Genomic DNA, 72,089 nt, shown 5'->3' on the forward strand with positions numbered 1-72,089 from the left:
CATGTGACTGCGGCTTACCAGCAAGATTCTAACAAGTGTCCATCTCAGGCATGAGAACCATGGTGTCCGCCACTCTGCCATTCTTTCCAGTGTTCAGTTCTGTCTACTCCACCTAGCTAAATTCTGCCCTATCAAAAGGCTAAGGCAGTTTCTTTATTCAACCAATGAAAGCAACTCATAAACAGAAGGATATCCTATACCATTTTCCCTTTTTTGTTTAATCAAATAAGAAAGGCTTTCACTTTAACATAGTAAAATTGCATATAATAGGTATCAAGCAAGAATATATTTGCATTATAATATTACAATTATATTTGTATCTATTTTATTTTTTATCATAACAAAGAAAAACTATAACTATAACTATCTATCTATTCTTCAACTCCATCAAAGACTCCAGAAGAATATATTACCTAAGTAAACAAGAAGTAAGCAACTTTCAAAACTCTAGAAATAACAGAGACATCTTGCTACCTGTACAGTAGTTTCAGACTCTTTGAGTGAACTTAAAAGTTAACATTAAGAAAAGCAAGTATCAAAGTCCAAGCTTTCCAAGGTAATTTGGTCAAGGATATTTATACCCACAATCTTTAGGTTCCATCAGGTAAACAATTCTAAAACATATCTACTCCATTTGGTATCTAAAATATTCTAAACTAAGTTGGTACAACCCACTTTAATCAAAGTTTCCTTCTGTAAATAGTGGCATTTGGAAAGGAAAGTGAGTGGTGTGCTTAAGTCTCTTAACTGTGTATTCTGCTTACACCCAGTCCAATTGTATCTTGTGCAAACTTGAGAGATATCAGAAAGCCAAATGTATTGTTTTCAAGTCCAATGGAAAATGGAAACGTTAAATTGTCTGTAACTTAAGACACGGTGGTACTTTGAATAATAACAGCCCCCACAGGATTTTAGATTTCAATGTTTTGTCACCAGGTAGTGACACTAGTTGAAAGGTTAGGGGGTGTGTCCTTGTTGGGGGGAGGTGTGGCCTTGCTGGAGGAAGTATGTAGTTAGGAGTGGGCTTTGAGGTTTCAGAAGCTAAAGCCAGACCCAGAGTCTCTCTTTTCCTGTTGCTTGTGGATCCAGCTATAGAACTCTCAGTTACTTTTCCAGCACCATGTCTACCTGCATGCTGCCATGCTTCCCAACATGATTATAAACCTCAAACTTTGCAACTGTAAGTAATCTTCAATCAAATGCTTTCCTTTTTAAGAGTAGCCATGGTCATGGTATCTGTTCACAGCAACAGAACACTAAGATGGACAAGACACACTATTGCTAGTATTGAACAAAATTATCTCTTGTCATTTCCCAAACTACACAGCTGTACAGAATTCTTTCCTTCCATACCACCTGGAATCTCACTGAGAAGAAGGCCAATAGGTGATGAAACCGTATATCGTCCTCTGGTCAAATGACATCTTTTGTGATTTTACAGTCAGTTGTGAGTTTAGAGCGGGGGTAAGTGTCACAGTGCGAATGTGGAGGTTGGAGAACAACTTTTAGGAGTTGGTTCTCTTCTTCTATTATGTGGTGTTCTGATGGCTGAACTCGGGTCATCGTGCTTGGTGGCAAGTGTCTTTACTGACTGAGCTATCATCTGTCCAGAAACATCATTTAAAAACACTTCCTAAAGTCATGTAAAATGCATCAAAATTATCATTTTAACCACCAGAAAGCAGCACGACACAATATTGGACAGTGTACTAATTCCCTTTCACTGTTTCATGCATTCCTAAGAACACGTAATGCTACTCCCCCTTACAAGGAAAAAAAAACAAGCTCAGAATTTAAGTAGGATGCTCAAGGCTTCAAAACCAGATAAAGAGAAGATAAGGATCTAAAATCAAATTTACATAAATAGAAAAACTGAATTTCTTCTAAATTATGTTCTCATCCAATTTCACAAGAGAGTAATAGGAAGAGCTATGAATGAATTTGTTTCACAGTTTAATCGTTTCAAGAAGGAAGAGTATGAGGGACTCATTTTCTAAACTGCAATCTTTTCTTGGAAGTACACAGTGTACTGTCCAAATCCCAATCATCTTCTAGAACAAATCAACAAATTAATCAACAAATAAAGAGTTCTGAAATTTAGGGAAAGTGATATAAACCTATGTAGCCCTAAAGAAACTGAGGCAAGGAAGTCCTGAGTTCAAAGCTGGCCTACACTACAAGACAAACACTGAAACAAAGAGAAAGAGAGGAGCTTGGCCTTTAATTCCAGCACTCAGAAGACAGGTAGATCTCTATGAGTTCAAGATCAGCCTGGGTTACATAGTGAGATCCTATCTCAAAACAGAGAGAAGCCTTAGCAAATTTTCCTAATCTAAATTTCACCACAGATGTGCAAGCTAATTATCATTTTGTTCAAGGCCTAAAAATTACTAAGTCTCTCCTGTGTACACTATCAATAGCTGGTAAAAATCACTTCACCCAAATCAAACGAATGCTCGATACCAACAGTATATAGAGACTTTTCTAGTAAAGACAGCACATAGCAAAATACAGCCCATCAGAGTCCTTAAGACTAGGAAAGACCATTTATACTACATACTGTCTGCATTTAGTGAAGCAGGTTAAATTCTAAGAAACCCTAACACAAAACTATGTGTTGTCACGTGTCATCACAGTCCAGGGAAGGAAAGCAACTGGAGTCCTGGTCACCTGACTATGAAGGCAATTGTGTTTGTATTATGTGACTCCTTAACAACTTCCCACTTCTGCCAACCTCCTTTCCTGCACCACACCCGCCCAGGGAAGGAAAACTAAGCACAAAGACCGTGAGTCCCGGATTCCTGCGACTTTCATTGGGTGAACAAAGCTGAATTTAAAGTCAATAAAAGCCAAACAAACCAGAAAACCCAAGTCACTCTTCTCTACGTTATTCACATAGAAAATAAAACAAAATATCATTTGCAGTATTTTTTCACAGAAAACTTTAACTTTATAAGATGCCAAGGAGATGCAACTGAAATTAACATGAAATGACGTGGCCAAAATGCTTCAATATGAATGACAGGATACTTAAACTAGTTCCACTTGGGAATTAAAACAGAATCATAACCATAGCATAAGTCCCGCCAAGAAAATGCAGTGGAATGAATCCACCCCAAACTTAAGAAGGCAAGTGCTCAATGCAGTTACAAAATCCCCAAAAAATAAAGGTGAACAAATGACACCAAGTTATTTCACAGTTATCTGAACTCATGGGAATGTCTTTACAGACAATGACCTTTAAAAAACTGGAGCACTTCTCCAGACCCGGGCAATCCAAAGGTTTAAAAAAATGAATAAATGACTTTGGGAAATAAGAGGGGATGATAAGGGTGTAACAGTTGTAACCAAAAAAGACACATCACTGTGGCAATGAAATCCCAAAGTAGCTTCATTGTGGAGTGGAAAAGCAAAGACCGAATAATAAAATGTTGCTCAATCCAATGTTCCTTGAATTCCTGAATTCACAGAAGAGTCTAGAAACTTAATGTGATCCAGTTTTTCAGAGGCAAGATGGGGTGGGAATGAGGGTAGACAGTTTCTCAACTAGAAGAAAACAAGGTTTTCTACATCAATTATTTCATGCATCCTGAGAGTCCTTTTTACCAAGAGCAGCAACGTTCTGGGTCTGAAAGTGTTAGCCTCTGCACTAGGGCCATGAGAGGAGGATCTGAATGCAGTTTTCTGAGCATTGGTCACACCCACTTCCCCAGAGAAAGCGTGGGAAAATGCCCTAAGACTGCCAGGGCATGCAGTGCTTACCTGACTGATCCACTGTACCAGGGAGCTCTTTCCTGCGATGTCCCCGCCAAGAACCTGTCCTTCAGAGGAAAGTCCCAGCAGGAGCCACTGAAGTTGGTAGCAGGAAAATGCTGATCCATGGAGTCTGGGATTGGTGGATGCGCCACCCACCCCTGGCCACGGATGCTTTCGCCTGACCCCGGTTCTGCATCTCGCGCATGGCTGAGGGCAACCGAAGCAGAGAGTCCATTGCGCACGACCACTCCTCAGATGCCCTGACTTCCCTCAACTAATTTGAACCCTCACTGGTTGGCTCCCTGGGCTCACCCGCGGTCAAGTCCAAGCAGCTCCAGGTCTTGGCGGTGATGGATGATAGGCAGCAGCTCCTCAGTGGTAGCTGAGGAGAGGTCGAGGCTCCCCGGTGTGCAGGAGCCCAGAAGCTTAACAGGAGCCTCCTTGACTCCCCCTGCATACAGCCCCGCCCACCCTCGCATGCGCTGTCTGTGGACCTTCAGTAGACAGCTGAGCCCCCCAGTGAATGCTTCTTCTGGGGGCGGGGCTTCTGAGGAGCTGTTAACAGTTGATCTCTCCTGGAGAAAGAGAGTCAGTTTAACAATTGGAACCCTTTTGGTAAACCTTGTCTCAGTGGGGGCCCAACTCCCAACTCCTGTCCATATACTGGCAGCAGAAATTGAACACAGTAAAATGTGTGTGTGTGTGTGTGTGTGTGTGTGTGTGTGTGTGTGTGTGTGTATCCATATTCCGTACCTCGCCTCGAGCTTGGGGCAAGGGTCTAGGGGTTAAACAGACACACACACACACACACACACACACACACACACACACACACAGAGAGAGAGAGATAGAGAGAGAGAGAGAGAGAGAGAGAGAGAGAGAGAGAGAGAGAGAGAGATCTGGGTCATATGCCAAAAAGTAAACGCCAATTTTATTTAGTTTCCACCAGGTTAAATATTCTTTTCCCCAGAAGAGCAAAACTCCCTCCCAGCCACAGCAAGAACAGCTTGGCACCTGTGAGGAATTCCTCCGCAGGCAGGGGGTGCTAGCAGGAGCACAGTGACAGACAGTTAGGATAGGTTTAGGTGCTGTGGGAAATTACCACATCAAAGATAAAACGATGCTCACCGGGCAGACCGAAGGTAGCACAGAAGCTAGCAGGAAGCTTGGCTGGTTAGCTTAAACAGTCCTGGCATTTTGCGTTCTGTGCCTCAGGGAGCAGGGGAAAAACCTGGGATCCAACACCCATATATATGTGTGGATGTGTATATTTATATACACATCCACACATATATGTAGATATATGTCTTAAATGTATATATTTTAAAAAGCAGGAGAAAAAGTTGAGAGGGATGGCATGGGTGAATATGTCCAAAATATGTTATATGAATATACAAAATTTTCAAAGAATTATATGAACACTTTCCCCTCTCAGTGCTAGGACTACAGGATTGAACCTGCGCAAATCTTGTGTTTGCTGCCACAGTCTACATGAGTTCATATGTACATCAGTCCTTTTGTGCCTGGAAGTCACTGTTTCTTTGGAGTCATTCATCACCTCTGGCTCTTACAGGTTTTCTGCCTCCTCTCCTCATACCTCCCTGAGCCTTGTGGGGAGGGGTTCAATCAAAGCATCCCGTTTAGGACTCAATGCTCCAATGTCTGTCACTTTCTACACATTGTGCACTTGGGGGTTTCCCATCTACTAGAAGAAGAAGCTTCTCTGATGTGGATTGGGCAAGGCACTGATCTATGGGTATAGCCATCAGACATTAACAGACATTTTATGGATATGTTCCTTTATTAGAATAACAGTAGGCATCCCCTAAGACCATGACATAAAAGTTTGAGGTTCTTAACCACTTTGCAGTGTAGGTATGAGTTCCATCAGGGAACCACAAAGTTATTGGTTGCTTCCATAAAATTTGTGCCACTATTAAGTTTGTGTGTCATACATGCAGGTCACTGCTGTAAGTCACAGGTTCGTAGCTCAGTAATATTGGTGATTACCTTTCTCTTATGGTATCAAACAGAGTACCTTCTAATACCATAATAGCTGATCAATAAAGGTGAAGCTTCTAATTAGTCACTAGCTCAGGTCTTCCATATTTGATGAGAGAAGTAAATGTTACCTTCAGCAATAGAGTCTTACTACTCAGTTTATGGAAAGTGATCAGTAGCATTGGAAATAACATGTGATGTTTGAGGGCTTCCATGGGGCCTCTTTGGCCAACAGCTCAACAAGGTGTCACCTGTTCTGGGCACTGGAGATTTTACTTGGTGGCATAAGATGTCTAGTTGTCTCTGCTGTTATTTGGTAAGTCCATTTAGATCCCTTTCAAACATGTGTGTTTTAGAAAGCTTCTACAGTAGTAGGTTTCCACGTTGGCTTAGTTGTCCTCCCCATAGTCCCGCCTTTACCCTTTTCTCCCATCTTCTCCCAGTTTAATTCTCTTAGTATCCCTGTCTCTCCATAGCAACATGTTCTATCTTTTCTTCCTTAGGGGAGTCTCTCTTCCCCAACTCCCTTACTTGGTAACCAACCTCTGTGGTAATTTGAAAAATAACACATATATAGAAAGCTTAAAAGCTAACATCTACATATGAAAGAAAACATACAATGTCTTTTAGAATCTATTTTACCTCAGCTGAGATGATGTTTTCTAGCTCTATCCATTTACCTGAGAATTTCATGATTTTTAATAGCTGAATAATGTTCCATTGTCTAAATGTATCACAATTTCATCATCCAGTCATCAGTTGGTGGACATCTAGGTTGCATCCAGTTTCCAGTTATTATGAATAGAACAGAAATGAACATGAATCAACAAGTATTTCTGTATTTGGGGTATATATATTTAAGAATGGTTTACCTAAGTCTTGAGGTAGATTAATTTCTAGGTTCCTGGGAAACAAAGACACTGATTTTCATAGTGGCTTGAGAAGACTGTACTCCCATCAGCAATGAATAAGTGTTACCTTTTCCCTACATCATTGAAAGCACGTGCCATTAGGATTGGTATAAGATGAAATCTCAAAGTACTTTGAATTTACATTTCCCTGGTGACTAAGGATGTTGAACAGGTCTTTAAAGATTTCTTGGCCATTTTTTGTTTCATTTCTTTTCAGAGAACTAAGTTCTGTGCTTACTTCTCTATCCCACTTTTGAATTGGATTAATTGGTTTTTTGATTTCCACCTTTATATTTGCATGTTTTAGATATTAACAATCTACCAGATGTCTAATTGGTGAAGAGATTTTCTCATTCTGCCAGGTGCTGCTTTGCCCATGCGATTGATTGTGTCCTTCATCATATAGAAGTTTCTCAGTTTTGTGGGGTCTCATTTATAAATAATTGTTCTTAATGCCTCTGCTATCAGTGTCCTGTTCAGAAAGTCTTCCTCTGTGTCAATGAGTTCAAGGCTATTTCCCTAATTTCTCTTCTATTAGATTCAGGATATCAGATCTTGTATTGAGGTCCTTGATCCTTTTGTAGTTTTCTGCCAAGGGTAGATAGGCATTAATTTTCATTCTTCTGCAAGTACCCATCCATTTGTTAAAGTTGCTATCTTTTCTTGAGTGTATGCTACATATTAAACACAATCTCCATCAAAATTCTAATACAATTCTTCAAAAAAGTTGAAATAAAAATCTCCAACTTTGTACGAAAATACAAAACATTCAGAATATATACAACAATATATTTATTGTTTTTATTAAGAACTGCTATTGGTAGAATAACCATTTTAGCATTAATCCCACTGATCCATGAGCATGAGAGATTGTGCCATCTTCTGATTTCCATTTTAATTTCTCCCCTAAATACCAGATTTTATTATACAAGTGTTTCAGTTTCTTGGTTACAGTTCTTCCAAATTCATCTCTCTTTATTTTAGTAAATTTGGATAAGGAAACTGAAGGAAACAGAAGCAGAGACCCACATCGGAACACTGGACTGAACTGCCAAAGTCCAGATGAAGAGTGGGAGGATTGAGAATTTGAGCAAAGAGGTCAAGATAATGATGAGTATACCCACTGTATAGTAGGGAGGGCCTTGCACCTTCCCCAAAGCAATGTGCCTCACCCTCTCTGAGGGTTGTATGAGAGTGGGGTGGGAGGGTTTGTGGAGGGCATGAGAGGACAGGAGGGAGAGAGAACTTGGATTGGTATGTATAATGAAAAAAGATTGTTTTCTTTTTTAAAAAAATAATTATGTAATAAAGAAAATATCCATTCATATATATATATATATATATATATATATATATATATATATGCACATGTGTGTGTGTGTGTGTGTGTGTGTGTATTTTCAACATTAGAAGTCTCTATAGTCTTTTATAGTTCCATCTATTTCTGGGTAAGTATTGAGCTTCTTTCTTCTGAAATTCAGGAAATCTATTTACCTGTAAGTCCCTGTCTCACTATTATTATTAGTGTGAGTAAGCTAATACTAATCTATTATCCCATCCAATTTCCCCTTTTTTCTCAATGAGATCCCTGAGCCTATAAAATTTCCTCAACCCCAACCCTATAGCAATTATAATCAACCACTAAATGATATCCCTAACCCTGAGAGCAAACTTCCTTGGGAGAGGGGACAGCATTCTAAAATTACTCCCAGTTGTCATGGGGCTGATGATCTTTCTATGGGATCCTGTGAAAGTAAAATGATGCTGAAGTTCAAAGATTACTGTCTTGTTTAATTGCAAATATTCTCTGAGTATTTGTATGGTTTTTCTGAGCTTCCTATTTGAAGGTCTATCCAGAACATTGTAAAAGAGTTCAACATTTCAGCTAACCAGGGTGGAACAATCGAGTAACTGGTACTCAAAAAACAGGTCATATAGTAACGCTAGCAGCGTCATGATGTCATATCTACCAGGTGGAGTTATTGATGTGGGGCCCCTGGAAACTTCAAAGATTTCTGCAGGAAAATTCATTGCTCATTGTGGAAAACTTAAACATTATTTATATAGACATACACAGACATATATTTTCAATAAAAAGTATGAGACAAATATAGATATGAAGAAAAGTAATTTTGTTCTAAATTCTTTTGTTTTTCTGTCCCATACCATTGCTCCTGACATGAGACAGAAATAATGAATATATATTTTTACAACATGCTTGGATGTAGAGAGATACAGAGTCAGTGTCCAACTCCAAAGCAAACTCTCTATATTCATATGTATACACAGACATACATATGTATGTATATATATATATATAAGTATATGTTTTATCATCTGTACTTATGAGTCATATTTATTTTTCTTGATGATCCTTATTGGATAGTTATTTTTCATTCTGTCAGCACCCAAACATCCAGGGTTTCTTGAAGTTTTGAAGATGATTATTTTCCTGAAAAGACAAGAATAGAATCCTTCCCCAATCCTTATGAGATTTTCTGACCATCTGTATGATTGTCACCATTGTGGATGAGCTGTCATTTCTTTTTTTCAAGAAGTTTCTCCTTTCAAACCAAACCTTTAGTAATTTTGATGGTATCCATAGTTTTTCTTCTCCTGTGGAAACAAAAAAATACCTGGTTGATTTCATTCAGAATACTTCTATTTTACAATATGTCTCTGCTGCTGTTGTCCCTTTCTCATTAGCATTAAGAAAATTCAATGTTAATAAAGCATTATGTAATCTATTTCTGGGGGCATTTTCCACACCTTTCTGTTTGTTTAATATATCCCTTGTAGTACAATTTGATCTCTCTATAACCTATAGAATTGTGTGTTATACCTGCAATATGCTTAATGTTATAATAAACAAAAAGTGGTTTCATTTTCCTAGAGACATATGCTGGACCATTATCTGTCTTTATTTGTGCATGTATACTCATGCTGGTCATAAATTCTAATAAATGTGTGAATACTTAATCAGCCTTTTCTGAGCTTAAAGCAGTCACCCACTGAAAACCTGAGTGTCAATGCTGTGGTGTACATATCTTAATGTTCAAAATTCTGCAAAGTGGAACACATCCATTTGCCAGATTTCATTCCTTTGAGAACCCTTTGGGTTAGTCCCTGCATGTTTGGTTATAGAAAGAGCAAAGAGGGCATCTCTTTATAATCTCATTAGCTTGTTTCCATGTAATAGAAAACTCTTTCCTTAAAACTTTGTTAATGTGATGATGTTTTTTATGAAATTCTGAGGCCTGCAACTTGCCTCCAATAAATAATTGATCTGCTTCTGCATTGCCTTGTGGTAGAGGACCTGGTAGACCCATATGATATCGGATGTGTGTTATGTATATAGGACAAAGCTTATTCCTGATTATGTCTTGCACCTGGATAAATAATGAATTCAATTCTATATCATCTGGTATAAATTCAGCAGTTTCAATATGCAAGATAAATTTTTCTGCATATTGTGAATCAGTAACTATATTAAGAGCTTCATTAAAATCCCTTAGCACTATGAGAATAGCATGTAATTCTGCCTTCTGGACAGAATTGTAAGTGGTTTGTTCCACCTTACTTAATTCTTCTGCCTTTCCTGATTTATTTACATCAGTATAAAATGTACAGGCTCCAGTTATTGGAGCATCACATACGATTCAAGGAAGAATCCAAGAAGTTCTCTTTATAAGGCTAATTCTATCACTTTTGGAAATATTGCTATTAATTTCTCCCAAAAAATTAGAACATGCTCTTTGCCATGGTTCATTGTCTTTTTGTAATCTTTTTTATATCTTATTTTTTATTTTTTTATAGTGAAAAGCACTATAATCTCTGCTGGGTCTTTACCTGTTAATTGACAAAGTCTTAATTTATATTTTATTATTAATTCAGTGACTTTTTCCACATAAGTTTTTAATTTCTTATATTTTAGTTTATGTTTTAATTTTTTATGTTTTAAGTGTTTATGTTAATGTGGTAAAAAAGATCCATTCTAATATAATATTGTCGCTCCTTCTGCATTAAAATTCCTGTAGGAGAAAGTCTGGAAGGCAGTATGACTAGAATACATTCAAGATTTCGATTCACCCTTTTACATGTGTCTCCTATAATTTGTCCTCAACAATTGTCAATTCCTTTTCTGCTTCAGGTGTTAATACTCTGGGATTTTTCAAGTCTTTATCACCGTCTAAGGTTTTGTTTATGTGAATGATTGGATCAGCTGTTATCCCGACAGCCGGTCGTAGACTGGAAATGTCTCCTAACAATATTTGAAAGTCCTTAAGAGTCTGAAACCAGTCTCTTCTAATTTGTGCCTTTTAGTCATAATTTTCCTCAACCTATTTTATAACCTAAGTAATTGACAGAATCTCCTCTCTGTATTTTTTTCAGGTGCAATTTGTAATTCCCATTTTGGCCAAACTTTCTTTACTTCTTCAAACATTCTTCCTTAAGTATCCATGTATGAATCAGATAGCAAAATGTCATCCATGTAATGGTAAAATATAGACTTAGGAAATTGGTTACATATTTCCAATGTCTGACTTACAAAGTATTGGCACAGAGTGAGACTATTGAGCATTCTTTGTGCAAGGACTGTCCATTGACATCTCCTAGTAGGCTGAGAATTATTATAAGTAGGCACTGTGAAGGCAAAATTTTTTCCATTCTTTTCTTGTAAAGGTATAGTGAAGAAAAAAATCTTCCAAATCAATAGCTTTAAGAGGCCATCCTTTTGATAATAGAGAAGGAAGAGAAATTCCAGATTGTAGAGGGCCCATAGGTTGAATTGACTTATTGACAGCTCTTAAATCTGTTACCACTCTCCATTTACCAGATTTCTTTTTACAAAAAATACAGGAGAATTCCAAGGGCTTGTTCATTCTTCAATATGGTGAGTATCTAGTTGCTCTTGTACCAGCTGTTATAAGGCCTGCAACTTATCTTCAGCTAGAGGCAACTGCTTAACCCATATAGGTTTCTCAGTTAACCATTTTAAAGGTAGGGCTGTGGTACCTCTAAAGGTTTGCTAGTTGCTTTATATTCTTGTACAGCCTGATTGGCTGGTGACCTTTGTGTATAGTACCTTATAATACTTTTCCCAGAATTATGAGTTCCTCGGACTGCAGGAATGTTAATCTGGGTATTCCGTTGCTACTGCGGTTCACGACCCCAGAAATTTACTGCAATATTAGCTACATATGGCCTCAGCTTCCCTCTTTGGCCTTCTGGTCCAATACAGTCAACCAATTTCATGGTTTGCTTAACTTGAGATATGGTTCCAATTCCTAGTAATTGAACATCTGCATCTTGAAAAGGTAAATATGGATGCCAATATTCTGGAGTAATGAAAGTCACATCCCCACCTGTGTCTATCAAACCAACCATTACAATGCCATTTACAGGCACTCTTTGTTTTGGTCTTTGATCATTTATAGAAGTCTGCCTGAATATATGTTTCCTATTTTATATTGGAAATTTGACTTTTTCTCCATGTTTATGCCATCATCTAAAACAATATGGTCTTTTATAGAAGGATCTGGATATTTTAATTTTCCTAGTAAGACATGTCCTCCACAGTGGCTGGCTAGGGGGCATTTGAGAGTCTCTTCTAAGAGTTTCCTGATAATATTGGTTTTCTTTGTCTGTCTTTTGCTGATCTGCATTCATTGGTCCAATGCCAGTCTTTGTCATGTCTTCTACATATACCTGAAGGCTGACTCTTCCTATTCTTGCCATTCCCAGAGGAGATATTAGTCAGAATTCCTTGTCTAAAGGATCCTTCTCAGATATCCTATTCTAACACAATTAAAAATATGGCATTTTGATGTTTCCTCATTACTTTGGAAATTGCTTCTCCTACCCAGGATACAGTATTATAGTCAAGAGTCTCAGTGTTCATTGTATGCAGGATCCACTCATCTATAGGTGCTGATCTAACCTTTAACAGCCCATGTATCCTCTTATATTCTAAGGTGGCATTTTCAAAAGCCAAGAATTCAATTAGGACACATCTAGCTTCAGGGTCTCTCACTATGACTTGTAAAGTCTTAATCAATAAAAAGTCAGGAACAGTTTCTCTCTGACCCTGTATAACCCTGGTATATGATTCAAACTTTATCCCTAGTTCTTGAATTCTGTCCCGAGCATTGAAGGCTGCTTTGTGGCATAAGGACAAGATTAATTCATCATAAAGAGCTTGAAATTGTGGGTCAGCAAAAGGGCCTACACCAAGAATTTGATGTTGGGAAGTCTCAAGGCCTTTTAGTTTTCTCTGTTGTTCCAAAATTTTTGCCCCTTCCCTGAAATAAATTTTAAACATTAATTGAGGCCCATCATCCAGGACTGCTGAAACTAACTGAATCCAATTATGTAGCCTTTGCTTTAATTTAATGCTAGAAGACAATGTCTTTATGATCTCCCTAAAAAATGCAGAATGCAAACCTATCTACGTATGTATTACTATTCACTCTCTAGTCTTCTGCTTTGCATAATATAATACCTTATGTGAATATAATAACATAAATCTCCCATTGTAACTTATATGCTTCTAATTTTCTAGTGGACTCTGATTTTGTATTAATGACATTGGGAACCTAGTGGGCACTTTCTGGAAGAGAGACTGTCCAACAGTTCTAATAAGCCTGGGCAAAGTTAACGTATTCATAGTGACAAAAGAGATGGCTAGGAGATCAAAGTCTGAATCACTTTATTTGATATTGATACATTTTTGTATTTAATGGAGTTGAATACATATGTAGTTGGGTAATTTTCTAGTGTACCTGTACTATGACTGCTATAGGCCTGAGCCCATCGCAGTACATGCACCATGAGAGGTGAGATACACATTTCAGCCTCCCAGAGTATCTACAACATGAGTGCTGGAAAACACTCATCAGCTTCTCACAGTGTGCACTCTGAGTGCTGAGCTACTTCTTGGTGATCACCCAGAACAATTCAAAGGAGTTCTGGGATATATGTGTCAGCCTTCCATAGTACAATCACAATGATTCCTGGGTTACATCAGCATGTCTTTCCACGCAAGTGCTCCTGAGATACAGTCATCAGCCTTCCACATTATATGCACAATCAAATATGTGTGACAGCCATGAGTCCACCGCAGTATATGCACCATGACAGGTGAGATACATTCATGATATGTACTCCCACATTATGTACCATAAGAGCTGGGTTACAACCATGTGCCCACAGCTGCATATCTTGACTGCTGGATAATAAGGAATCCTATCCCCCCCCCAAAAAAAAACCATACACTATCAGTTCTGGTTATAGCTGTAAAACTACAATAGTTTATGCAGGTTATTGGCATGAGCAAGCCACAGTGCATGCAGCTTGAATTTGAAGTTATTTATGGCACAGCACATTTACAATGAGAACATGGCTGCAGCCACAATTCCACTACAGTATGTTCAATAAGAATGCTGTATTAATGGTTTGAGCCTCATATAGTAGATTACCATGAGTGCTGCAATACAGTTGTTAAGCCCCCATTGTAAATGCACGATTAATGCTGAGTGTTAGCCATAAGAGCACCACAGTACACATTGGGATGTATGTATGTTACTGTCAAAGTACATGCACCATGAGTGGTTGGAAATGTGTCAGCCTCCAACAGTACATTCACATTGAATGTCAGGATACAAGCATGACGATGCTGGTGCGGGAGAATTATCTCTATTCTGTCAATCATGTTTTAAATGAATGCTGATTAGCCAGACAGGAAGTATAGGTGGGTCAACCATACAGGAAGTAGAGGCGGGGCGATGAGAACAGGAGTATTCTGGGAAGCAGGAAGCTCCACTTGCAGTCCTGCCCAGACCACAGAAGAAGCAGGGTGTAATCTGCCTGGCAGAGAAAGGTACTGAGCAATGTGGCTAACGTAGATAAGAACAATGGGTTAATATAAGCTACAAGAGTTAACAAGAAGCTTAAACTAATAGACCAATCAGTTTTATAGCTTGTGGACATCTCTGTGTGATTTTCTCTGGGACTTGCCGTCTGTGGGGTATTGCGTGGGATAGAAACCCCAACAGCCTGGCCCTCATGTTATACATGAGTCCACAATAGTGCTTGCACTGTGAAGGCTTGGATATAGGCATGAGAATCTTGCTGTGCACACATGATTAGTGCTCAGTTACTTGTTTGAGTCTCACACATTTTATTCACAAGGAGTACTGGTTTATAAGCCTGGGCCTCCCTGTAGTGTGCTAGGATCATGGTTGTATCTAGCACTCATGGCTCATGTACTGCTGGAAGCTCTTACTTAAAACCCAGAATTCATTGTTCATGAATTATTGTGGGCTTAGGGATGGAAACCAGCACTAATTATGAATGTACTGTGGCAGACTTAGATGTGTCTCACGGTAATCATAACGCATGTACTGTGGGAGGATTATGTCTAAACTCCAGCAATAATGTGAATGCATTGAGTGAGACTGAAGAACTAATGGTTTCTGTGTGGATGGAGACTCACATAGCTCACCTATCACTCATGGGGCAGGTACTGTCAGAGATTCATGTCTATATCCTACCACTCATTGTGAACACACTGCCGCAAATGAAAACCAGTAACCCAGCACTTCTGCTGCATGCACTGCAGGAGGCTGACACAACTGCAGCAGCACTCATGGTGTGTATCTTGTGTGAGACTGACACTTGTATACCAGCAAGCACGGCATGTGCACTGCAAGATGCCTGTAACCATTTGAAAGAACCAGCTTCCAGGCTGCTGACAGCACTGAAGGGGAAGTCCACTATGTAGCACAAACTGAAACTTCTTTATCTGAGGGGCTTAGGAAATGTACACTCAGACTTATTCTGATAGATTCCTTCTGTATTCTCTCATGGTGCTTTCAGGGTGCTCCTTTGCTACCCTCCTCTATCTTTACTCTTGGTGTTTCACTCCTAATTCTCTCATGCATGACGTTATTCTTCTAGCCCATTGTAACACCTTCTCTAATTTTGTTTTCCTCTAATGCTCCAAAGTTTATTCATTCTTCACAGCTTAGATATCCACAATATTTTTCAAGCAAAAAAGCATCTGATTTGGCAAAAAAGTATCATCTGATGTCAGGATAAGGTCTGGAGCAGCCTATACACTCTTTGTATTAAGGCATGGCCATGTTGTTTGGTCATTAAAATGGGTCCTTTTCTTGCTTCATGCCATACTGTGGTCCTGGATCCTTTGTGGTTAGGATTGTTCTAGGTCAAATGAGATGAGGGTGTGGCCCATATGCCCTTGAATTTAAGCTTGCCCCAGTCGCCTTGGTAATTAAGGAGCTGTCATGCAGCCAATGATGTTCCTGGTTCTTTGTATGGACTGAATGTTTCTGTGCCCCTTCTGTCTTACATGTGGTTCCAAGCCTTGAATCCTCAGATTAGTGTTTTTAGTTTAGAGTGCCTGTAAAAGCCAGAAAGCATGAAATAGATCATTAGAGGAGAACAGGCCTGGAGGGAAGTAGGATGGCAGAGGAAATGCACTGTGGACGGGGTAAGGAAATCTTGCAAGTGGAGAGGTTTAACCAGGGATGGGAGATGTGTGGTGGTGATGAAAGGGTTAATCAAGAGTAAGCATAGAGGAAAAAATCCTTTTGGAAAAATGTTACATTTTAAGTCATTTAAAAACATTTGAGGGACAGGTTAAATAGTTTAGCATGTTAAGGTGCTTGATGCCAACCATATAATGTTAAGCTTGATGTTGGGAAATCACATAGTGAAAGGTATGAAAATGATCCAGGAAATGATCCTCTGACCTCCACACATGGATCATGGTTTGTCACCAAGCCTAATGAATGGAGCTACATCCTTGGAAGCCTAAGTAAAACAACTGAATGATGGAGCCCTGCATACATGGATAAAGTTCCTCGCAGAAGATTAAGTTAACTAAGCAAAGGTTCCAATACTGTGAGAGAGTTCCCTCTGAGCTGTGAAGTAATGGGGGCTCCTTTCAAACATTACAGGCTTCTGCCCAAGTCCTCATTTACACATGAGAGTTAGACTGTATGACTCTTTTGAACACACTACACCCCTTGGGATATAGGACATTTAGAAGTCATGTTGTATCCATGCTGGCTAGCTTTTGCAGTCCTAGAGCTTCTATGAAAGCTACTGGATGAGAAAAGTTGACAATGATTCTACCCATCTGTAGACCCTGCATGTTATAACTTCCTGGAAAGACATTCTCCATGTGATAGTGTGTTGACTCTTATAGGAACAATGAATTTTGGGATTTAATTTTAGGTCTACCACACAGTAGGGAACTCTTGGCTGGTTCCGTAAACTTGGTTAAGAGCCCAATAACTGAGGCCATGGTGATGTAATATGGAAATATCTCTTATTCTAGAGACTGGAACCTTTGCTGGACATCACAGCCAGAGTTCATAACATACCTTTAGGTCACTTAAGACGTAAAGCTGCTCTCCTACTGTGTATTCAAATTGATTGCTTAGCCCACTTTTAAGAGAAAAATGTAACAATTACCACCACTTTCCTTGATCTTCCTACATAGCCACCTTTTGCAAACTAAACTAATTACTTGTCATGTTAAATTATGTCTTTTTCTGTGCCCCTGATCCAGAACAATTCATGTGTATCACTTGGATAAAAGAGCAAACATAGAGGTTGAAAACACTCTTAAGTGACTATCCACTAAAACAGTTGAACACATCAGTATTACTGGGTAATTGTGGTATTTGTAATTTTTTTTTTCCTGTCTGGGTGAGTTGAGTTCAGTTGTGCTCATTACCTTAATCCCTTGTAAGACTCCATGAATGATTTCTGTAAAGTATCCCACTCCTTCCCCATGTGATTCTTATGGGGAAATTCAATAAAAGAGAGAGCAACAAAAGAGGCAGATACAAAAATTCACACACAAGAACAGATGTAGTGACAGACAGACATAGGGACAGACACAGACTCAGACACAAAAAATGGACATAGGGACAGACAGACTTCAGAAAGACATGGCTTTGGATTCATGCAACAAACAGAGGAGAGAAGACAGAAAACATGGAGAAAATTAAACCTGGAAATGACATCAGGTGGAAGTGCTTTTATTTCTTCTCTTATTGCCACACTGATATGGTATTGGTGAGCCTGAGTTAATCACTGAAGTGTTGAAGCCACACAATAGGCCCTCTGTTGTTTTGTTAAAATTATAATGGCATCAAGCTGCCTTCTAAGTACTCTCGCTGACACCTATACATTCGAGCAACTGTGATGCCTAATGAGAGAGGTTTCTTTAGAAAGTGGGCTCTGCTGAATGCACAGACTCACACCCGGTCAAAGTTTAGAGAATGCACAACTGTGCAGTTCTCAAACCTCAGCAGGACATCTGAACCATAACATGCTGCAAGGCTCAGGGACTGCTTTGGAAGAGAGAGGAAGAGGTTGTAGATGGTTTCTGTGAAACAGTGTCCAGGACACAATGATAATCATACACAGGAAGGGGGTCATAAGGCCCCACCCTTAGTGAGGGATTCTGCTCACTTAATGTGTGCCGGGGCATGGGATGTCATAAAAATTAAAGAAAAAGGTAATGTAGGTAAGAAGTCACACTTTAACTCTCTGGGTTTTAAGGCCAATAGAACAGTTTGGGTGGTGTTTTTACTCATGTGAGAGCAGTTTGAGTATGGAAACCTCAACAAGGCTGGTTTGTGCCTTGGCAAAATCCACTAAAATTGTCCAGTTTCCAAAACTGACATTGCTAGCTCAGATACCCAGAAATGGCCTCAACCTGGACTTTTGGAGGATTTCTGGAGGGTAGATAAATCCAACATTCCTTAAAAACTTGTGAAGCTACCTCCTCTTCTCAAAGGGGTCATTTCTCTTCTCACTGGCAGTAGGAAAAATTGACTACCTGTGGTGTCTATTACTATAATAACGCACAGACTAGCCTCCCGGCTCCTCCAGGAGCACAAGTACCCACTGTACATTTCAGAGTCCATGCTCGTGTTCTAGGTCTTCTACCCTGCTCCCCTACCCTAAACTCCCTCTAGTTCAGAAGCACCCCTATCCCAGCTTCTCATTCTCTTTCTAAACCTATCTTTCTTTCTCCTCCTGTCTCTATGTTCCTCTGCCTCTGTGTCTCCTCCTGTGTCTCTCTCCCTCTGGCTCTCTGCTCTGCTTCTGCTTCTGTCATAGGCAGGTGCAGTTGACTATGTTCAGCCAACATCTATTTCTTCTCTGGGTGATTTGATATGCCTCTTTCTGTTCTAACTCTGATAGCTAAAATTGAAGCTTTCTCTTTAAACATGTCACCAAGAGGTCATGCCATCAGCTTGCAGAACACAAACAGTTTAAAATATTTTCATAATAGATTTTAATAAAATGCTATTACAAAGTGAGATATATATATATATAATTCAATTTTCAAAAAAACTAAACATTAAAATTTATAAATTTTATAAAATATTTCTGACAGACTATCAGTAGATACCAGTAGCTCCTCATAGGTGCTTCAGTGGAAACTAAAAAGAAAAACAAGAATGATCAGTAGGATCAAGAACATCATGGGTGGCATCGTCAGGATAAGCAGTAACAGAGGCATCACCAGTAGAATCCTATGTAGTGTCATGTCACAATGAATATCATTGTATTGAGAATGGTGAGAAGGTGGAGTCTTGTTTCATTGATTTTATTCTCAGAGGTTGTTTCTTTTGGGGTGTTTCTTTACAAAACGATGCTGTCCACATAAGTCATAGTGTATGGACACAGAAAAATAGAAACTAATATCTAACAGTTACATTTCCCAGCTTAGATATTCAGAAAATACAAGTTCCACATTAAGAGTAAAAAACATTTCCTCATTTCAGCATGGGAGACAACTGTGAGCTTACCAACTTTACTTGATCAGTTTGGTTGGACTAAACTGATTTTGTTAATTTTATGTGATGCATTTTCAATATGACTGGAAAAGATAATCATTTTTTGTACTTTTAGGTAATATCTAAAGAGTCCGATACAAAGTATGAAATGTATTTATCATACATATTAGAGCCAAAGAGAATTGGATTTTGAGCACAGAAATATTTATCTATTTTAAGCCATTGTTATGGTCTAACTTACCTTGTTAATCTCCTTGTAACTTTAACTGTGCAGGATTGCTAAATAAGGTTCAATACCCACGTTATCACCGAAGCCACAAATTTCAGCAACAATATTGATGACATGAGGAACAGCAATGATGTGGTCGCTGCCCCACTTGAAAATACCACGGGGTGAGTAATTATTACATAACAGGGGGAGTCAGTGGGATTTGCATTAAAAATCCACATATTTGAGTTCTGAGGAGGGTCCAACGCGTCGCCTGGGATACAAAGAAGAGCAGATTCCTGATCAGTTCTCAGCTAAGACACTGTTCTCTTCTAAGCAGGTATCAAGAACAGGGTCAGAATGTTGCACAGGGTCCATGGTGTCACCACTGTGGCTACCAGGAGCAAGTGCAGGGTCAGCATGTGTTCTCCCCCTTGCATGCCCAGTGTAAGTAACTAAGGAACGTGTGTGATCCACAGTGGTGCTGTGAACAGTAATTTCCTCAGATGCCTGAAGATTGTCACCTCTGTCAGTAGCATGAGATGTTGATGTTGAGTGAGCATTGGCAGGAGGCTGGGGCATGATGTCATGCTCATAAACTGGAGGAAGGAAACCTTCTTCTTTCTTTTTGTCAACCTTTAAGGAAATTTGGAGATGTTAGATTTCATTGAAAATTTTACTTATTTTTATTCATTTTAGATCTTATCTGTTAATGTCAGGGTCTTGATTTATAGTACCCAAATGTTTGTTTGCTCAGGCTAATTTTATCACTATAACTGCTGATATCCTGAAACTTTAGCTTCCATTCTGTTTTAGTCAAAGGCCCAGAGTTTGAGAATCTTGAAAGGGGATCTGCTCAGCTTTATGCCTTCTTTTCTACTGTTCTTTGCTACCTCTCTATACTGGGAAGATGAATAAAAAGACACAATGTGTCCTCTCCTGTCTTTAGGACAAGGATTTTACATTCCATCCAGATTAAGATAATGTGACAATCCAGGACTTTGGAAACAAAAAGAATCTCTCTCTTCTGCACCACACTAATGCTCTCCCCATGGCCTTTCACAATTGCCCATTAGGTTCCCAGGATAATAGAATAGAGAGGGCGACTTCTGAAATGCAGGAATAAAGTGTGCCACTACCCACAGCAGATGGGAACAATGGAGCTGAAGTAAGGGTTCTGGGAGATGCCATCCAAATTCTTACTCCTTAGCTAGGACTGTTTTTTATATATGGCTGATGAACGTAATGGCCTGTTCCAGCATCTCTATGGTAGCTTGAAGAAGAACAGACTCATAGGCTCATATATTTGAATGTTGGTTTCCAGGTAGTGGAACTATTTGGGAGGAAGGTTAGGAGGTGTGGCCTTGTTGGAGTAGTTGTGTGGTCTTGGGTTTCAGAAGACTGGTGCTATTTCTAGTGAGCTCTCGGTTTCTTGTATAGAGCTAAATGTAACTCTCAGCTGCTGCTACAGCACCATGCCTGCCGGCCTGAATCATGGTGGTGAAGAAACTGTATGTATCCCATTGGAACCATGTGCCACACTCTGAATAAACCCTTCCTTCTAGATGTTGCTTTGGGCATGGTGTTTTATTACAGCAATAGAAAATAATATAACCATCATCCAATGACATGGACAGAGCCTGAAGGATCCATACCCTGAAGGCTGAAGGGGTATTTAGCAGTGGATTATGCCAAAAGAGTTGAGACAATCCATAATGTTTGCTTAGATAGGATACATGGAACACCACCTGATTTAATCAGATACATTTAGGAAGTGCCAGTTTTGAAAATGCATTTGATGCTGTTTGTCAGAAGGGGAGCCTCACCAACTTTTATTTCAATTACAAATAATGATGCTACCTTGTAATCGTTCATGACATCTCAGGGAGATTCCTAACTTAGCAGTCTATGTTTACATTTCTGTACCAGGTTTGAGGAGACTTTGTTCTACTTGTGTGAAAAACTCAAACGTTCCAAGGCTTACCCAACATCATCAAACAGTGTAACATGGAGATGATTAAACAAAATAGCTTAAGAAGCATCATTTGTCAAAGGAAAACAGATGAGGAAGTACACATCCTACATGTATGTCCAAACTGCTCAGTGCACCATGTAAAAATGTTCAGTTCATTGGTTTCCTTGAGAATGATGAACTTGAACACATCAAAGCTTGAGATATCTGTGAGCCTTAGACACATTTTCACATGCCGTATGTTTCTCTCATTGCTCCATCATTAACTAAGTATGCTTAAGCCAGTTATAAAAAGGGAATGAAAGGGCCACATGGTACAAGTATAGTTTTCCAGGATACATGCCACATGGAAAACAGAAACTCTGAAGATGACTGAGAAGACCCTGAAAATATTTTCCTTATATGCTAGTCACACAACAGGAGCACCAATGGATAGATCGACACTGTTTATTATCTGAGTGTATGTGTGTGCTTATGTGCTTGATTTAATATGCCAGTTTGTGCTATGCTAGTGTGTGTGTGTGTGTGTGTGTGTGTGTGTGTGTGTGTGTGTGTGTGAAGGGCAGAAGATAACCTTCAGGAGGTGGTTCTCTGCTTTCACTGGGTGAGACAGGGTCTCTCAATGTTTCTGAGCCTCTGTGCATTCCAGTCTGGCTGGTTTGTAGGTTTCAAAGCTGTTCTAATCTCTCAGCCTCCAATCTGGATTTAGGGATGTTGGGATTACATATGTGAGACACTTGTTGTTTGTTGTTTTCTCTGGGATGGAACTCAGATCAATAGGATTTCAATGTAAGGGCTCTGAACTGCTGGCATGTGTGTGTGTATGATTCTCTCTGTGTCTGTGTGTGTGTTCTAGCTTTGTAATGCAAAGTAGTGTGTGTGTGTGTGTGTGTGTGTGTGTGTGAGAGAGAGAGAGAGAGAGAGAGAGAGAGAGAGAAAGGGGAGAAAGAAATGGAGATAGAGGTAGAGATTGATTTTTATCAGTTCAGAAAGAAAATAGAGAAAAACTCATTGTGATGTGAGCTTTTTCTTTCTCCTAAGCTAAGTATCATCTTTGTGCCTTTGGGGCCTGTGTCATTTATCAGAGTGTCTGACTGTAGCTCTTCATGAAGATTTCTACTTAGCATTCTGTTAGCATGAGGAACTGACATTATCTAGATCAGGTGGTGATTTTATACTCATTACACTGCAATCACCAGGTAATGGGTTCTGGAAAACTCATGTGTTAATATGGTTTTATGCAAATCTAACATCATAAAAGTGATGTCTGCTTTTATTTCAGTCACATCTTTGAAGGATAGAAACAACTGCCCTTTTGCTTTATTTGCCTCAAGAATATGCTAAGATCTCACTTCTGTTAGTGATATTGTGGTTTGTATTCTAGTCCCTGGCATATCCAAGATGTTGCTCCCTTAATACCAAGGGCAACACTCCGTGGTCACCACACTCGTCACATTACCATTTACTTTCTATATCAGCCTAAAATTTCTACATTAGTCTAAAATTTCCATTTGTATTAATCATGTCAATTTATATGCTAATGATTTTTTTCACTGAAATCTTGGAAGATGTCTGGCAACTGAATGTCTGTTTATTAAAATCACTTGAGATCTGTCTCCCCACTAAGACCTCCCTTGACCAATTACTCACTTTGATCATACATAATAGCTAATATTAATTTAGAAACCAAATTGGATTAGGCTTAAAAGAAAGAACATTTGAGTTTGGTTCTGACAAAATTAAAATTAGGTACTAATGGTTTCATTAAGCGTAATAATTATGTCAAGTCTGCCCCTGTCTCTCCTAATGTTGAACTTAGATGGTTCAAGGTAATTAGCTAGTTGTCAGCCATTTGTAATGGAAACTGGCAATTGGTGTAAGCAGGGTCTACAGAGCTAGCTCTTCTGCTTGCTTTATACCTTCTGAGGGGTTTAAAACACAAAAGAAAATTGTCATTTCCTTTACATTTTCCATTTTTCTTGAATACATATTTTTGAAGTAAGACTTGATAATTCTCTGGATTTCCTCAGTGTCTGATGTTAGGTCTCCCTTTTCATTTCTGATTTTGTTAATTTGGATTTTGTCTCTCTTTCTTTTGATTGGTTTGAACAAGGGTTTGTCTATCTTGCTGATTTTCTCAAAAAAAGCATTTCTTTGTTCCAGTGACACTTTGTTTCATTTACTTTGTTTCTATTTTATTGATTTTAGTCCTCAAATTGATTATTTCCTGGGGTCCACTCCTCCTGGGTGAGTTTCCTGTTTTTGTTCTAGAGCTTTCAGGTATGCCGTTAAGATGCTAATGTGAGATTTCTCCAGGTTCTTTATGTAGGCATTTAGTGCTATGAATTTTTCTCTTAGTACTGCTTTCAAAGTATCCGAAAGAATTGGGTATGTCATGCATTCATTTTCATTAAATTCAATAACTGGACTCTTTAAAATGTATTCAGATGTATTACCATAGTTGTTTTCAAAATCAGTGTAATGTGTATTTATTTCTGCAAACCGTCCTTGGTCAAGCACAAGGCACCTTCTATTACATGAGAACTGCATGCAATCTTCCACTTTCTGTGTTTCCAGTTCATTCTCTTATTGGGTCATTGCTATCTGCAAGGACTTACTGCTCACTGGAATTTATAGGAAGGATGGCTCACTGATACCAAACACTTTTCTCTGACCAAATTTCCATATAAAACTGTGATAGGTAGACTACTGCTGCATTTTAACAAAATTCATAAGAAAACAAATTTCACAATGGAGAATTTTACCTTAATACCAGAGGTACTGGTCTTGTCCTCTGTTGAAGATGATGGAACATGAGCCTTTCCAGAGAGCCTTTAGAATAAAAACATGCAGTGAGGGGTGAGTTTGGTCCTTAGAGCATCTCTGTTGAAAGATTTATTATCTGTGTACTTAGTAACATTTTTGCATTTATGTAATTCAATGTTGACCCCGTTTTAAAAAGTTTTTGCTTTTGCAGTTTCAACTTGTCTCAATCTATGTAACATTCGGTGAAGACTCACTCATAGTTCTATTTAAAAATAAAAATGTAAAAAGCCAGTGGTTTGGGAGATGGCTCAGTCAATAAGAATGTTTGCTGCCAACACAGATCAACCTGAGTTTGAATCCTCAGCATCCACATAAAAAACTGGGCATGGACACATGCATGTAACCCCAGTACTGTGGATGGAAGAGACAGGGTACCATTTGGGCTTGTTGGCTGCCAGACCAGCGCCAGGGTCAGTCAGAGATCTTATGTCAAGTGTATAAGTTAGAGAATGATACAAGACACCAATGTCCTCCTCTTTCCTTCATGTTTGCACAGAGAAATATGCAAAGCATGCAACAGGCACACACACACACACATGCAAAACACACACACACACACACACACACACACACACACACCCAAACACATAAGAGTGGGGGAATGGCGGGTTTTGCAAACACTTGTTCTGATGGTTGCAGTAACTGATTGTTATGAGCACTGAATGCTCCCATTTCATTTGTTCCCCTAAACCTAAAGCACCATGGCCTGTTTTCTGTAATAAAAAAAAAATAAGGCATTTCATTTCATTTCACTCTCCCAAGGAGTTGTTTGCTTTGGGAAAACATGAAATGTACTCTATGTCTAAGCACTAAGTTGCCATCAGTCTCAAAAGTCACCATATTTTGGTGCCTTGAAGTTATGTTTTGATAGTATGTCCACATGCATATGTCGAAACTCTTTATAGTCAAGGGTATTTCTAAGTCAATTTATAGGACACTGGAGAGCAACATTGTCCCCTCAGCTCTGCTTCATCTGAACTACAGCTAAAAGCTCCAAATTTCAGGGTTTCTGATTGGCAAACTCTGGACCAAACACTTTGTTTTTCTAACTTTCACCTACCTTGGGATTCACCACAGAGGTGGAACTCATTAAGAGGGAAATAAACCTGCTGAACAGAAGCATGTCTATAAGGCCATTCTGAGATGATCATCTCAGCAAAGTCTGGGAGAGTTTTGAACCTTGCCATTTTGCCCACACTCTTCCCAGCAACTTGCCTTAAACATACTAGTTAACAGGATTAATTGCCTAAAAACTAATATATATACATGTACATGATATGTTATGTGCAGTGTATTTGTAAGTATGTGTGATTTCAGATACATACATGCCAGTGTGTAGGTGTGGTAATTGGAGTACAGACTTGGGTGTCGACCCTTACCCTTGGCCATAGTTATATGACTGAATCTCATTCATGAATGCAAGCCCCAGGCTAGCAATCCAGGCAAGCCATCCAGACAATGTGAGAGATGCTCTGTCTCCACCTGCAATCTCACCATAAGCTCCCCAGGATTCTAGAAGTGCACAAGACCAACAGGCCTCATGTGAACCCTGGGCTTCCTTCTCCCATTTTCCCATATGCACAGCCAGCACTTTACCCGATGAATCACCTCCACAGACAGGGAGTCTTAACAGCATTTCATGCTGTATCTGAGGCATAATTCAGCTTTGATTAGCAACTAATCAAAAAGCTAAAATTGTCTTATACAGAGGAAAACATGGTGCCAGCTTCTGAACTTTATAGTCTCTACATACTCATTGTATTTAAAATCCAGACATTCTTACCCGAGTGAAAGCTGGTCTTTATTTCCTCCATTAACTACAGAGCAGAAACACAAAATATGTTATAAGCAACTGTAGAAAAAAGAGCATTGAATGCTGAGGCTAATACTTCATTACTACATATACTTTGAATCTTTGTAGCCTTTAAAGTAAATACTGATTTATAGACAAAAAATACAAGGATAACTCTTAATTTACACCTCATGTAAGGTTCAAATACAGAGACAATTTTCTCAAAAGTCAATACTAATAATAAATTGGTGTACAAAACATCTATGATCATGAGCATTAGCATTATCAAACAGAGAAACTGACATCTTAACCAGAATCAATATCACAAGCTGAAGTGTTAACATGGTAGCACAGTGTTGCTGCTGTTGATTTTGTCTCTGGAAAAGTGCTGTTAGGAGAATTGTAAGTGAGCATACTCATCTTGCATGGAAGTGAAAAGAGTCTCTCTAAGGTTTGAGTTGAACTTATTCCATTGAAGATAAAAATTCCAGACACAAGGAAACTAAGTCTATGAGGATCGTTCTTTGCAGCATAGCAAAACTTAACAAACACAGGTAGACCAAGGGCAAAGAATCTCCAGATGCCAGGGTGACAAGGCTACAGAGAGAGAAGGCACTGTGTGCACACTCCTCAAGTGCTTCTGAGGAAGCTGCAGAAGCCCCTCAGTTCTAGCTTCTGGTCCCTCACTCATGGGCAGTGCAAAGAAGTTCAGCACCAGTACCTATCACCTGCCGTGGTAAGAGCTATTGGAAAGCCTCCTGCAGTAGTTAAGCACCCTAAACTCGATCTCTGGGGTGAGAAGCATGGAAGAAACGCGGGAACCAAGCAGCAACTTCATGGTAGTAGTCCCTTCCAGGAAACATTGGAGTTCCCACAGACAAGGCATGAAGCTCCCACTGCATGCTAAAAGCCCGCCCTCTGAAAAGGAATAAAGCAAATTCTTGTTTGTTTTATTCACAGTATATAAACTGTAATTTAACTTCGTTGGCATTGCCTATGGCTGAAGCAGAGTGTTGGTCCCACCAACAAATGGGTTGCAATGTGGCTTAGCATGTGGGAGACCTCCATCAACCCTCTTCATCACAAAGAAAATCCAAGGTGGTTCCTGTTCACCTGCAAGCTCCGTGGAACCCTGAAACACAGCTTGTTCCAATACTGAGGGGACCTAAGAGCCTGTGAGCTCTGTGGAACTCTGAAACACAGCTTGCTCCAATACTGAGGAGACCTAAGAGACAGCCACAGCAAGGATTGTACCAACATGCCAAGACACTGCTGGCCCCATTTGAAGGAAGAGATGGGGAAAAAAGAGATGAGTAGGTACCTATACAAGAATTCCTCCAACATCCTAAAAAACATGGTAACACCAGAATCCAGTGGACACACAAAAGGTAGACTTGATCATCCTAACCCAGAAGTAGAAGAAAATGACTTTGAATGTAACTTTATGAAAATGATGTATACCTTTACAGAGGAGGTGAAAAACTCCCTTAAAGAAATTGAAGAGAAGACAAACAAAGTTGGAAGAAATTAATAAATCCCACAAAGAAACCCAAAACTACCCATGAAAAAAACAAACAAGTGAAAGAAACAGTTTAAGACTTGTAGACTGAAATAGAGGTAATAAAGAAAACACAAACCAAAAGAATCCTGGATATGGAAAATCTGGGTAAATGAACAGGAACTACAGAGACAAGTATAACCAACAGAATACAAGAGATAGAAGAAAGAATCTCAGGCACTGGACATACTATAAAGAAAATAGACTCTTTGGTCAAAGAAAACATTAAATCCAACAAATTCTTAACACAAAACATTCAGGAAATCTGGGCCACCATGAAAAGGCCAAAACTAAGAATAATAGGGGTAGAAGAAGAAGAACTTCAGCTCAAAGGCACAAAAAACATATTCAACAACATTATCGAAGGAAACTTTTCCAACCTAAAGAAGGATATCCCTATGATGTTCAAGAAGCTTACAGAACACCAAATAGACTGGATCAAAAGAATAACATCCCCTAGCCCTATAATAATCAAAACAAAAAACATAAGAATAATGAAAGAATATTAAAAGGTGCTAAGGAAAATGGTCAAGTAACATATAAAGGTAAACCTATCAGAATTACGCCTGACTTCTCAATGGAAACCATGAAAGCCAGAAGGTCCTGGATAGATGTGCTGCAGACACTAAGAAACCATGGATGCAAGCCCAGACTACTACACTCCGCAAAGCTTTCACTCACCAACTATGGTGACTCAGGAAGGTCAGTAGGGCCACTAACTAGTGGACTGGGATTGTGGCTCAGTAGGAAAGCCTATGCTTATTATGCAGGAGGCCTCAGTCAGTTCTCACCACCACAAACACCATGAATAAATAACTTCATAATAAAGTGACACAAAGCTGTCCCCATTACAATCATATTGATTCTCTTCATCTTACTCTTGTGGGAAGAGGGTTTTGGATTCACTACCTAGTGTGGTTGCCACTGCCAAGTTAGATATAAAAGACACCGTGATGACAGTTGCTGAAAGTAAATACTACGTGGTGTTCCCTCCACTGCCACAAAGGTTCTCCAGACTCAATGGAGAGGCAGCTAATTCTTTGAAATACAGAATGATGTCATTTTCTTCACTCTGCTTTTTGTTCCAATTTTTATTTCTGAATCATGCTTTGCAGCATGGAAATGATACACACACCTACCGTGTTCGATTTAAGAAAAACTAAAGAGAAAAGTACTAAAGGCAGAGATAACGGGTAGGGTGCTTGTGTAGAATGCTCCCAAAACCTTGTGTTCAATGTCTAGCACTTCAGAAAACAAAACAAAACAAAAAAAGAAGGATAGAAGAGAAGAAAGGACGGAAGGAAGGAAGCAATGAGGAAGGAAGGAAGGAAGGAAAAAAGAAATAATGGAAGGAAGGAAGGAAGGGAAAAGGAAAACATGTTAGAATTGATAAATCTTCATAAAAACAATACATTCACAGAATGTAGAACAAAAGAACAAAGCTTTCACCCTAAAATGGGAGATTTCTAAAGAAAACAATTATACAGTAGGACAAAACTGTCCAAATTGAGAAACTGCACAGACATTAAAGAGGTCAGAAGATTTTAATTATATCATAAGGTAGAAAAATTATTTAATGAAAGTTATTGATTACTGAGGTTTGTTTGTGACATAATTACATTCTAGTGACACTTACCTGTGTATTGGTATGCAGTACAAAATACAAGGCTTTTGTCATAAAACTAAAGAAGAATATGTATTTCTAATTATCCTATTTGCTGCAATGTGACTATGTAGGACACATGCTGCGTGAAGTTGATTTCTTCTTTATTCAAAGGCAGTACAGATATCAGCATGAATGTAAAATAAGCAGAGTTTTGACAATATACTTTCACAATTGAAAATTATTTGAAATAGTTTCTTAATTAATTCTGACTTTTCAGAATATTTGAAAACCAGAGACCTGCATTTATACTTGATTTCCATAACTCCTTTAGGGGATCTAAAATCTTTACTCTTCCTTATTTTCTTTAGGGAAGGTAGGAGCAGTTGAAGTCATTCTTACCTTTGTTGATGTTAGCACACTGTTTCTTGGTTTGTTCAGATTCTACTGCAGCTGTTTCTCCACTGTGACATATGTTTAAAAGTGATCATCATTTAACTATTCATATAAAAACACTTAGCATGTTTTCTAATTTTTTATTTTTGAGTCCCTAATATAGCTTACATTAGATACATACAAATAATTTTTTGAAACAGGATCTCATTAAGCGTCCAGCTGACTTTAAACACACTATATGCATCATGTTGGTCTTGAAATCAAAGAGATTTCTGTGTTTACTGCCTTCCAAGTTCTGGGATTAAAGGCATGGGCAACAAGGCCCGGCCTAATAACTCTAAATTCATTCTTCAACAGTTGGTGATGATTAATAACTGCTGTCCTTCCACCTTTCCTCATGGAGAAGAAACAGTGAAAATTCAGCTCTTGATTAAAACACACACAGAGAGATATCCCTGCTGCAGTGCTGAGAAGTTCTATCCAGAGAGGTGAGTGGGTGCTCACCTGGGTGGTCTGTCCCCGAAGAGAGCACAGCCCCTCCCCCCTCAGCTTCTGTGGCAGGGTCTTTGGTGCTCCACAGGACCCCTCCCTGCCCCCACTGCTGCTGCCCTTTTGTCTCCTGGGTCCTGGAAATACCAGATATACCTGCTGCAGTGCTGAGGAGTATCATCCAGTGAGGAAGAGATGGTCAGGCGCCAATGAAAAAATTCCTCCAACAACCTGAAAGGCAACATGACATCTCCAGAATCCAGGGATCATGAAACTAGAAGAATTGAACACTCTACTACAGAAGAAATAGAAAAAATCGACTCTAAGCGGATCTTTATGAAAATAATAGAGGAACTTAAAAAGGAGGTGAAAATCTGGTATAAAGAAATGGAAGACAGGTATAACAAAAAAATTGAGGAAATGAGTAAAGAAATGGAAGAGAAATATACCAAAAAGATTGAAGAAATGAGTAATCCGTAAATGAAATTCTGGGAAACCAAGAAAAAACAATAAAACAGGTAATGGAAACAGTTCAAGACTTGAAAAATGAAATGGAGTCAATGAAGAAATCACAAACTGAGGGCCAGCTGGCTATGGAAAATCTAGGTAAACGAACAGAGACTTCAGAAACAAGCATAACCAACAGAATACAAGAGATAGAAGAAAGAATCTCAGACTCGGAAGACACCATAAAGAAATTAAACGCTCTGACCAAAGAGAACAGCAAATAAAACAAATTCTCATCACAAAACATTCAGGAAATGTGGGACACAATAAAAAAAACCAAACCTAAGAATAATTTGGGTAGAAGAAGGAGAAGAATTGCAGATCAAAGGTCCAGAAAATATATTCAACAAAATTATAGAAGAAAACTTCCCCAACCTAAAGAACGATATCCCTATAAAGGTTCAAGAAGCATACAGAACACCAAATAGACTGGATCAAAAAAAAAATCCCCTTGCCATATAATAATCAAAACACAAAGCATTCAGATTAAAGAAAGATATTAAGAGCTGCAAAAGAAAAAGGTCAAGTAACATATAAAGGTAAACCTATCAGACTTACACCGGACTTCTCTATGGAAACCATGAAAGCCAGAAGGTCCTGGATAGAGATACTGCAGAAACTAAGGGACCATGGATACAAGCCCAGACTACTATACCCAGCCAAGCTATCGTTCACTATCAATGGAGAAAACAAAATATTCCAGGATAAAAACAAATTTAAACAATAAGTAGCTACAAATCCAGCCTTACAGAAAGTATTAGAAGGCAGATCACAACCCAAGGAATCCAACATTCCCAACACCGCCTAAATAACTCAGACATCTAGCAACCCTTCACAAGCAAAACTCAAAGAAGGGAAAAACATACACTCTACTACTCCCCCCAAAAATAACCGGAGTCAGCAACCACTGGTCATTAATATCACTTAATATCAATGGACTAAATTCACCTATAAAAAGGCACAGACTTAGAGATTGGATACGAAAACAGGATCCAACATTCTGCTGTTTACAAGAAAAACACCTCAGCCACAAAGACAGACATCTACTCAGAGTAAAGGGCTGGGAAAAGATTTTCCAAGCAAACAGACCTAAGAAACAAGCAGGTGTGGCCATTCTAATATCTAACAAAATTGACTTCAAACTAAAATCTATCAGAAGAGATAGAGATGGACATTTCATACTCATAACAGGAAAAATTCATCAGGAGGAAGTCTCAATCCTGAATATCTATGCCCCTAATATAAAGGCACCCACTTATGTAAAAGAAACACTTCTAGAACTCAAGGCAGTCATCAAACCACACACACTAATAGTAGGAGACTTCAACCCACCTCTCTCACCAATGGACAGAACAATCAGACAGAAACCCAACAGAGAAATAAGAGAATTATTGGAGGTTTTGAATCAAATGGACTTAACAGATATCTATAGAACATTCCACCCAAATAGGAAAGAATATACCTTCTTCTCTGCAGCCTATGGAACCTTCTCAAAAATTGACCACATACTTGGTAACAAAGCAAACTTCCACAGATACAAAAAAATATTAGTAACCACCTGTGTCTTCTCAGATCATCATGGATTAAAGTTAGAATTCAACAACAATGCTACCCCCAGGAAGCCAACAAACTCATGGAAGTTGAACTGTCAACTATTAAATCACCCCTGGGTCAAGGAAGAAATAAAGAAAGAAATTAAAGTCTTCCTTGAATTTAATGAAAATAATGACACAACATACTCAAACCTATGGGACATTATGAAAGCAGTGCTAAGAGGAAAGTTCATAGCACTAAGTGCCCAATTAAAGAAAATGGAGAAAGCACACATTGGAGACTTAACAGCATACTAGAAAGTTCTAGAAAAAAAGAAGCTGATTCACCCAGGAGGAGTAGAAGACTGGAAATAATCAAACTGAGGGCTGAAATCAACAAAATAAAAACACAGAAAACAATCCAAAGAATCAATGAAACAAAAAGCTGGTTCTTGGAGAAAATCAACAAGATTGACAAACGCCTATCCAAGCTAATCAAATGGCAGAGAGAGAACATGCAAATTAATAAGATCAGAAATGAAAAGGGGGACATAACAACAGACACAGAGGAAATTCAGAGAATCATTAGCTCTTACTACAAAAATTTATATGCCACAAAGTTGGAAAATGTAAAAGAAATGGACATTTTTTTAGATAAGTACCATATACCAAAGTTGAACCAAGAACAGGTGAACAATCTAAATAGACCTGTTAGTCGTGAAGAATTAGAAGCTGTTATCAAAAATCTCCCTACCAAAAAAAGTCCAGGAACAGATGGTTTCAATGCAGAATTCTACCAGAACTTCTAAAAAGAGCTAATACCTATACTCCTTAATGTATTCCACAATATAGAAACAGAAGAGTCATTGCCAAACTCCTTTTATGAAGCTACAGTTACCCTGATACCAAAACCACACAAAGACACAACCAAGAAAGAGAATTACAGGCCAATCTCACTCATGAACATCAACGCGAAAATTCTCAATAAAATACTGGCAAACCAAATCCAAGAAAACATTAGAAAAATTATCCATTATGATCAAGTAGGCTTCATTCCCGAGATGCAGGGCTGGTTCAACATACACAAATCTATCAATGTAATCCATCATATAAATAAACTGAAAGAAAAAAACCATATGATCATTTCATTAGATGCTGAAAAAGCATTTGATAAAATTCAACACCCATTTATGATAAAGGTGTTGGAGAGACTGGGGATACAAGGATCATACCTAAATATAATAAAAGCAATATACAGCATGCTGACAGCTAACATCAAATTGAATGGAGAGAAACTCAAAGCCTTTCCACTAAAATCAGGAACACGACAAGGCTGTCCACTCTCTCCATACCTCTTCAATATAGTGCTTGAAGTTCTAGCAATAGCAATAAGACAACATAAGGAGATCAAGGGGATTCGAATTGGAAAGGATGAAGTTAAACTTTCGTTATTTGCTGACGATATGATAGTGTACATAAGCGACCCCAAAAACTCTACCAAAGAACTCCTACAGCTGATAAACACCTTTAGTAACATGGCAGGATACAAGATCAACTCCAAAAAATCAGTTGCCCTCCTATACAGAAAGGATAAAGAGGCAGAGAGGGAAATCAAAGAAACATCACCATTCACGATAGCCACAAATAGCATAAAGTATCTGGAAGTAACTCTCACCAACGACGTGAAAGATCCATTTGACAAGAACTTTAAGTCTTTGAAGAAAGAAATTGAGGAGGATATCAGAAAATGGAAAGACCTCCCCTGCTTTTGGATTGGGAGAATCAACATAGTAAAAATGGCAATTTTACCAAAAGCAATCTATAGATTCAATGCAATCCCCATTAAAATCCCATCAAACTTCTTCACAGACCTTGACAGAACAATAATCAAGTTTATATGGCAAAACAAAAAAACCCAGGATAGCCAAAACAATCTTATACAATAAAGGAACTTCAGGAGGCTTTACCATCCCTGACTTCAAACTCTATTACAGAGCTACAGTATTGAAAACAGCTTGGTATTGGCATAAAAACAGAGAAGTAGACCTATGGAATCAAATAGAAGACCCGGATATTAACCCACAAACCTATGAACACCTAATTTTCGACAAGGGAGCTAAAAGTATACAAGGGAAGAAGGAAAGCATCTTTAACAAATGATGCTGGTATAACTGGATGTCAACCTGTAGAAGAATTAAAGTAGATCCATATCTATCACCATGCACAAAAATCAAGTCCAAATGGATTAAAGACATCAACATTAATCTGTCCACTTTGAACCTGATAGAAGAGAAAGTGGGAAGTAGTCTACAAGATATAGGCACAGGAGGCCACTTCCTAAGTATAACCCCAGTAGCACAGACAAAAAGAGAAACAATGAATAAATGGGACCTACTGAAACTGAGAAGCTTCTGTAAAGCAAAGGACACTGTCAGTAAGACAAAAAGGCTACCTTCTGACTGGGAGAAAATCTTCACAAACCCCTCATTAGACAGAGGTCTGATCTCCAAAATATACAAAGAACTCAAGAAACTAGACAATAAAACTATAATTAACCCAATTAAAAAATGGGGGTACTGAACTGAAAAGAGAATTCACAACAGATGAACTTCGAATGGCCAGAAGACACTTAAGGACATGTTCAACCTCCTTAGCGATCAGGGAAATGCAAATCAAAACCACTTTGAGATACCATCTTACACCTGTCAGAATAGGTAAAGTCAAAACCACCAATGATAGCCTATGCTGGAGAGGATGTGGAGTGAGGGGAACACTCATCCATTGCTGGTGGGAATGCAATCCTGTGCAGCCACTGTGGAAATCAGTGTGGCGGTTTCTCAGGAAACTGGGAGTCAACCTCGTTCAGGACCCAGCAATTCCACTCTTGGGAATATACCCAAGAGATGCCCTATCATACTACAAAAGTATTTGTTCAACTATGTTCATAGCTGCACTATTTGTAATAGCCAGAACCTGGAAACAACCTAGGTGCCCCTCAATAGAAGAATGGTTAAAGAAGGTGTGGAACATATACACATTAGAGTTTTACTCAGTGGTAAAAACAATGACATCTTGAATTTTGCATGCAAATGGATGGAAATAGAAAATGCTTTACTGAGTGAGGTAACCCAGACCCAAAAGGAAGAATATGGTATGTACTCACTCATAAGTGGATTCTAGGCATAGTTAAAGGTCTTTGAGTCTATAATTCGTGATCCCAGAGAAGCTAAATAAGAAGGTGAATCTGAAGAAAATCATATAGTTATCCTCCTGGATATTAGAAGTAGGCAAGATTGCCAGGCAAAATTGGCTGCATGGGGGTGGGGGGGTGGAAGTAAGGGGAGATGGTTAGGGAGAGGGGAGAGGGGGAGGATTGAGGATGGCTTGGGGGAATGGGAGGGGGGAGGGAGGAAGGATGGTTATGGGAGCAGGGAAGTTTATATTTCAACTAAGGGAGTCATTTTAGGGTTTGCAAGAGACTTGATTCTGGAGGGGTTCCCAGGCCCAAAGAGAGGTCCCCAGATGGTACTCTGGGTAGCAGAGGAGAGGGTGCCTGAACTGGCCTTGGCCCATAACCATACTGATGAATATTTTGCATGTCACCACAGAACCTTCATATGGCGATGGATGGAGATAGAGACAGAGACACATATTGGAACACTGGACTTAACTCCCTAGGTCCAAATGAGAAACAGAGGGAGGGAGATCGTGAGCAAGGAAAGCAAATTCAGAGGGGGCCTTCATCCGATGATGGATGGATATAGACGGAGACCCACATTGGAGCACTGGAAGTCAGGACCGCGAAGGGTGCGTTCACCCATTGATACGAGGGGACTGATCGAATGAGAGCTCACCAAGGCCAGCTGGACTTGGACTGAATGAGCATGTGATCAATCCGGATTCTCTGAATGTGGCTGACATGGGGGCTGACTGAGCCCCCAAAGTCCAAATGAAGACTGAGAAGCCATTGACAATGGCACTGGGTCTTGTTTCGTCTACATGGACTGGCTTTTTGGAATCCTGGCCTGTTTGGATGCTCACCTTCCTGGACCTGGAGGGAGGGGGGAGGAACTTGGATTTCCCACAGGGCAGGAAACCCTGACTGCTCTTGGGAATGGAGAGGGAGGAGGAGAGGGAGTGGGGGGAGCGGGAGGGTATTGGGAGGAGGGGAGGAAGTAGAAGAGTGTTTTCAGATACTTGCATAAACAAGTCTAACGGAAAAAAAAGAAAAAAAATATGAACACAAAAAGACAAGTAAAGTGTATTTTGGTTACTCAAGAAACTTTCAAGAGTGTTCTGAAAACAAATATCATGTATCACATCATATTAGCAACTCAGGTAAGAGAAAAGGACAGTGGCTTCAATTATGAGTGCTTTGAAATAAGTTCTAAGACAATTCAAAATATAATGATTTATAGTATCTGAAATTCATATTTATAAATTAATATAAGCCATTTTCATTAAAATCATAAAAATTTAAACCACCCTAATGTCTGGATTGGGGAGAGAGCTTAGTGAACAATATGTTTTCAACACATTCATGAGCATGGGAGCTCAGATCCCCAGAGAAGTTCAAAGAATCGCACTCATCTGAAATTCTACTGTGCATATGGCAACATAGGGTACATACAGGAAAATATCCAGAAGTTGTAGGCCATATATGTCCAGGCAAGAGCTTATACTAAAAGTGAGAGAGGAAAGGATTGACATTCAAAGTTGTCCCTTGCTATTTTCATGGTTGCATATTATCCCACAAGCAACCGCACACATGCTCTCTCTCTCTCTCTCTCTCTCTCTCTCTCTCTCTCTCTCTCTCCCTCCCTCCCTCTCTCTCTCTCTCTCTCTCTCTCTCTCTCTCTCTCTCTCTCTCTCTGTCTCTCTCTCTCTCTCTCTCACACACACACACACACACACACACAGTGGGGAGAGAGATTTAAATGAATTCCCAATGTTGAATTTAGTGACCTCTTTTTGAGATTATGACCAGGTAATGAGACTCCTGAATAGTTCTTCTTTAGTTTCTTCCAGGAAAAACAATTTTATTTGATAGATTAAGACAAAAAGAAAAGCCCGTTAAGAATAAGGTTCAAATTATAAGGCATTAGAGACCCATCAATAAAATAACAAACATTCAAAGATTGGACATAGCTCCTCATGTATATATTGTTTATCTGGATATAATTGCTCATTTCTGAATTAATTGATTATTTCAGACTTGTGAAAGTAAATATTAATGTTGGTATTTAATATTTTCTGATACTTTATCACAATAAAATCATAAATAATAATAAAAAAATAAAAAAATAAAACACACACACACACACACACACACATGAATGATAGCAGTGCTTTTTCCATACGATTTGCTTTGAATGCTGCAGTAACCTTGCATTATATGCTCGTGGAGTCAGTGCTCCTGTTCCATTCATCTGCCTGCATGTCCCTATGGCCCCACAGTCCTAACTCTGTCAGAACTCTTTGGAGGCATTCTGTTGAGTACTATGCTCTCAATGGTCAGTATATGAAATTTTTTTTTTTTGCTTCTAAGCATCCTTCTGCCTGCATTCTCAGAAGCCATGACAGTTGTGATACCTTCAAATTGTTTTAACAGTTCACTCATGTGTGAATGCTGAAACCACCGCCTGGCTGTTTCTTTATTTAGTGACTTTTTGTGTAATCCCGAGTCTTTGGAACTCACGACCAGCTTCAAAACTCAAGGAAAGCAACATTCTTTTGTCAACTATATTCTTCCCAGGTCACAGCTAAGACTGCTGGACTTCGGGGCCTATTGCCAGTATACTCTGGACCAACAGCTTTATTCTCCTAGTTTCTGCTTTCACCGTTCCTTTTACATGCTTTGGCTGTCATCACGGTCTTGGAGCTTGTCATGGGACTTTCCACCTGCGGTGTGAACCTTGTCCAAAATAGCACCGCTGCTGAAGTGATCTCCAGCAAACTGTAGGAAAACCTTCAACCTTGACCACTATTTTCAATGTCTTTTGAGCAGATAATGATCCCCAGTCTTATTAGATCAACAATCTAAATGTAACTTTTTCATCTTCATATTTGATATGCGTCCCTGTTCACATGTGTGTATGCATTTGTGTCTGTTGATCCTAGTGCATGTTTTTTAGGTCAATGGACATTTTTGACTGTCAGTTCTTACCTCCTAACTCAGTTTTGAGGCAGAGTTTCTTGTTGTTAACAGCTGTAAAAGGAAGACTAAAGTATAACTTTCCGGACAGCCTCCTGTCTCCATCTCCCATGGCCCTCGAGGTTCCCTGAGATTAAAGATGCACACAGGCACATGAGGCCCTTTCTGTGTTCTGAGGAGTTGATCACTGAAGTCTTGGGTTTGTGTGATAAGTACTTTATTCCTGAGACATGTTCCTAGTCATGAATTCCTAAAACTGTGTTATTCCATGTCAAAGACACAAGCATACTTTCTCTATTTGCTTCAAAAGTACCAGCTTTACAAATTTCTGTTTATCTTGTATTAAAGGAAGAATAAATGACCTCAAATGGTTCTTATTAGAGAGAAACACAGGCCCTGTAACTGGATTAGAGGTTTAATTGAAAGTGCTCTGCACTCAGAAGCCTTAGTTCCATAATTAATAGCAATACACTTATAACCACTTCTTTAATTTAGGCTCAAAGTCTTCTTTTAAAAATTGAGTATTTTAGAGCCAGATAGATGGCTCAGTGGATATACATAATTGTCACAGTAGCCCAGAATTTGAATACCTGGAATTCAACAAAAACTCAGACACTGTGTAATGTATCTATAATCCCAGCACTTTTATAGTACAAAGGAAGTGGAGGTAGTAAAATACCAAAGAGGCTTCCCAGCCTGCTCACCTGGAGTAAGTGGCCAAGTGCCAAATAAAAATAGAAAACACAATAGCATTGGGATTTAATTCTGCCGCATGGTCTAGCTCTGTGGGAGCCTGGTTTATTTGGCTGTTCACCTTTAAAGACCTGTATGGATGGGGAAGGACCTTAGACTTCCCACAGGGCAGGGAAATCGGACTGCACTTAAGACTAAAGAGGGAGGGGGAGGAGGAGAGCGGGGGGGGAGGCGGGGAAGAGGGGGAAATTTTTAATAAATAAAAAAAATAGAAAACATGCCTCAAATAAGATGGAAGGCAAAGCCATCACACAGTGTTGTACTGTATTTTGGACGGGACACAAAAACAAGTACATGAAGATGAGGGATGCTAAACCATGTTTAGAATATATGGTATGCAAAAGTGTATTTTCAATAAAAAATACACAACACACAGACTTTACTTTTTAATTCATCTGACTTTAAACTTACACACATGAACAAAAAAGGTAATCATTTGATTTTTAATGCTGAACTCAACTTAAATACCAAGTGTCCCATTTAGAGCTGCTATTTCTATGATAAAACACCATGACCAAAATGAACTTGGGACCAAAGAATTCATTTGGCTTATATGTCCACATCATAGTTCATCATTAAAGGGAGTCAGGGCAGGAACTCAAACAGGGAAGGAAGCTGGAGGCAGGAGCTTACAGAGGCCATGGAAGGGAGCTGCTTACTGGATTGCTCATTCTGCTTTCTTATAGACTCAGGACCATGAGCCCTGGAACAGCACTTCCCATGATGTGTTGGGTCCACATCCATCAATCACTAATTAAGAAAATGCCTTACAACCAGATAGTATGGAGGTATTTTCTCAATGGAGTCTTTGTTCTTTGTACTCATTTTGGACAAGTGTCCTTATCCAGATTAACTGTTTCAAGAGTTTGGGTGCACAGATTCACATCTGACCAACACATTGTCAAGATATTTCAGACAGGACACCGGAAAAAATAATAGCATCTGGTAATATCATCTAATCGATGGATAATGGAATCTATTTGCTTATTCAAAATTCACTTAAAGCAGATTGAGTGATCAAAGAAATATTTGAAAAAAATATTTAAGTTGAACATATTTAAGAATAAAATATCTAAGGAAGAGAATAAGAAATAATAAAATTATACATTCCAGTGTTGAAAATAAAGTTGAGACGTTTCAAAGTAAACAACACTAATGTGAAGTTGCCTTAACAAGTAGAAAATTGCCGATCAAGTCAGATTAGAAACGACAACTTGTTTTTAAATGGGACTCTGAGCCCTGATACACACTGTTCCTTTGTTTATGTTGGAACAGTCTCTTTTCCAGCTCACACTCCCTGTGAGCTAGTCTTTCTCAATAGGTGCTTATGAGTTGAAGCCATATTCCCTCTACCATTTTAGTGTTCATTACTTAAGCAATGACACCCTCAAAAATGGCACTAAGATTGTAAAAAAGAAATGGTACCTATTTGGCGCAAGCTCCTCATGTGCATCCGCACCATTCTGAATCAGGAACTCCGCCATTTCAGGCTGATTTTCATTTATTGCAAGCCTGTAAGGAGTCAATCCATACTGCAAAGGAAAATTTTCATTTTATAAACTGACATGCTTCTCAACTGAAAAATGTATCATAGATTTTGTAAAGAAAATGAGTCACAAAAGGATAGATTTTCCTTCAGTCCTTGCTGCAGATTCACACACACAGGACTTCCCTTTCCTTTGAAAAGGAAACATTTTTCCCTGTCCAACAATGCCCATGAACACCACTTTTTCCAGAACTTCCCACAAACGCTTGCTAGTTCCAAGTTTCTTAGCTCCATGGAGATGTGCCTCCATTGCCCCAATCCTAAAACATGGCGGTAGATTTGGTGTGCATCTGTTGAATGAGTGAACTCAAGTGGCATCTCTGGAGCAGTTTCTCAATCTGTATTTCAAAACTATTTTCCCGAAACTAAAAATTTTCTCCCAAACCAAACATCATTTCCTGTTGCAGTGGTCCAAAAAATGCTGGAGGAAGACCTCAGACTCAAATGGTATGTAAACTCAAAGAGTGCTTATTCTTCAGAAATAGCCAGCATGCAACAGTCCATCACCCATATAAAATGTTAATGAGGACCAGGGACAAAGACTTGCAGTCCCTTTGAAGGAGGACATGGGGAATTCTAAGTATCTTTTTAATAATTGGGCAGTCAGGGAGCAGTAACATGGGGGGCATGTTGATTGGACAGAACTAGTAACAGTTTCATCCACTGTGGAAATTTTGTGTCACTATGGTCAGGAGCAGCCAGAGCCTGCAACTCTGGTCTCCCAGCCTTGTAAGGCCAGGTTTGGAACTGTTTAGCCAATTGGGGAACTGGGGAATTGACTGGGGAACTTCCTGGATTCAGGCTTAGGTCATTAATTACAATGGAGTTGCTCCTTGTCTAAGATAAGAATCACATTTTGGCCCCTTCATTATGTACATATAAAATCTGAAAAAGTTAAGTGAAAAAGTCTTCTCAGTATGTTTTCTTCAATGATCAAATTTCCACATTTACCTGTGTGCCTGTGACCTTCCCACTCTAGCCTCATCTCTGAGGGACAAGTCATATCAGTAGCTTCTTAATTGCAACAGATTTGTATTTTCTACAGACATTTATCTTAAAATTATTTTTTCTATTGTTTGTGTGTATGTGAAGTATGTGTGGGCCCAAGTCCTTTACTTGTTCAATTTTAAAGTAAAGCCCAAGTCTGAAACAAAAGGTGCTGTGCTGAGTTCCTTTAAGTTACCTACAAAACTATGAAAAACAGATTAGGAAAAAATGCTTGACTCTGAACAGATTCAGTGAGACTGCTTGAGCTTCAGAATGTGGAAAGTGATCTGAGTGTCATTGCTGGAAGTACATTGTGAATGAAGTTGAATGATTCTTACCCCCGTTTTTGCTGTAATATCTGCATTATACTCTAACAGCTTGCGGACAACTGTGGTTTTTCCCCTGCAAATAGCATGGTGTAGGGCAGCATGTCCGCTGTCATCGACAATGTGGGGATCAGCACCGTGCCTGAGTAGGATACAGATGCATTCGATGTTGTCCCTCTCGGTGGCCTGTGGGTATTGTATAAAGAAAGAGATACTGAAATCAAGAACTTGAATAAGCATTCCAACAATTCCATTGAATAGTTACCCTTGGATCAGACCAATTATTTAGGTTATGCATATTATCCCTCTCTTTTTGAGAGAGGGTCCTCAAGTACCCAGACGTTCCTAAATTCATAACCTCCCCACCAAAATTTTCCAAGTGGTAGAGTTTCAGAGGTGTGCCATCACACCTAGATATTAAAGCATTTCACTAGCACTGTTTGGCCATTGCTGTAGTGGGGGAGGTTGCTTGTTCATTTCCTTGTTTTGATACCGTGGAAGAGGTTGAAGACACCTGGAAAGAAGGAACCTCACTTGAAGAACTGCTTGGACCAGACTGGACTCTGGAAAGCCTGTATAGTATTTTCTTGATTGAGGTTGATATGGGCGGGCACAGCTTCCTAGGGGTGGTGGCATGACTGGGAAGGTTGTCCAGAGTAGTATAAGAAATCTGAGCAAGTCTTGGACAAAGCCATGGAAAAGCATCATCCCCCCATGACCTCTGCTTCATTTCCTGCCTCAGGTCCTGATTGAACTCCTGACCTGGTTTCCCTTCATGACTGACTGTGATGTGGAACTGTAAGCCAAATAAACCTTTCCTGTCCTGAGATGGTTTGGGCCAGTGTTTCATCACAGCAACAAAAAACAAACAAGGATAATTTCTAATCCATTTTATACGAAAAGTGTTTCCCGATAGCTACCTTAATTAATGGTGTTCGGCCTTCATCATCCTTCATATTAATATTGATACAGATGTTGGATAATAGCAACTCTACCACGTTTGGATGATTATGGGCAGAGGCGTAATGTAGTGGACTCCTACAAATTGAGAGGACATTTTAGGAAATTACAGATTATTATGTAAAGGCACACTCAAGTGTAAATAGTAGACACCAATGTGCATTTCCTTCTGATGTAAGAGAAGAAACTAAAATTTTCTTATTTATTTATTTCTTTTCTCAGGTGTTCATCTAGTCTGTTTGGATGCTCACCTTCCTAGACCTGGAGGGATTGGGGGAGGAACTTGAACTTCCCACAGGGCAGGAAAACCTGACTGCTCTTAGGACTGGAGAGGGAGGAGGAGAGGGAGTGGGTGGAGTGTGAGGGTATTGAGAGGAGGAGAGGAAGTGGAAATTTTTATAAATAAATAAATAAGTAACTTTAAAAAAAACTGAGCAAATCATTCCAGAAGGAGATAACCTATGGTATCATAGCTCCCTTGCTTTGATTTTCAAAAAGCTTTAAGACAAAAAATACTAGGGATTCAACTGAGCATCGTTCATTGTTTTCAATATTTAAATTTATAGAACGTCAGGAAAGCTGACTGGACAAATGTAATATTTTAAGAATGAGAGGGTCTCGAGAGCTAGTAGATTTGTATGCTGTACAGTAGATATCTAAGTTACATGCAGGGAATAAGTGGACTGGCAGAATGGATAAATACAGCTGGAAAATTCAGTGTTTTTAAAGAATACAGTTATTAAGCAAAAATACTTTGAAACAATAATTTACTGTTCTATTATTTGTATGAAGCTCTAATTTGGAAGACTGAATAACGATAGACTAAATAACTTCTTATGGAGAATCTACGGTTGAGGGTCATTGTTTCCTGCCTATAATCTATTGAGAAATAAGAAACAAGGACAAGGAAAGAGGGCTGCAGTGTTTGTTACAACTCAGTTGGGAAATCACTCGCCCTGCAAGCCTGATACCCCGACTTCAGAACCCCCAGCACCTTGAGAAACTGGTGCTGGAGATGTGGATACAGGAGGATATCCAAAGCATGCTTGCCAGCAAGTCTAGGTCAATCAGTATACTCCAAGACTACCAGTCAAACACAGTGGGGATTTGGGTGAGAGAATCTGTCTAAAAAGCTGAAGTGGAGGAACCACAGGGTGGTTCATCACGTGAGGCCACCTACGGGCAGAACCAATGGCCTACATTCAATGCCCAGAATCCACAAGGTGGCAGAACACAGGTGTCAATAGTTCTCTTCTGACCTTCACATACTTAGTGGGCATGTGTGAGCCACAAGTGAACACACACATGTGATTTTTTTTAATAGGATGAAAAGAAATTTTCAAAGAGAATGTCAACCGCTAGCCTTCACATATGTACCCAAACACACACAACATGTATATAAGGGGCCGGGGGATAGAGTTATAGTTCAAGTTGAAATTTTCCTTATGAGATTCCTCAGCAAGCATGAAACAGACATAAGATTTCTTGGTGATTCTTTGTGGGTTTCTTTGATTTTGAGTTGACTTAATATGTGAAAATTTATTTTATGATACAATTTTCTGTGTTGCATATAACAGCATTAAAACCATATACATAAGGGCTGGAGAGATGGCTTGGCATTTACAAGTGCTAGTTTTTCCTGCAGAGGACCTGGGTTTGATTCCTAGCACCCACAAAGCAGATCACAACTGTCCATGGTTCCAGTTCCTGGAGATCCAACACCCTCTTCCTATGCTTGTGCAGTACACTGAAAATACATGCAGGCAAAACACTCAAACCTAAAAATTGTAAGTGTACACATAAAAAGATGTATGTGGTTTTCTTAGCTAAATTCCTTTAAAGCCCCCAATAAAGTGCTCTAAAAGAGACAATGTAAAGGGATTTGTAAACTAACTGAAGTTCTTTGTTTTGCTTCTCTTAAAGAAAGCCTAGGAGCTGCCCTTCCAAGGTGTGCAGGTTTCAGGTGCCTAGGAGCCTAAAGCAGGTATAAAACCCAGAGGTCTCCATGAAAGAAGAGCCTTAAGCATGACATCTGCCCTCCCTCAGGCTGCAGATCTGGAAGGTATGTTTCTCCCTGGTATACCCTGACTGTCCCCTACAGTTTCTGCCCCTTCTGCCCCCTGGCCCTCCCCCCTCCCCAGGCCCCATTACCTGCCCCTCTGGTCGCATTCATTGACATGATGTTTTCTGCCATTCATGTATCGCTCTACTAAAGCAACATCACCCACACTGGCCGCCCTTTGAAACCTCCCCACGGGATCATAACCAATTAAATTAAGGGGAAAATGCTGCCTTCTCTGACCCAAGCACCCACAAGCCAGGCAGGCAGGCCACAGGCGGGTGTACCAGCGAGTCCGCCGCCGAGGGGCTCTAACTGTAAAAGCATTGTATTCAAAATCCTCCGACATGTTGAGCCTCAAAGCTCCACAGGCCCTCCTGGCCCTCCCTGCCCTCCCTTCCCTCCCTGTCCTCCCTGCCCTCCCTGCCCTCCCGGCCCTCCCTGCCCTCCTGGCCCTCCCTGCCCTCCCTGCCCTCCCAGGCCTCCCTGCCCTCCTGGCCCTCCCTGCCTTCCCAGCCCTCCTGGCCCTCCCAGCCCTCCTGGCCCTACTGTCCCTCCCTGCCTTCCCCTTTAGCCACCCACACCCTCACAAACCCAAAAGTAAATGATCCAAAACAATGACTAAGTATCCCCACTGAACCAAATAAGCGTCCTGCTTGGGCAGATCCTTGGTTCAGTGTGAGATGAACTCTGCTTCATTCTTAGCAACACAATTCTATGGGCATAGTGATGCACTGTGAGCTCACAATGGTACTCAGCAACTGAGCACCATGTGTGTGTTCTGTGCATGCCCAGGTCAGACTCCAGTGACAAAAGCATACAGTGCTCAGTACATGTAGACAAATATTGTTATGTTTTCTCTTTTAAGGGTGTTTTGGTTCTGATATGGGAATCTCAATTCTGAATACCCACAGAGGTATGGAACCTAGTAAGGGACCAGAAGGGAGGACACTATCTCTCAAGGAAAGGAAAAAATCTATAGTGTTATGTAGCTATAGAGAAAAACTAGAGTTGGGTGGTTTAATGAAAGGGAGATGGAACAGAAAGGTAAAGGAGGGGAAATGGAGAGGGACAACAAATACTGAAGGTCTTTAAAAATCTATATGGACAGCAACTACCCTCAGAAGCTTCCTGTACACATGTGAAAGGAATTCACAAGGAGACAAAAACAACAGGGGAGAGAAGACTTCAACTAGATATCATGTGCCACCAAATTAAACCTCCAGTGCCAGGAACAGGTTACAGCCTCTTGAGTCATTAACCAAAGGGACCCATGGAAACCACCAAATAGCACAGGCTATTGCCAAGGCTCTTGGTTGCTCACACAACCTGATGTTAAGGTCTTGTTTCTGGAGGTAACACTTCTGTCACTGAATATGGAGAAGTTGAGCTGATGTCTAACTACATTATTTACCTACTAACCACAGTTCACTGTACTGGAAGGTACTCTGCACGCTCCAGGAGGAGAAAAATAGTCCTCAACACCTCTCAGCACAAACCCTTCAAACTACAATCACACCCAAATGTAAGGAAGCTCACAGATACCTGTAAATTTATATCTAGAGGATCCAACACCCTCTTGTCTCTTTGCAGGCACCAGACATGCACAGAGTGAACACACATGTATGCAGACAAAACATACATAGACATGAAATAAATGTGATCTATAGATATTGAGAAGAAATACATTTATGTAGTAAGTTCACTCTTTTCAAGTATATAACCCAGTATGTTTTTTTATGTTCTTAAAATTATGCAACCATCATTCTATTTACTTTTAAAATATTTTTGTCATTCGAGAAAAAACCCTTTATTCATTAGTAGTTACTCTTCATTTCTCCAGACCCCCACCACCTATTAGTTACCAATCTAACTTCCTGTTTCAAGTGTCTCATTCTGGGTATATAAGAGAAATCAAATAATCTGATAAAGAAGTGTCCTATTCTTCAGTACTTTGGCTACTTTCAACTGAGCTTAATGTTTGTGATATTTATTCATGTTATACGATGTATCAATTCTCTACTTCTTTCCATGACTAGAAACTAGACCACTGTATTAACACACCACCCTTTGTTTACCTACTCATCAAGCAGTAGGTAATAGGGGTTTCTCTCTTTTTTCTTATATAAAAGCTCAGGTGCTAGTGACTGCACCATTTTAATTTACATTCCAACAGTAATGTAGTAGGTTCCTGTTCTCTGGTATCTTTACACCCCAACATGTGCCCCAGCACCTGTGCATGCTAGACAAGTGCTTTACCTGTGACTTATATCCAAAGCATGCTACATCTGCTTTTCAATTGCTAGACCCTATTTTGCTGTCTAGCTTCAACCTCATATGACACACACACACACACACACACACACACACACACACACACACACACTCCTCTACCAAGTGCAGGAATTGCAGAGATGTATCACCAGGATTGACTTATCTTTTGTATTTTCACCATCTCGATGATATCAAATATCTTCTCATTGAAATTTGATTTGCAACACTTGATGGCTGATAGTGTTGAACATCTTCCAGTGTGCCAGTGGGACATTTGGAAATCTTTCCAGGTCACGTGGCATGTGGGTGAGGTTCAAACTACGGCTGGTAAGGGACAGACAAATATGCCATGTAGATGGAGATTGACTGCAAAATTTTATTAAAAGAGGAGGTGTAGTGGGGAGGAAGGGATGGGAGGAAGGGACAGAGAAAGACAGAGAGGGAGGAGGTAGAAGGAAAAGAGGCTGAGATCTGCTTGCCTCAGTGGGGGAAAAAGAGAAAAAGAGTGAAGGGGAAAAGAAGGGAGGGAGGGAGGGAGGGAGAGCACTAGAGAGACTGAGAGTAAGCAGACGGTCTCTTAAGGGGACAAGATACCATTTGCTATGCAGCCATGCAGATGGTGTGAGGTGCTGTGACAGGGTGTGTCTGAATACTAACACAATTTCTCTTCAGATCCATTTATTGCCCTCTGTGTCACTGGGCTGTCATTCTAGTGTTGAGTTATAAGAAATCTATACATTCTGAAGAAAATTCCCTATAGACCTATCTATGACTACACACAACACATGGGAATAAATCAAAGAGCAGGGGATATATACTGATTTCTTCTGGGCCCAAAGAAATAAGAAAGGCATGGACTTGATCATCAGGTCCTTGTGCATTATACAATTACTGACTGTACTGAAAAAATATTTAGTTACTTTAAAATGTTGTTGCTTTTTTCATTGTTAGAGAGGGAACCTGAAGCCTTACATGTATGAGGCAAACTCACACTACCCCCAAGCTGCATGCACAGTCCTATGTTTTCACTACTAGCTAGCATTGTACAAACATTTACTTATTTAGGGATGGAGAGGAATATTAGAAACACTTCTGTTTTTATTTTTTAATGGAAAGAAAACATAGGAAAATGGCCATTGAAATGGCTCAGCACCTAAGACCATTTTCCATACAAGTCTGATAACCTGAATTCCATTCCTGGAATTCATAATAGGAGAATTAAACCTACTCCCAGATGGTGTCCTCTGACCTCTACATATCTCCCTTGTCTTTCACACACACACACACACACACACACACACACACACACACACACACACACAGAGAGAGAGAGAGAGAGAGAGAGAGAGAGAGAGAGAGAGAGAGGGGGGCAAGGAAGATCACTGCTTATTGGCTATGAGAAGTTAATGGAGGGTAGGTGAGAGATCAGCATGAAAGTTTTACAGATGAGAAAAATGCAGGTAAACCATTACTCAACTGTTTTTGCTCTCTACCAAAATATTTAGTGATATGAATAATATTTAAGGGGGTAGCACTTGGGCAGAAGGACTGGTTGTCACTTTTAAAATCCACCAAAAAGCTACTGATACCATAAAGAGCTTTAAATGAATGATTTCAAATTAGTGCGTTTTAATAGAAAACTTTTAAATATGCAAACACTTCAGTAAATTTTTGTCATCGTTCAGAAAATGCTTTTCTTTAAAATTTCTATATGGTTTCCATTCTTCCTGACGTAGATTGTGAATGTCAGCATACTGATTCTTAAGGGGGAGCTTAAAAGGAACAAGGATGCACTCAAGCAGAACCTAGACACAAAAGCAAGAGTAATATGCTCAATCTCAAAGACTTTAGAATTAAGTTAGCATAAGTCAGTAAGGCAGATTGAGTGCACCACTCACAGTTGAGAATAAAATGATGTATGTACCCCTACATTACAAAACGAGAAGAATGCAATATGCTTATGGTTGCATCCAGACATTATTATAAGCTAGCTAAATGCCAGATAGTTTCCCTTTGTTATCTAGTCAACAACCATGTACTAGGACAAGCAGTAGACTCATGACAAGAGTCACTATTCAGCAACCATATGATATAACCCTCCAAATCAGATGGACAGAATGTCCACACTGGTCACATTCTATGCACGTGTAGTACAGGGAACTACTGGAGCACACAGAAGGCTTATGTGTTAGACTTGGGCCAGCACTATAGGCTCTAAGGTGGAGAACAGTGAAGACAAAGCAAGCCAGAAAGACAGAGAGAGGCAGTACCTGCAAACAGCCAGAGGTGAGAAAGTACACATCTGGTGAAAAGCTACAGAGAAAGGATAGGTGAGGATGAATAACTGGACAAATTAATTGATAAGGATGGGTTAGTTCAGGTCGAGAAAACACACTTTTCCTGAGGGAAGAGCAAAGAGGTGACATGGGTTCAAGTGCTTTTTGATTTTTGGGCAAAGGGTGACAAGCCACTACCTCAACAATGCAACTTTTATCTTTGCTGAGATCCTGGGCTTCTAGCTCCATTGTTTCACATCTGGATCCTTTGCTCTCCTTGGACAGAGATTCTTCTGACAGTGCTGTGGTGGCTTTATTTGACAACTTTAAAGCATATGCAGACTCCATTCATTGTGATCTCTCCAAATGTGGTCTAATTTTCATAGTGCTGTCTTCCAGGAGAGATTTGATATTGCACGTAGCTGTAGCTTTGTTGTTCCATCTATCTCTGGAAAATGTCATCTGAATACTACTGAAGATTACATTGAATATGTATATGTATGCATATATATACATATATATTGCTGTTATAAGCCTGTTATCTGCCTAACCTCTAAAAGAAAAATGGTTTAGTTTCAGGATTTTGTGGTCACACAGAAACATGTATGCTTTTAGTGGATTATCCCTGCTCAAGTTCCAAGTCTCTGTATTGCACCTCCTGGGGAATGCATGACATTTTATACTTCTCTTCACACCTAGAGTCTGTTGACCAAAACCCAGTGAGTGCACAGGGCATCCTGCAGTTGTACAGTTGACACAGTAAAGTCAGAGTAGATCCTGTCATACCTCTAGTGTCAGTGTAAGTCAAATATCACATCTGTCTTGTGAAGTGACTAATATTTCATACTTACTTAGATGCAGAAAATGCAGTAATAAAATACCTGAATTGACACTTGCATATTGAGTTTTGAAAACTCTGAGTAAAGAGAAATCCTGTGTAGTACACAGGGTACTGGCTATATTGCTAATATCACCCTTGTTCTGATTGCTCTAAAGTGGCTATATTGACCTTGACCATCTTTTATTATTTCTATCCAGTGACTCTGGCTGTAATCTGTTCTTGTTTCCAGAATCTGGAGCTGCAGGATCATTTTTGGCTAGAGTATTTTCCCCTTTAGGATGGGGATGCTTCTGCAGAATTGCTAGTGAAGAAAACATTTGATGTATTCTTTTCATCCCAGAAAAAGCAAGATCACTTTAAATGTATTTTGGACATTTTTAACTTTGCAATTTTTGTTTCTAAATGGGTAATTCTTTATTGACTTAGATCCTATTGGTTCCTTCGTATTATTTCACATATTCTGTACTATTTTCCTTTTCTTTTTCCCTGGAAAGTTGATTGTAAAATATTTCTTCTATGTAGTGTCCTTTCTGGAAGACACTCTTTCACTGGAGTAATGCATCACCCCTGGCTTTACAATCCTTGTGCTCCTTTAATATGGAGATAACTCTGGCTTAAGAGGAAGGCTTTGCAGAAGACATCCCACTTAAATTTGGGCACACATTTACTCTGTACATTTACACTTTTGGGTCTCTGTGTTAGTTTCCATCTCCTTTAGGAAGATGCTTCTCTAAGGAGGGCTGACTGAAGCACAGATCAATGGGTATGACAGTCATTTTATTGGCTTGCTGCTTTGGCAGAATAATAGTATTGGGTCTTCCATTAGGCTCATGACTTATCTGTTCTTGGGATCTTGGCTATGTTAGCAGTGTCAGGCATGTGTTCCTTTTCATGAAGTCTCCTTAAATACAATCAGACTGGTTAGTTACTTCAATAACATTCGTGCCACTGTTGTACCAGAATATCTTACAGGCAAGTCATTACTTTCAGTCGCAGTACTTACAGTTTGTTGATATTAGTGTTTACCTTTCTCTTCTGATGCACATGCAGATACTGTGCATATCATGAACACAGTGAGTACTGCTGAAGTTTCTAGTTAGGCACCAGCTCAACTTTCTTCCCCCTACTTTCTGGTTTTTGTTTTATTTTTCTGTTTGAATTTTATGTGCATTGGTGTTTGGCCATGGGTGTTGTGTTCTGGAAAGTAAAGTTACAGACAGTTGTGAGCAGTCATGTGGGTGCTGTGCATTGAACCTCGGTCCTGTGCAAGAACAGTCAGTGCTCTTAACTGCTGAGTCATCTATCCAACCCCTTATTTTTGTTTTTTTATATAGATAATACTTTAATTGCCTTTACATTCTAGGTATTATCTCTTTCTCTGATATGGAGCTGGTGAGATTTTTAGGCATGCTGGTATCTTCCTCTTAACTCAAGTAATGGTGTTCTTCGCTATACATAAACTTTAATTTCACAAGGTCTGATTTATTAAGTTTTTGTTTTCAAAGTCTATGGGATCCTGTTCAGAAATTCCTTTCCTTTATCAAAGAGGTCATGCCTATTCCCTATATTCTCCTCTGTCAAATTCATGGTATTAGGTTTTAGGTTCTGGCCCTTGATGCTTATCGAGATGACTTCTGCGCTGGGTCTACATAAAGGAATGAGATTCATTCTTCTCATTACACCTATTTGAATTGATCTGCATGATTTGTAAAATTGCTGTCAATTCCCTGAGTTGCACCGTGTTCTCTTTAGTTAAATGACATATAGATATATGAGTACAAATTTATGTATAGATTCTTACTAATATTTCATTAGGCAATGATATTTGAATGACAATGTCATACTCTTTAAATTCCTATATCTTTGTAGTATAACTGGAAATTTGTGATGGTAATACCTCAGGCAATATTATTGCTGTTCATGATTGCTTTGACTAATCTGTGTCTTTTGTATTAAAATATGAAATTTAAGATTGATTTCTAAATCCTGTGAAGAATTGTTGGGATTGAATAGAGTGTCTAGATTAATTTTTTTAGAATGGCCGTCTCCACCATACTATTCCTGCCAATCCAAAACCATGAAGGCTTTCTAGGTTATTGTATCTTTTTCTATTTCCTTTCATGAAGTTTAGAGTTTTCATTGTACAAGTCATTCAATTTCTTGGTTATACTCAATCTAAGATATTTGGGAGAATCTGTAAGTTCTACTGCTTGACCATTTTCTTAGTATTTTGGCACTTGTATTCGTGAAGGTGACTCTGCTCTGCTCATTAATTTTTATTCTAATACAACACTGAGTATATTTATTAGCAGCTGGTACAAGTAATGGGAGTCATTATAAGGTTAACAAGAAAACTGGGTACCCTTGGAGTGGGGAGGACCTTGGACTTCCCACGGGGCAGGGAACCCTGACTGCTCTTAGGACTAGAGAGGGAGGGAAAGGTGGGAAGGGGGAGGAAGAGGGTAGGTGAGAAGGAGGTGGAAATTTTTAATAAATAAATAACTCAAGAAACTAGACATTAAAACTTAATTAACCTAATTAAAAAAAACTGAACTGAACTGAACAGAGAATTCTCAACAGCAGAAGTTCAAATGGCCAAAAGATACTGAAGGTAATGCTCAACCTCCTTAGTGATCAGGGAAATGCAAATCAAAACAACATTGAGATACCAACTTACACCTATCAGAATAGCTAAAATCAAAAACACCAATGATAGCCTATGCTGGAGAGGATGTAGAGTAAGGGGAAGACTCATCCATTGTTGGTAGGAATGCACATTTGTGCAACCACTTTGGAATCAGTGTGGTGATTTCTCAGGAAACTGGAAGTCAACCTACCTCAGGACCCAGCAATTCTACTCCTGGGAATATACCCAAGAGATGCCCAATCACACTACAAAAGCATTTGTTCAACTATGTTCATAGCAGCACTGATTGTAATAGCCATAACCTGGAACAATCTAGGTGCCCCTCAATAGAAGAATGGATAAAGAAGTTGTGGAACATATACACTTTAGCATTTTGCTCAGTGGTAAAAAAAATGACATCTTGAATTTTGCATGCAAATGGATGGAAATAGAAAACGCTGTACTGAGTGAGATAACTTAGACCCAAGAAGATGAATATGGTATGCACTCACTCATTAGGTGGATTCTAGCCATAAACAAAGGACATTGAGCCTATAATTCTTGGTCCTAGAGAAGCTAAATAAGAAGATGAACCCAAAGAAAACCATATAGTTATCCTCCCGTATATTGGAAGTAGACAAGATTGCCAGGCAAAAGGTGGGAGCACGGGGATTTGGGGTGGGGTAGGGGTAAAGGGATATGAGGAGAGGGAAGGGAGAAGGGGAGAATTGAGGAGAGCTGGGAAAATGGGATGGTTGCGATGGAGGAAGGGTGGATATGGGAGCAAGGAAGTAGATATCTTAATTAAGAATGCCATTTTAGGGTTGGCAAGAGACTTGACTATAGAGGGATTCCAAGCAAATGTCCCCAGCTTGTTCCTTGGGCAGCAGAGGAGAGGGTGTCTGAACTGGCCTTATCCCATAGCCACACTGATGAATATCTTACATATCACCATAAAACCTTCATCTGGCAATCCATGGAGATAGAGACAGAGACTCACATTGGAACACTGGACTGAGCTTCCAAGGTTCAAATGAAGAGCAGAAGGAGGGAGAACAGGAGTAAAAAAGTCAGGATCACGAGAGGTGTGTCCACCCACAGAGATGGGGGGACTGATCTAATAAGAGCTCACCAAGGCCAGGTGGACTGGGGCTGATGAGCATGTGATTAAACCGCACTCTCTGAATGTGACTCACAATGAGGCTGACTGAGAAGAAAAGAACAATGGCACTGAGTTTTGATTCTACTGCATAGAATGGCTTTATGGGAGTCTAGTCTTTTTGGATGCTCACCTTTCTAGACCTGGATGGAGGGGGGAGAACATTGGACTTCCCACAGGGCAGAAAACCCTGACTGCTCTTAAAACTGAAGAGGGAGAATGGAGGGAGTAGGAGAGAAATGGGAGGAGGGGAGGAGGTGAAAATTTTTAATAAAGAACAAAAGAAATCTGGTAAATGTACAATGATGACAGATCTAAGGGCTGTCAACAAGATAATTCAACCTATGGGCCCTCTACAGTCTGGAATTCCTCTGCTTTCTCTGGTACCCAAAGGATGGCTTCTTATAGTTATTGATTTGAAGCATTGCTTCTTCCCTTATACTTTTACAAGAAAAGGATAGAGAAAAAGTTGCCTTCACAGTGCTGACTTATAGTAATTCTCAGCCTACTAGGAGATACCAGTGGACTGTCCTACCACAGGGAATGCTCAGTAGTCCCAGCCTGTGTCATTACTTTGTAAGTCAGGCATTGGAAATGATATGTAAGCAATTCCCTAAGTCTATAATTTACCATTACATGGATGATATTTGCTATCTGATTCAAACATAGATTCTTTAGAAAGAATGTTTGAGGAAGTTAAGATAGTTTTGCCTAGATGGGGATTACAAATTGCTCCTGAAAAGATTCAAAGAGGAGATTCTGTTAATTACTTAGGTTACAGAAGAGGTTTACAGAAAATTAGAACACAAAAGGCACAAATTAGGAGAAACTGGTTACGGACTCTTAATGACTTTCAAAGATTGTTAGGAGACATTTCCAGTCTACAACAGGATGTTGGGATAACACCTGATCTACTAATTCATTTAAACAAAACCTTAGATGGTGACAAAGATTTGAATAGTCCCAGAGAATTATCAACTGAAGCAGAAAAGGAACTGACAATGGATGAGGAAAAATTACAGGAGGCACATGTATATAGGGTGAATCCAAATCTTACTTTATTCTAGTTATATTGCTTTCCAGAATATCTCCTATGGGAATTTTAATGCAGAGGGTCCATATTATTTATTGAATGGAACTTTTGATCACACAAACCAAATAAAAATTAACAATTTATGTAGAAAAGGTCTCTGAAATAATTATAAAAGGCGAACTGAGACTTCATCAACTAGCAGGTGTAGACCCAGCAGATATTATAGTGCCTTTCACTACTGATGAAATAAAAAGGGTATGAAAAGACAATGAACCATGGAAAAGAGCTTGTGCTAATTTTCTGAGAGAAATTAATAGCAATGATCCCAAAAGCGATAGATTCAACCTAATAAAGGGAACTTCTTGGATTCTTCCTCGAATTGTATGTGATGCTCCAATAACTGGAGCCAGTACATTTTATACTGATGGAAATAAATCAGGGAAGGCAGGTTACAAATCAGACGAAATGAGTAGGTGGAACAATACCTTATAATTCTGTCCAGAAGGTAGAATTATATTTCATTCTTATGGTGTTAAGGGATTTTAAAGAGCCTCTTAATATAGTTAATGATTCACAATATGCAGAAAGAGTTATCTTGCATTTTAAAACTGCTGAATTTATACCAGATGATACAGAACTGACTTCATTGTTTGTTCAGGTACAAGACATGATGAGGAATACGCTTTGTCTGATGTACATAACACACATCTGATCCCATATGGATCTGCCAGGTTCTCTAGCACAAGGGAAAGCAGAAATTGATCAATTATTGATTGGAAGCATGTTACAGGCCTCAGGATATCATTAAAAGCATCACATCAATAACAAAGGTTTAAAGAAAGAGTTTTCCATTACATGGCAACAAGCTAAGGAGATTCTAAAGAGATGCTGTACTAGCTCTTTATGTAACCAAACACTGCTACCTGCAGGGACTAACCCAAAAGGGTACTCAAAGGAACGAAATCTGGCAGATCACATTGACAAACCCCTATCCAAACTAATCAAATGGCAGAGAGAGAACACGCAAATTAATAAGATCAGAAATGAAAAGAAGCACATAACCACAGACACAGAGGAAATTCAGAGAATCATTAGATCTTACTACAAAAGCCTGTATGCCACAAACTTTGAAAATGTAAAAGAAATGGACATGTTTTTTAGATAAGTACCATATACCAAAGTTGAACCAAGATCAGGTAAAGAATCTAAATAGACCTGTTAGTCGCGAAGAATTAGAAGCTCTTATCAAAAACCTCCCTATCAAAAAAAGCCCAGGACCAGATGGTTTCAATGCAGAATTCTACCAGAAATTCCAAGAAGAGCTAATACCTATACTCCTCCATGAATTTCACAATATAGAAACAGAAGAGTCATTGCCAAATCCTTTTTATGAAGCTACAGTTACCCTGATACCAAAACCACACAAAAACACAAACAAAAAGGAGAATTACAGGCCAGTCTCACTAATGAACATTGACACAAAAATTCTCAATAAAATACTGGCAAACCGAATCCAAAAACACAATAGAAAAATTATCCATTATGATCAAGTAGGCTTCATCGCAGAGATACACGGCTGGTTAAACACACGCAAATCTATCAATGAAATCCATCAAATACATAAACTGAAAGAAAAAAACCATATGATCATTTCATTAGATGCTGAAAAAGCATTTGAAAAAATTCAACATCCCTTTATGATAAAGATGTTGGAGAGATTAGGGATACAAGGTTCATACCTAAATATAATAAAAGCTATTTACAGCAAGCCAACAGCTAACATCAAATTAAATGGAGAGAAACTCAAAGCCATTCCACTAAAATCAGTTGCACGACAAGGCTGTCCACTCTCTCCATACCTCTTCAATATAGTGCTTGAAGTTCTAGCAATAGCAATAAGACAACATAAGGGGATTAAGAGGATTCAAATTGGAAAGGAAGATGTTAAACTTTCGTTATTTGCAGATGATATGATAGTGTACATAAGCGACCCCAAAAACTCTACCAAAGAACTCCTACAGCTGATAAACACCTTTAGTAATGTGGCAGGATACAAGATCAACTCCAAAAGATCAGTTGCCCTCCTATACAGAAAGGATAAAGAGGCAGAGAGGGAAATCAGAGAAACATCACCATTCACGATAGCCACAAACAGCATAAAGTATCTGGAAGTAACTCTAACCAACGAAGTGAAAGATCCATTTGACAAGAACTTTAAGTCTTTGAAGAAAAAAATTGAAGAGGAAACCAGAAAATGGAAGGATCTCCGTTGATATTGGATTGGGAGGATCAACATAGGAAAAATGGTAATTCTACCATAAGCAATCTACAGATTCAATGCAATCCCCAACAAAATTCCATCAAAATTCTTCACAAACCTTGAGAGAATAATAATCAACTTTATATGGAAAAACAAAAAAACCCAGGATAGCCAAAACAATATTATATAATAAAGGAACTTCTGGAGGCATTACCATCTCTGACTTCAAACTCTATTACAGAGCTACAGTACTGAAACAGCTTGGTATTGGTAAAAAAAAAAAACAGAGAACTCGACCTATGGAATTGAATAGAAGACCTTGATATTAACCCACAAGCTTATGAACACCGGATTTTCGACAAAGGAGCAAAAAGTATACAATGGAAGAAAAGAAAGCATCTTTAACAAATGGTGCTGGCATAACTGGATGTCAACCTGTAGAAGAATGAAAGTAGATCCATATCTATCACCATGCACAAAACTCAAGTCCAAATGGATTAAAGACCTCAATATTAATCTGAACACATTGAACCTGATAGAAGAGAAAGTGGGAAGTAGTCTATAAGACATGGGTACAGCAGACCACTTCCTAGGTAGAACCCTAGTAGCATAGACAATAAGAGCAACAATGAATCAATGGGACCTCCTGAAACTGAGAAGACTCTGTAAAGCAAAGGACACTGTCATTAAGACAAAAAGGCTACCTTCTGACTGGGAGAAGATCTTCACCAATCCCTCATCAGACAAAGGTCTGATCTCCAAAATATACAAAGAACACAAAAAACTAGACAATAAAACTCTAATTAAACCAACTAAAAAATGGGGTATTGAACTGAACAGAAAATTCTCAACAGAAGAACATCGAATGGCCAAAAGACAATTAAGGTCATGCTCAACCTCCTTAGTGATCAGGGAAATGCAAATCAAAACAACTTTGAGATACCATCTTATGCCTGTCAGAATAGCTAAAATCAAAAACACAAATGAGATCCTATGCTGGAGAGGATGTAGAGAAAGGGGAACACTCATCAGGACACAGCAATTCCACTCTTGGGAATATATCGAAGAGATGCCCTATCATACTACAAAAGCATTTGTTCATCTACGTTCATAGCAGCACTATTTGTAATAGCCAGAACCTGGAAACAACCTAGGTGCCCCTCAATAGAAGAATGGGTAAAGAAGGTATGGAACATATACACATTGGAGCTTTACTCAGCGGTAAAAAAACAATGACATCTTGAATTTTGCATGCAAATGGATGGAAATAGAAAACACTTTACTGAGTGAGATAACCCAGACCCCAAAAGAGGAATATGGTATGTACTCACTCATAAGTGGATTCTAACCATAATTAAAGGACAATAAGCCTTTAATTCATGATCCTAGAGAAGCTAAATAAGAAGGTGAACCCAAAGAAAATTATATAGTTATCCACCTGGATATTGGAAGTAGACAAAATTGCCAGGGAAAGCTTGGGTGCACAGGGGTGTGAGGGTAGATGTAAGGGGACATTGGTAGAAAGAAGGGAGAAGGAGAGGATACAGGAGAGCTTGGGGGAATGGGATGGATGGGATGTAGGAAGGGTGCATAAGGGAGTAGAGAAGTAAATATCTTAATTAAGGTAGCCATTTTAGGGTTTGCAAGAGACTTGATTCTAGAGGGGTTCCCAGGAGTCCAAGGAGATGTCCCCAGCTTGTTCCTTGGGCAGCAGAGGCGAAGGTGTCTGAACTGGCCTTGTCCCATAGCCACACTGATGAATATCTTGCATATCACCATAGAACCTTCATCTGGCGATGGATGGAGATAGAGACCGAGACCCACATTGGAGCTCTGGACTGAGCTCCCAAGGTCCAAATGAGGAGCAGAAGGATGGAGAACATGAGCAAGGAAGTCAGGACCACGAGGTGTGTGCCCACCCACTGAGACGGTGGGACTGATCTAATGGGAGCTCACCAAGGCCAGCTGGACTGGGAGTGATGGAGCATGTGATCAAAATGGACACTCTGAATGTGGCTGGCAATGAAGGTTGACTGAGAATCCAAGGACAATGGCACTGGGTTTTGATTCTACTGCATGGACTGACTTTGTGGGAGCCTGGTTCTTTTGGATACTCACCTTCATAGACCTGGATGGAGGGGGGAGGATCTTGTACTTCCCAAAGGGCAGGGAACCCTACTGCTCTTATAGACTGAAGAGGGAGGGGGAGGGGGACTGAGGGGAGGAGGATTGGGGGGAGGGGAAGGGAAATGGGAAATGGGGAAGAGGTGGAAATTTTTAATAAATAAGTAAATAAAGAATTGTAAAAAAAGAAAATATTAAACTAAATGTCTCAAACACACACACACACACACACACACACACACACACAGACACACACACACAAAGCAAACATAACACCAAATAGATTGGATAAAAAAATACATCCCCTTGCCATATAATAATCAAAACATAAAACATACAGAATAAAGAAAGAATATTAAGAGCTGCAAGGGAAAAAGGTAAAGTAACACGTAAAGGTAAATCGATCAGAATTACACCTGACTTCTCTATGGAAACCTTGAAAGCCAGAAGGTTTTGGATAGATGTGCTGCAGACACTAAGATGCAAGGCACCATGGATGCAAGCCCAGACTAGTATACCCAGAAAAGTTTTCTTTCACCATTGATGGAGAAAACAAGATATTCCATGAGAAAAACAAATTTAAACAATAAGTACCCTCAAACTCAGCCTTACAGAAAGTACTAGAAGGAAAACCACAACCCAAGGAAGCCAACAACACCCATAATAGTTAGCAACATCTTTAACAGTAGTTAACATAATTTTATTATGTTTATTAATTTTATTAATATTTTGTTAATATTAACAATATTTTATTAATATTTCATTAATTTTATTGATATTGTTTAACAACAATAGTTAACATAATAGTTAATAACATCTAACAACCCTCCACCAGCACAACTCAAAGAAGGGAAACACACAAACTCTACCACCACAAAAAAAAAACAACTAACCAGAGTTAACAACCACTGGTCATTAATATCACTTATATCAATGACTCAATTCACCTATAAAAAGGCACAGACTAAGAGAATGGATACGAAAACAGGATCCAACATTCTGCTGCTTACAAGAAACACACGTCAACAATAAAGACAGACATTACCTCAGAGTAAAGGGTTGGGAAAAGATTTTTCAATCAAATGGACCTAAGAAACAAGCGGGTGTGGTTATTCTAATATCTAACAAGATTGACTTCAAACTAAAATCAATCTGAAGAGATGGAGAAGGACACTATATACACATAAGAGGAACAATTCATCAGGATGAAGTCTCAAACCTAAATATCTACGCCCCTAATGTAAAAGCACCTACATATGTAAAAGAAACATTACTAGAACTCAAAGCATACATCAAACCCCACACACTAATAGTAGGAGATTTCAACACTCCTCTCTCCCAATGGACAGGTTAACCAGACAGAAACTTAACAGAGAAATAAGAGAACAAAAAGAGGTAATGAATCAAATGGACTTGACAGAATTCTATATAACATTCCACCCAAATAGGAAAGAATATACCTTCTTCTCAGCATCTCATGAAAACTTCTCGAAAATTGATCACATATTTGGTACAAAGCAAATACCCACAGATACAAAAAAATTTTAGTAACTACCTGTGTCTAATTGGATCACTATAGAATAAAGTTAGAATTTAACAACAATTCTACCCCCAGAAAGCCTACAAACTCATGGAAACTGAACAGTCAACTACTGAACAACCCCTGGGTCAAAAAAGAAAGAAAGAAAGAAATTAAAGTATTCATTGAATTCAACAAAAGTAAAGACACAATATACCTAAACCTATGGGACACTATAAAAGCAGTGCTAAGAGGAAAGTTCATAGCAGTAAGTGCCCACATTAAGAAAAATGGAGAAAGCTCACATTAGAGACTTAACAGCACAGCTGAAAGCTCTAGAAAAAAAGAAGCAGACTCACCCAGAAGGAGTAGAAGTCTGAAAATAATCAAACTGAGGGCTGAAATCAACAAAGTAGAAACACAGAAAACAATCCAAAGAATCAATGAAACAAAGAGCTAGTTCTTTGAGAAAATCAGTAAGATTGACAAACCCCTATCCAAACTAATCAAAAGGCAGAGAGAGAACACGCAAATTAACAAGATCAGAAATGAAAAGGTGGACATAACAGCAGATACTGAGGAAATTCAGAGAATCATTAGGTCTTACTACAAAAGCCTCTATGCCACAAAGTTGGAAAATGTAAAACAAATGGACTTGTTTTTAGATAAGTACTATATAGCAAAATTAAATCAAGACCAGGTGAAGAATTTAAATAGACTTATAAGTCATGAGGAAATAGAAGCTGTCATAAAAAAAAACCCCTAACCTAAAAAAGTCCAGGACCAGATGGTTTTAATACATAAATCTACCAGAACTTCCAAGAAGAGCTGATACCTATACTCCTTAATGTGTTTCACATAATAGAAACAAAAGAGTCATGGCCAAACTCTTCTTATGAAGCTACAGCTAGCCTGATACCAAAACCACAAAAAGACACAACCAAGAAAGAGAATTACAGACCAATCTTGCTCATGCACATTGATGCAAAAATTCTCAATAAAATACAAGAACACATGAAAAAATTATCCATTATGATCAAGTAGGCTTCATCGAAGAGATGCAGGGCTGGTTCAACATACAAAAATCTATCAATGTAATTCATCATAGAAATAAACTGAAAGAAAAAACCATATGATCATTTCATTAGATGCTGAAACAGAATTTGACGAAATATAACACCCCATTATGATAAAGGTCTTGGAGAGATTAGGGATACAAAGACCATACCTAAATATAATAAAAGCAATATACAGGAAGCCAACAGCTAACATCAAATTAAATGGAGAGAAACTCAAAGCCATTCCACTAAAATCAGGAGCAAGACAAGGCTCTTGAACATGGTGTTTGAAGTTCTAGCAACAGCAATAAGACAACATAAAGAGATCAAGAGGATTTGAATTGGAAAGGAAGAAGTCAAACTTTCATTATTTGCAGATGATATGACAGTGTATATCTGTGACCCCAAAAACGCTACCAAAGAACTCCTACAGCTGATAAATACCTTCAGCGATGTGGCAGAACACAAGATCAACTCAAAAATATCAGTTGCCCTCTTATACACAAAGAATAGAGAATCAGAGAGGGAAATCAGAGAAACATCACCTTTCACAGTAGCCACAATTAGCATAAAGTATCTTGGAGTAATTCTAACCAAAGAAGTGAAAGATCTATTTGACAAGAACTATAAGGCTTTGAAGAAAGAATCTGAAGAGGACACCAGAAAATGAAATGATCTCCCTTGCTCTTGGATTGGTAGGATCAACATTGTAAAAATGGCAATTCTACCAAAGGCAATCTATAGATTCAATGCAATCCCCATCAAAATCACAACAAAATTCTCTGCAGACCTTGAGAGAACAATAATCAACTTTATATGGAAAAACAAAAAAACCCAGGATAGCCAAAAAAAAAATCCTATACAATAAAGGTATTTCCGGAAGCATTGCCATCTCTGACTTCAAACTCTATTACAGAGCTACAGTAATGAAAAGAGATTGGTATTGGCATAAAAACAGAGACATTGACCGATGAAATCGAATTGAAGACCCGGATATTGAAGACCACAAGCATATGAAGACCTGATTTTTGACAAAAGAGCAAAAATTATACAATGGAAGGAAGAAAGCATCTTCAATAAATGGTGCTGGCATAAATGGAAGTCAATCTGCAGAAGAATGAAAATAGATCCCTATCTATCACCATGCACAAAACTCAAGTCCAAATGGATTAAACGTCTCAGTATAAATCCGACCACACTGAACCTGATAGAAGAGAAAGTGGGAATAAGCCTGCAACACATGAGCACAGGAGATCACTTCCTACATATAAGCCCAGTAGCAAAGACAATAAGGGCAACATTGAATAGTGGAACCTCCTGCAACTGAGAAGCTTCTGTAAAGCAAAGGACAAAAAGGCTACCTTCTTGACTGGGAAAAGATCTTCACCAACCCCGCATCCAACAAATATCTGATCTCCAAAATACATAAAGAACACAAGAAACTAGACATTAAAACTCTAAACCAATTAAAAAATGGGGTATTGAACTGAACAGAGAATTCTCAACAGAAGAAATTCAAATGGACAAAAGACACTTGAGGTCATGTTCAACCTCCTTAGCCATCAGGGAAATGCAAATCAAAACAACTTTGAGATACCATGTTATGCCTGTCAGAATAGCTAAAATCAAAAACACAAAGGAGAGCCTATGCGGGAGAGGATGTGGGAAAGGGGAACACTCATCCATTGTTGGTGGGAATGTAAACTTGTGCAACCACTTTGGAAATCAGTGTGGCAGTTTCTTGGGAAACTGGGAGTCAACCTACCTCAGGACCCAGCAATTCCACTCATGGGAATAAACCCAAGAGATGCCCTATCATACTACAAAAGCATTTGTTCAACTATGTTCATAGCAGCACTATTTGTAATAGCCAGAACCTGGAAACAACCTAGGTGCCCCTCAATAGAAGAATGGTTAAAGAAGGTATGGAACATATACACTTTAGAGTTTTACTCAGCAGTAAAAAACAATGACATCTTGAATTTTGCATGCAAATGGATGGAAATAGAAAACACTTTACTGAGTGAGATAACCCAGAACCAAAAAGAGGAATATGGTATGTACTCACTCATAAGTGGATTCTAGTCATAATTAAAGAACATTGAGCCTATATTTCGTGATCCTAGAGAAGTTAAATAAGAAGGTGAACCCAAAGAAAATAATATAGTTATCCTCCTAGATATTGGAAGTAGACAAGATACCAGGTAAAAGTTGGGTGCATGGGGGTGGGGTGGGTGTAAGGGGAGATTGGAGGGAGAAGGGAGACGGGGAGGATTTGGGAGAGCTTGGGGGAAAGGGATGATTAGGATGGAGTAAGGGTGCATAAGGGAGCAGAGAAGTAAATATCTTAATTAAGGGAGCCATTTAGGGTGGGCAAGAGACTTGACACTAGAGGGGTTCCCAGGTGTCCAAGGAGATGTCCCCAACTTGTTCCTTGGGCAGCAGAGGAGAGGGTGCCTGAACTGGCCTTGTCCCATAGCCACACTGATGAATATCTTACATATCACCATAGAACCTTTTCATCTGGCGATGGATGGAGATAGAGACCGTGATCCACATTGGAGCTCTGGACTGAGCTCCCAAGGTCCAAATGAGGAGCAGAAGGATGGAGAACATGAGCAAGGAAGTCAGGACCATGAGGTGCGTGTCCACTCACTGAGACGGTGGGACTGATCTAATGGGAGCTCACCTAGGCCAGCTGGAGTGGAAATGATGGAGCATGTGATCAAACTGGACCCTCTGAATGTGGCTGTCAATGAGGGCTGACTGAGAATCCAAGGACAATGGCACTGGGGTTTGATTCTACTGCATGGACTGGCTTTGTGGAACCCTGGTTTGTTTGGAAGCTCACCTTCCTAGACCTGGATGGAGGGGGGAGAACCTTGGACTTCTCACGGGGTAGGGAACCCTGCCCTCTCTTAGGACTGGAGAGGGAGGGGGATGGGGAGTGTGGGGAGAGGTAGGGAAATGGGAGGTGGGGAGGAGGTAGAAATTCTTAATAAATAAAAAATAAATAAATAAATCAAAAAATAAAAATATAATTTAATTAACTTTAAAATTCTAATTAACCCAATTAAAAAATGGAGTACTGAACTGAACAGAGAATTCTCAACAGAAGAAGTTCAAATGGCCAAGAGACACTTAAGGTCATGTTCATCTTCCTTATCTATCAGAAAATGAAAATCAAAACAACTTTGACATACCATCTTATACCTGTCAGAATGGCTAAAATCAAAAACAACAATGATTGCCTTTGCTGGAGAGGATGTGGAGTTAGGAGGACACTCATCCATTGTTGGTGGGAATGTAAACTTGTGCAGCCACTGTGGAAATCAGTGTGACGGTTTCTCAGGAAGTTCGGAATCAACCGACCTCAGGATCCAGCAATACCACTCTTAAGAATATACCCAAGAGATGCCCTGTCATACTACAAAAGCATTTGTTCAACTATGTTCATAGCAGCATTATTTGTAATAACAGAACCTGGAAACAATGTCCCTCAATGAGAGAATGGATACAGAAAGAATGAATACAGAAAGTACAGAAAGAGGACTACTCAGCAGTAAAAACAATGACATCTTCAATTTTGCATGCAAATGGGTGGAAAGAGAAAACACTATTCTGAGTAAGATAACCCAGACCCAAAAAGATGAATATGGTATGTACTCACTCATTTGTGGACTCTAGACATAAACCAAGGTCATTAAGCCTATAGTTCACAAGCCCAGAGAAGCCAAATAACAAGGTGAAACCAAAGAAAAATATGTATAGATCCCCCTGGAAATTGGAAGCAAACAAGATTGCAGGGCAAAAGTTGTAAGCATAGTGGTGGGGGAAGGGATGGGGTTGAGGTTGTCGGAAGGGAAGAGGGGGAGAGGGAAGGGAGAAGGGAAGGACTGGCAAGAGCTTGGGGGAGTGGGAGAGAGGAGATGGAGGAAGGGCGGATATAGGAGCAGGGAAGAAGTAACCTACATTAAGGGATCCATTTTAGGGTTGGCAAGAGACTTGGCTCTAGAGGGGATCCCAGGTGTCCACAGATGGATGTCCCCAGCTAGGTCCTCGAACAGCAGAGGAGATGGTTGCCTGAACTGGCCTTGCCCTACTATCACACTGATGATTATCTCAAATACCACCATAGAATCTTTGTCCAGCCACGGATGAAGGTAGAGACAGAGACCCTCCTCAGAACAATGGACTGAGCTCCCAAGGTCCAGTTTTAAGGCAGAAGGAGGGAGAAGACGAGCAAGGAAGTCAGGACCGCGAAGGGTTGGTCCACCAACTGAGGCAGTGTGCCTGTTCTAATGGGAGCTCACCAAATCCAGCTGGACCAGCTCTGAATGAGCATGTGATCAAACCGGACTTAGGAATGAGGCTGACAATGGGGGCTGACTGAGAAGCCATTGATAAAGGCACTGGGACTTGTTTCTACTGCATGTACTGGCTTTTTGGGATCCTAGTCTATCTGGATGCACACTTTCCTGGGCCTGGATGGATGGGGGAGGCCCTTGGACACCCCACAGGGCAGGGTTCCTTGCCCTCTCTTAAGACTGAATGGGGGGGGAGGATGAGAGGGGAATGTGAGAAGGGGAGGAAGTGGAAATTTTTGAATGGAAAAATAAAAAAGAAAAGAAATCAAAATATCATTTGCAGTATTTTTCAAAGAAAACGTTAACAGATGCCAAAGAGATTCATCTGAAATTAACATGAAATGACATGACCATTGTGTTTCAATATGAATGAAAGGATACTTAAGCTAGATCCACTTCGGGAATTAAAACAGAATCATCATCACAGCATAACTCCAGTCTACGAAATGCAGGGGAATTGAATGCACTCAAAACTTAAGAAGGCACGTGTTTAATGCAGTCTGTAAATCCCCAAGAAATGAAAGTGTACAAAATGACACCGATTTATCTCAGGTCATCTTAGCTCATGGAAACACCTCTACAGACAATGCCCTTTCAAAAGCTGGAGCACTTCTCCAGACCCAGAAAATGGAATGGTTTAAAAACATGAATGAGCGACTTCTGGAAATAAATGGGGATGATAAGGGAGCGATGGCAGTAAGCTAAAAAAGATACATCACTTTAACAATGAACTCTCAAAATAGCTTCAGTACGGAGTAGAAAAGCAAAGACCGAACACTAAAATCCAATTTTCATTGTGAATTCCTGAATTCACAGAGGGTCTAGAAACTTAATGTGACTCAATCTTTCAGAGGCAAGATGGGGTGGGAATGGGGGTAAACAGTTTCTCAACTAGAAGAAAACAGGGTTTTCTACATTGTTTCATGCATTCCGCGAGTTCTATGTACCAAAAGCAGCAACTAGCTGGGTATGCACTAGGGCCCCAGCTGAGGATCTGAATGCAGTTTTCTGAGCATTAGCCACACCACCTCCCCAGAGAAAGCGTGGGAAAATGCCCTAAGACTGCCAGGGCATGCAGTGCTTACCTGACTGATCCACTGTACCAGAGAGCTCTTTCCTGCGATGTCCCCTCCGGGACCCTGTCCTTCAGAGCAAAGTCCCAGCAGGAGCCACTGAAGTTGGTAGCAGGAGAACGCGGATCCACGGAGGGTGGAATCGGCGGCCACGCCAAACCCTGGCTATGGATGCTCTCGCCTGACCCGGGTCTTGCATCTCGGGCATGGCCGAGGGCAACCAAGTCTGAGAGGCCTATGCTTGTGACCGCTCCTCACGCCCAGACTTCCCTCAACTAAGTTGAGCCCTCACCGTTCGGCTCCAAGGGCTCACCCGCGGCCAAGTCTGAGCACCTCCTAGGTGGAGAAGGACGATAGGCGGCAACTTCTTGGCGGCGGCTGGGGAGAAGAGGGGACTCTGGCACTGGTGGAGCCAGAAGCTTAACAGGGGCCTCCCTGACTCCCCCTGCAACAACCCTTACCCACCCGCGCATGCGCAGCCCGTGGACCTTGAGTAGACAGCTTCGTCTCTCCCTCCAACCCCCGCAAACGCCCCTTTCTGGGGGCGGGGCTTCTGAGGAGCTGTTGACAGTTGATCTCTTGTGGGGTAAGAGAGTCAGTTTCAGAATTGGAACCCCTTCGGTCAACCATGTTTCAGTGGAGGCCCAACTCCAGTCCCTATACTGGCAACACAAATTGAACCCTCTGAATTATAATATATATTTAAAAAAAAGAAAGTTGAGAAGGATGGCATGGGTGAATATGTCCAAAATATGTTATTATGCATATATGAAAGTTTCAATAAATTATATAAACACTTCCCCGTCTCAGTGCTGGGACTACAGGATTGTCACCCTTTCTCTACATCATTGACAGCACTTGCTTTATTTTATTGATATTGGCTATTCAGGCTGGTATAAGATAAAATCTCAAAGTACTTTTAATTTGCATTTCCCTGGTGGCTAAAGATGTTGAACATGTCTTTAAAGGGTTCTCAGCCATTTCTGTTTCATTTTCTTGAGGGTTCTGTGCTTAGTTCTCTATCCCAAGTTTGAATTGAATTATTTGTTTTCTTGATGCTTGGTTTTTAATTTATATATTTTAGATATTAATCATCCATCAGATGACTAATTGGGGTAGAATAAATCCCCCCACTCTATAGGCTGCTGCTTTGCCCAAATGATAATGTCCTTTACCATATAGAAGTTTCTCAGCTTCATGAGGTCCCATTTATTAATCATTGATCTTAATGCCTCTGCTATCAGTGCTCTGTTCAGAAAGTCTTCCTCTGTGCCAATGAATTCAAGACTATTTCTTCACTTTCTCTTCTGTCAGACTGAGGATATCATATCTTGTATTTATGTACTTGGTCCATGCAGCCATCCAGTGGTACTGGCACCATTTGTTGAAGATGCTGTCTTTTCTCCAGTATATACTATATATTCAACACAATCGCCATCAAAATTCTAATACAATTCTTCACAGAAATTGAAATAAAAATCTCCGACTTTGTATGAAAACACAAAAATTCAGAATATATACATTGTTGATTTATTCTTTTTATTAATAATTGCTATTGGTAGAATAGTCATTTTATAACATTAATCCCACTGATCCATGTGCATGGGAGATTATTGAATCTTCTGATTTCCTCTTTAATTTTGCCCTTAGTTGTCAGTTTTTATTATACGAGTCTTTCACTTTCTTGGTTAGAGTTATCCCAAATTTTCTGTCTTTGTCTTAGATGATTTTGAAAAAGCTTTGTAATTCTTCAATCTTATTGATTTTCTTCAGGCTTCAAGAACCAACTCTGCTTATTGTTGATTTTTTGTAATTATTTTTGTTGTTTCTAGTTCAGTGATTTAAGCCCTCAGTTTACTTCTTTCCATCTATTCTTTTGGAGTATTAATTAACCATTTTCTAGAGAGTTCAGATGTGCTGCTAAGTTACAAATATGAGAACTCTATTTTTTTTTTTCAGACAGGCACTCAGTGCTGTGAACGTGCCTCTTCAAGCTTCATTGTGTTCCATAGGTTTGGATAGGATGTGTTTTCATTTTTACTCAATTCAAAAATATTTTAGTGTTAAGTTGATTTTGGTTTTGACCCATTCTTCATTCTGTACTGAGTTTTTCTGTTTTCATGACTTTGTATAGTTCATGCTGTTATTGATAGCCAGTTAAAGCCATGGTGGTCAAATATAATACAGAATTTTATTTAAGTTTTTTAATATTTGTTGAGACTTTTCCTATGTCCTAGTATGCTATCAGTTTTGAAGAATGTGCCTTGATATTCTGAGCAGAAGATATGTTCTTTAGTGTTTAGATGAAATAATCTGTAGACATCTGCTAGTTCCATGTGATTTATGGCATTATTTAACCCCAGCATTCCCCAGTTTAGATTTTGTCCATGCTGTCTGGAACTAGCAGAGATCCAACTCTGTCTGTGAGTAGCATGGGCTACATAGTGAGTCCCCAGCCAGTCAGAGCTACAGAGGTTATTGGTGTCCTGGATATGGATAGCATAGCTTGCTTATAGATGTACACTTTATGATGGAATCAGATCCATAATTTATTCATGCTGCCATAAAGGACACCTCCCCCCCTCAAAGTGTCCTTTTCGTTTACTTTGATGTAACACCTGAGATTCCCTCTGCTATGTTTTGTGCTTTCTTGGTGTAGCTTATCTTTGAGATTTTGACTTGACTTCCTAAGTTATACATTTCCAGTTTTATTTCAGTTTGTGTTTTCCTTAATAATTCTCTTTCTACTTGCAAGCCTTGAACTTTTTCTTCATATTATTCCACTGTTTGCTATCTTTTCAAATACTTCATTAAGGGGTTTTTTCATATCCTCTTTAGGAACCTTCATCAAGTTCATATTATATATTTCTGATACTATTGTCTTGTGGTTAGGTTGTATTGCATTTTCAGGATCTTTTGTAGCATGGTTACTGGGTTCTGGTGGAGACATATTGTCTTGGCTATTCATGATTATATTTTTGTGCTGGTGTCTCTGGTCAGGATAACTGTGTTTCTGTGTGTATTGTCTTTGTTCTGTCAGTGTTTTCTTCCCTGGATATGAACTCTCTGCATCTTAGCGAAGTATTGTTGTGATGGTATGGTAGGGAGTGCTTCTATGGCCAATGTGTGGCAGAAAGAAATAGATGTGGGCTAGGAGAAAAAAAGTTATTTGAATAACTGACAAAGATCACAAGTTTCAGAGGACTGTCAGTTAGATATGTTTGCACAGTGTTCTCTGCTCTCAAATTATTATTCTATAAAAGCTTTAATGAGACATGATGTTCAGAGAACAGAAGAGATGACTCAATGGTTCAATCAACTGCAGATCTTCTGATTTTCAAAAGGAATGAGGTCTTTCCTGTTACATGCAATGCCCATCTACGTAGTTTCTGGGAGCTCTGCAAACACCAGAATTAGTGTCTATCCATTTTGTTAGAGAATTAATACAAGATGAGAGCTTATATATGGGCCTGTATGCTGCTGTATAGCATCTGGGACAGTTGTTACAATCTTCCACAGTTTAGAAATTCTCATTCTGAAATTTGTAAACTTGAAGCCACATCACAGTGCAAATGTCTACAGTCCCAGAAATAGATGTGAAGTTTCAAATGAGTCAATTATGAACAGAAAGATAATGTTTGATCTCTTATTAATTTTTTGAGATTTCGTACATACACTTTGCTTGAATTCATCTCTCCACCAATTCTTAGCAGATCCGCTTTTCCTTACTCACCCCTTTTCCCTCTATCATTTTTTTTGTAATATCAAAAGAAAATCTGCATACACAGTTTATGTTTTCCATCACTCTTGCATGTTTGCCCATCCCTGAGCTGTGACTGACCTACTGGATCCTTTAAGGTTTTAAAGAAAACAGATTTCTGCTCACCTAGTAGCTACCAGATGCCAATACCTACTTGGTTAGGGAAGCACTTTGTGTTTTTGCTCTATGCTGAAATTTTGTATAGCTTGAGCTGGTTTATGTCTTCTGCATACTATTCCTACTGCTTTGAGTTCAGACAAATTACTTTCCCACGTAACTGAAGATTCAGTGATGAAATATATAGCTAAGAATTCTGGTTTACCTTTAAATTATTGTGATTTGAAGGAAAATTTCCTAATTGGTGTGTATATTAACAGGCTTTGTCTCCAGTTGATGCACAGCGTGGGACGCGTTAAGAGGTGTGTGCTTGTTGGAGAAAGTGAGGGAGGAGGTCTGTCACTGGAAGTGGGCTTAAAGGTTAAAAAGCACACGCATGAGTGTTTTGCCACATTTCTGTTTAGGTACTATGTGTGTGCTT

General features: G+C 39.4%; 1 protein-coding gene across 2 annotated transcripts; it reads right to left on the reverse strand.

Moving 5' to 3' along the window:
- Positions 1-18,991: 18,991 nt before the first annotated feature.
- LOC148120151 (uncharacterized) lies at positions 18,992-45,557 on the reverse strand. Of its 2 annotated transcripts, XM_087912017.1 has the most exons (11): positions 45,274-45,557; positions 43,083-43,200; positions 42,175-42,348; positions 40,729-40,835; positions 30,514-30,588; positions 29,875-29,936; positions 26,303-26,336; positions 24,459-24,525; positions 20,246-20,357; positions 19,755-19,995; positions 18,992-19,156 (listed from the first exon to the last, which is right to left on the reverse strand). In XM_087912017.1, the coding sequence occupies exons 1-10, from the start codon at positions 45,528-45,530 to the stop codon at positions 19,793-19,795; spliced, it is 1,209 nt and encodes a 402-aa protein (XP_087768143.1). In that variant the 5' UTR covers positions 45,531-45,557; the 3' UTR covers positions 18,992-19,156; positions 19,755-19,792. The 2 variants fall into 2 exon arrangements, with proteins under 2 accessions (XP_087768143.1, XP_087768142.1); XM_087912016.1 differs by lacking the exon at positions 18,992-19,156 and having other exon boundaries at positions 19,872-20,357.
- Between the last annotated feature and the right edge of the window lie 26,532 nt (positions 45,558-72,089).

The sequence above is a fragment of the Myodes glareolus genome, chromosome 12, assembly GCF_982192425.1.
Source record: "Myodes glareolus chromosome 12, mMyoGla1.1, whole genome shotgun sequence".
Classification (NCBI taxonomy): Eukaryota; Metazoa; Chordata; class Mammalia; order Rodentia; family Cricetidae; genus Myodes; species Myodes glareolus.

Coding starts and splice junctions, on each gene's coding strand:
- LOC148120151 (XM_087912016.1), bottom strand. CDS start 45,530: ATGTCGGAGGATTTTGAATACAATGCTTTTACAGTTAGAGCCCCTCGG. Junction 40,836..42,174: donor ATATTACAGCAAAAACGGGG/GTAAGAATCATT, acceptor TTTCCTTTGCAG/TATGGATTGACTCCTTACAG. Junction 30,589..40,728: donor GAGGAGCTTGCGCCAAATAG/GTACCATTTCTT, acceptor GTTGCCTTTCAG/GTTGTTGGAGGAATTTTTTC.